The 65,300-nt window shown below is 38.9% G+C and overlaps 1 protein-coding gene across 1 annotated transcript; it reads right to left on the bottom strand.

The window, feature by feature from the left end:
• Positions 1-22,443: 22,443 nt before the first annotated feature.
• LOC116464040 (YLP motif-containing protein 1) lies at positions 22,444-61,532 on the bottom strand. Its single transcript, XM_032147305.1, has 17 exons — positions 59,356-61,532; positions 56,362-56,482; positions 49,170-49,587; positions 48,965-49,057; positions 48,546-48,741; positions 47,232-47,350; positions 46,194-46,348; positions 42,700-42,762; positions 42,275-42,394; positions 41,858-42,034; positions 41,688-41,771; positions 40,653-40,736; positions 37,833-37,913; positions 34,655-34,706; positions 29,595-29,725; positions 23,187-23,369; positions 22,444-22,860 (listed from the first exon to the last, which is right to left on the bottom strand). The coding sequence occupies exons 1-16, from the start codon at positions 61,530-61,532 to the stop codon at positions 23,223-23,225; spliced, it is 4,218 nt and encodes a 1,405-aa protein (XP_032003196.1). The 3' UTR covers positions 22,444-22,860; positions 23,187-23,222.
• Positions 61,533-65,300: the final 3,768 nt, after the last annotated feature.

Below are 65,300 nucleotides of genomic sequence, written 5' to 3'. Positions count from 1 at the left end.
ATATATGTCATCCAGCTTATTTGACCAGTTTCCAGAGACAGAAAAATGGAGCAAATACACAATTCCAAACAAAAAAAAAAATGAAATCAAATAGAAACCACAGGAACAAGGAATTCACTAGTTAATTGATAAACTGGCATTTTAAAGTATTCATTTTCCTTGACACTGAGATAAATCCAGGAGGGTCTAAACCCTGGTCACTTGAAGAAGGCCAAACTAATGTTTTTCTTCACACGATATCCCAGCTCCAACCTCCTGAAGGCTTATTTTCCTGATGTTCAGGTAAAGTCACTCAACTAAATGGCAGCTTCTGCAGAACTCCCAAGTGGCAGTGTGTTTCGCCTGGTTGTGAGGCAAGTCCTAGGTCGTCATATGTGCACTTCAAGCTCCCCTTAGTGTTGTTGATGGAAGCGGTGCAATGTCCAGTTCTGGGCTGAGACTACCCAAATAACCATGAATAACTTTAGGCTAGAAAGGTTGGCTGTCTAAATTCTTAAGATACTGAGCTGTAGATAATCCCCAAAACAGAAACAAATGGGCAGGAAAAGTAGAGGGAAACAGAAACACTAGTTAGTGGCCTTTTTGGCTAGTTTTCTGCCTTGGCTGGGAACACTATGAAAAAGAAAATACAGGCCGGGCGCAGTGGCCTCTAATCCCAGCACTTTGGGAGGCCAAGGTGGGCAGATGACCTGAGGTCAGGAGTTCGAGAGCAGCCTGACCAACATGGTAAAACCCCGTCTCTACTAAAAATACAAAAACTAGCTGGCGTGGTGGCGCGTGCCTGTAATCCCAGCTACTCGGAGGCTGAGGCAGGAGAATCACTTGAACCCAGGAGGCGGATGTTGCAGTGAACAGAGATCGCACCACTGCACTCCAGCCTGGGCGACAGAGCGAGACTCCATCTCAAAAACACACACAAAAACAAACAAACAAACAAACAAACAAAAAATATATATAGAGAGAGTGGGAGAGACAGAGTGTCAGACACTGTCAAATTTATGTTCAAATTGCTATAGTTCAAAACTGAGTGAAAGTACATACAGATGAAGTCTGACAATAAGGAAAATCAAACCAGTTGTTGGGACCAGACCTCTCCTGTTCCCATAAAAGGTTTCTGAGGGCTTCCTTTACCTTGGGTGTTGGGTTAGGGGCTGTTAATACTTACGGTCTACATCATTCAAGCTTTTCTTTCCCTCATATTCAGTTGGTTGGTTGATCCCTGAAGCAACCTCTGATTTTGATTTCAATTCATTCCACAATTCAAAGTTGCTAATAAACTGCTCCCTGACCTACACCTTGCCCTTCTCTTGGCCCTTTATCCAGGTGGAAGGCCATAGGCCTGCCATGCAGTCCACCTGGGTGCAGCAAAATCTGGTACCACACTGGTCTTGACCCCTAAGTCCCACTCAAACACCACAAAAAGCTTTTCATGGGTAAAACAACCCTCATAAATCTAGCATATCAAAAAAAAGTTATGTTCTAATGGGCACTGTAGCTAATTTAGATTTTTCTGAGTATAACTAAATAGGCTTGGAAAATAGCGGTGGCTTCGCTTTTTTTTTAAAGGAAGCCCCTGTTAATGCTGGTTAAAGCCATGTATATGAACCCCTATACTGAGCTGGAAGCAGACAGTTCTAATTCTGAGCACTTCGTGGCAAATGTCTGACTGGATGGACCTCTTGTTTGTACAGTTCAACCGCTGCATTACCTCCCAGATGATCAAGTGGTTCAGCAACTTTCGTGAGTTTTATTACATCCAAATGGAAAAATCTGCCCGGCAAGCAATTTCAGATGGTGTCACAAATCCCAAAATGCTGGTGGTTCTCCGCAATTCAGAACTTTTTCGAGCTCTCAATATGCACTATAACAAGGGAAATGACTTTGAGGTAAGACCATGTACTGCGTTCCCATGAGATCTGATGAGTGTCTTCCCTACGTGATTCGAGTTGTAAGAAAGATCCCCCTTCTGTGTCTCCTTAAGTTACTGAGAGCCAGGGCAGCCTGGGCCAATCTCTGTAACATCCACAAAGATTACAGCCTCAACATCTTCACTTAGGCAACAGGTGGAAGCAGCAAACTGAGTCTACAGCCAGTCTTCATTCTGAAGCTTAGTGAGAGGTCTGCCAGGTGTTACATCTTAGACTGAATACCCCCCTGTCATTATCAAGTTACATAACTTACTGACCTTTTTGCCTTAGTGCAGGATGTTCAGGACTGAATGCTGAGCTCAGTTGTGGCACCTAGTCTTGGCCTAGGTTTTCTCAACAATTTCTACGCTTTTCATGATTTGATTCTTATCTGTATTTTCCCTTGAAAATGTATCAGTGGGCCTTCCATAGCAAGTCACCTCAAATCCTTTCTGGAAATAACAATAAACAACACTCAAGCTCAGTCCCTCGGGGATCCCTATGAAGGCACACTGGTGGCACCTCAGAGGTAAAGCATCAGTGAAGGGTGAGCCTAGGTGTCACTGGTGCACATTCCTAATCAAGAGACGCGTGTTGCCTCATGCACAGCTGACAGCTGTTAGACTGGCATCTGATTCTGCAGGTGCCAGGTATATCTGGTCACAGATTACATTTCCCTTTTCTTGATTTCTCCCTTGACTGTGATCACAAAGAGTGGTTTATTGATACCTCCAAAAAATACAAGAACTGTGGTCATCCACTGGTTGACTGGTCAGTCAGAATATGTTTGGAAAGCTAAGACTACCTGTGGGGAAAATTGTCCATGTCTCCCTTTCTGAGGCTCTAGGGGTCAGGGCCAGTATGAGACAAGCAGCACTGCTGCATCTTTCCACATAGGGTGGTCATTTGACCTGCAGTGGCAGCAAGCCCCAAGCCAAGCTGGGTCTGGAGCTTGGCAGTGGGGCAACCCATCATTCATGGTGCCAGTCTGGGTTAGGATTCTAGAACAGCACCCCCATCAACCAACTCTGAAAGCAGGAGTGTAAGCTCTTCAGACCCAGCCCTAAAAGGCAGTGGAATGAGGTATGACAGTCAGAAACTTGGGGGCACTCCTTTCCACAGTTAGTACTAGGGAAAATAATACCAAAGTCTCTTTCAGCCACAGATTTACTTTCAGTAAGATTTTCTGACCTGCTTAGTAAAAAGTCACCCATTAGCGGGATCAGCTCCTCCTACAAAGGAAGTGTCCTTAATTCACCTTCTCCCAGGGCTTTCTCATTGGAGCTGTCTTATCAAGGTTTGTGTCTGATGAGAGAGCAGAGGATTCCTAGGGTTGCAGAATCAGGGGCCAGTACAGCAGGGATGCTCCTAGCCCACTACCTAAGAAACAGGCAGCATCCGCTAGTGAGGGCTCTGGCACCAGTGCTTCCCAACCTCACGTCTTTTCTTTCTTGTGGGTCTCTTTGGAAATCCAGGTTCCAGATTGCTTCTTGGAAATTGCCAGCTTGACGTTACAGGAGTTCTTCAGGGCTGTCTCCGCAGGGAGAGACTCAGATCCTTCCTGGAAGAAACCCATTTATAAAATTATTTCGAAACTGGACAGTGACATCCCAGAGATATTCAAATCTTCCAGCTATCCCCAGTAGCTGTTTCGGAGTTAAGATCCCACAACGTGAGGAGTGACTGGCTAGGGTTTCCTGGGTTTGTCTTAAAAGGCAATTTAGTTGTAGTCATATAAAAAGGGCACAAGGAAATCTCCTCTACCAAAATAGGCACTATTACCATTTTGATCATTTATTTCCCTTTCCAGAATCATCAGAAATTTAACTATAAAATGTACTAACTATATTGGTGTATTGGTAGTATATTGTAAAAGGAACACAAGTTTCCAATCAGAAGACTTGAAGCTCAACTCCATTGTTTCCAGGTGTTGTGACCCTGGGACCTTCCTGGTATCTCTGTATCTGTAAAATGAGGTTGTTAAGGATTAAAGGACAGTATGTCCTATGCAATGTTATTCACACACAAATGTCAGTTTTTTGAGCCCCTCTTTCAGATAAGGTTATCTTATTTGGGGTTTTTACAAATTGCTGTTTTTAGTCACCTACTTATTAAAGCGCCATCTATTTGCTAGATACTTTCACATACTTTAAGCTTTTCACCCTGAAAAGTAGTTATTACCATCATTTTAAAAATGACCAAACAGAAGCTTTAGAACTGCAAGGTAACTCGCCAAAGCCTATGAGGCTAGGACATCTGGGTTGATAGGGACAGTCAGGAGCCCGGGGGGAACCAAGACTTTCTGATGCCCAACCGCATGCTGGACCCATCTCCTGCAGCTAACTCAGGATCTCAAGCAGGACCCTACCCCTAGTAAGCATCCAGCGCTGACAGGGCACCATCACCTGACAACTCCTGCCCAGCACTTAGGAGCACTTCACCGCCCAAGATTTCTGCTGATCATTTCAGCAAACTCAAGACAAACTTTCTGCAGGACTTGAGTGTTGCTGTTTATTCACATTTGTCTGCTGGAAGAGTTTATCAGCTGGATAATGCAAATAGTCTCCAGCTGACCACTGCAATTGGTGCCCCAACCTCATATATGCAGAAGCTGAACTTCAGACTGTGAAAGGTAGAAAGGGCCTTAGGAGATCATCTGGCCCATGCTGCTTAAATTAGGGAGGAAGAACCGCAGTTCAGCAGGAGCCTTGCACAGGCTGTGCACAGCTTTGCAGATGATAAATGGCATAACTGGGACAAATGCAGCATCACACAGAAATGGAAATTCTCCCACTCCATAACAAAATTACAGTCCATGGCTGACCTTCCACTGATGAAGGAATTCATGAAATCAACATTTCCCCCCCTGCTGGCCCAACACAATTGTGACCCAATCTTGAGCATATAGGCAAGACATGTACAAAGCTAAGTAACTGCATCTGTCTTCTAAGCTAGTCAGGACCAAGTCTTTGTAAGCACTGCCAAAGGTACGCGGGGTGGGGTGGGGTGGGGGTAATACACAGCTCGGGCTTTGTAGTCCTGATAAGGGGTGTCTGTGAGTTCATTAGCTTCTTTCCTGTCTATATAAAACAAGTTTCATATTCGGCTACTCAACTTCCATAATTTTTCTGGTGGGGTGCTGCTGGAACAGAGGAGATAAAATCCCTAAACTATTACTAGAACTATCAGCATAAAAAGTATGAAAGATGAATTTTCCTTTGAATTTTCTCTTCAAACAGCTGAAAGGAAAAACAAAACAGACTTAGCCCAAACCCATCTTTACAGGCTAAAGGTTAAGTGCCCTCCAATACATCCAATTGCACTCAGAAGATCTTTGCCCTATTTTCTCAAAAATGAAGGAATCTGCCAAACCTAAGTTTTAAACACAGGCAAGCATGGAGTGCTCTGAGCAAGAGCAATCAGTTTTCTGTGTCTGGACACAGTAGAAGAACCCTCTATCCAGAGTGACATTACATACCTAAGTTAGACATACAGGGGAAACAAGTTCACATGACTGTCCAATAGAGAGCAGCCCTTCTTCTGTCCCAAACCTGAAATTCATTAGTGTGTCTTTAGACTGAGCCAAGTCACCTCCAGGGCAGTGAACCTTGTCTCAGAGACCAATTAGATGAAATGTACAAGCTCAAATTGAAAACATTTGTGTACTGCAGTCTTTCCAGGAAGTGTTCTCTAACCACTGAGCTAAACACAGAAGAATGTATAAATATATATGCTCTGCCAACAGAAGAATTCTATTTGATTACAATTTTCTGTTTCTACCAAGTGCGTATCCCTCTCTGTTGGAAACACATGGAGTGTAAGCTGAGTGGGTTATTATTTTAGCAATCATACTTTGCCAAAGATCTGGTCATTTTTTCCATTAAGGTGTATGATGGCACTATTATTTTTTTGAGACAGGGTCTCTCTCACTCAGGCTGGAACACAGTGCCACGCTCACAGTAGCCTTGATCTCCCAGGATCAAGTGATACTCCCACCTCTGCCTCTTGAGTAGCCAGGACTACAGGCACATGTCACCATGCCCAGCTAATTTTTTAAAGTTTTTCTGTAGCGATGGGGGTCTCACTATGTTGCCCAGGCTGGTCTCGAACTGCTGGGCTCAAGCAATTCTCCCACCTCAGCCTCCCAAAGTGCTAGAATTATAGGCATGAGCCACTGTGCCCGGCCTTGGGTGCCACCCTCTCCTAGATTAGACAAGTTCAAATATTGCATAATTGTCTAATTTTTTCAATGGTGGACTATAGGGTCTGCACTGTGGTTTATGATGATGGCACTACTGAGGAGTTAATGCCCAATTATCAATTAAAAGCAGGTAGTTGATTGGTATCCCATGGAGGAAATGTTCATTAGGAACCTTTATTTCAAACACGGTTTCATATAGTACACAAATCCCAAACCAGACTCAAAATGGTGAGAGGCTGAAGGCATCTCCTGGACATGTAAGGGGTACCTAAACAATTTATTTTCCATCAGAGAATGAGCAAAGCATAAACAGCAAACAGCACAGCACTCTTTAATAAAGCTCTACACCCAGCCCTCTTATGTAGGTCCACTTTTAAAATGTTGTCTTTGCTTTCAATGACAAAATATAGAATCCTCAGAAAAAAAAATTTAAAATTGCACTTCCCTAACCTAATTTTACAAGTGTCTTTTGAAAATACATCTTTGGCTGGGCATGATAGCTCATGCCTGTAATCCCAGCACTTTGGAAGGCTGAGGTGGGAGGATCACTTGAGCCCAGGGGTTTGAGACCAGCCTGGGCAATGTGGTGAGGCCCCGTCTCTACCAAAAAAGAAAATACAAAAATGAGCCAGTGTAATGGCGTGTGCCTGTAGTCCCAGATACTTGGGAGGCTAAGGTGAGGATCATTTGAGCCCAGGAGGTTGAGGCTGCAGTGAGCTGGCAATCATGCTACTGCACAGCCCTAGGCGATAGAGTGAGACCTTGTCTAAAATAAAAAAATTAAAAAATTAAAAAAAGAAAGAAAAAGATAAAAAAATATTTCTTTTAAAAATCCTAAAGGCCGGACGCGGTGGCTCACACCTGTAATCCCAGCACTTTGGGAGGCTGAGGCAGGCAGATCACCTGAGGTTGGGAGTTCGAGACCAGCCTGACCAACATGGAGAAACCCCATCTCTACTAAAAATACAAAATTAGTCAGACATGGTGGCACATGCCTGTAAATCCCAGCTACTCGGGATGCTAAGACAGGAGAATCACCTAAGCCCAGGAGGCAGAGGTTGTGGTGAACCGAGATTGCACCATTGCACTCCAGCCTGGGCAACAAGAGCAAAACTCCATCTCAAAAAAAGAAAAAAGTCCTTACAAAATTAGCCAACATTTTGGTAACCAGTTTTCTGAAGTCCTAAATAGTCCAGATTTTTGTAATTAATTCTAGTCCTTTGATTTACAGTTTTGATCCTTTGCTCTGTAAAGCAGATCACAGTTTGATAATATATACAATCAAAACAAAACAGAAATTTTAAAAATCCTTTGATGTTTTTACACAAACTGTTAAATATTGCACAGATTTCACATAAAGCAAGATCATCAGACAAGATAATGAAACAGTGACGGGCACGAAAGAGATACTGAATACTTTAGCTAGAACAATATAGCTCTATCAGGCTGAGGATTATATTCATTTGAATTTGAGTTCTGTACAAGTCTTAACTGCTTTAGGGATTGAACCTTTGGGGTGGATAGAAATGAACTTGTGACAATATGGCAAATATAATGCTTTTCATGAAAGTATTGTATAAAATATTCTTGGTCAGATTTACCACAAGTATACACACATACACCTGTAAAGTACGAGTTCAGATGATCCACTTTTAGAGTATTAATAATGCATGCTGTACCTTTGAAGTAGATCATGGTATCTACATTTACAAAGAGTTACTAAGCACTCACCTGTGGAAGAAGATGATTCATGAAAAGAGTATTTTTCAGGATTAGACAATTCCTATACAAAGAAAAAGCTTTTTTTTTTTTGAGATAGAGTCTCGCTCTGTCACCCAGGCTGGAGTGCAGTGATGCGATCTTGGCTTACTGCAGCCTCTACCTTCTGGGTTCAAGTGATCCTTGTGCCTCAGTCTCCCAAGTAACTGGGATTATAGGTGCACACCACCATGCCCAGCTAATATTTGTATTTTTAGTAGAGACGGGGTCTCGCCATGTTGGCCAGGCTGGTCTTAAACTCCTGACCTCAGGTGATCCGCCTGCCTTGGCCTCCAAAAGTGCCAGGATTACAGGCATGAGCCACCACACCTGGCCCTCTTTTCAATAACCTAAGTACTATATATAACCAAGTGCCTAAGAGTTGAATGCTCAGTCCTATTTAAAAAAAAAAAAAAAAGCAAAACAGATGCTAGCCTCCAGAGGAAGGGAGTGCCTGATGAAATGTTGAAGGCAGGTGAACAATGAACACAGTAAAGGAACAACCCAAACTGTCACCAGTTTTACATGTCCATCTGCTCACTAGGGGTCTGCTTTTCTTTCATCAAGAGTTTTTCAGGGTGATTTCATTTCTCACGCTCTCTTCCCTTCATGCTCAGAAAGTCTTGTTTTGCCATTTCCAATTCTTCAGTCACACCTCAAACAAATGTCAATTCCTTTTCTTCCCTTAGGAAAACCTTTCTCTTTCCCCTATTTACTGATTTCTGTGGCTCTGACTTTCATGACCTCAGTTACTGCTTCTGGACTGGAGCTTCAGCTGTCGACAAGAATGTTGTTCCTCCCTTTACCTTTTTCCCACTTTATCCTCAGGTATCTGACCTGACAATGCCTCCCCCACCCTATTTGCTTTCCACCTCACCTAATACCTTTCCCAAGTCGAGTAGTTTGTTAGGTGCATGGGCTTTGGGGTGTGTTTTCATCTGGGCTCAACCACCTATCAGCTACGGATCTCTCTAAATTACTTACTCTTCTTGGCCTCAGCTTGGCCATCTGTAAAACAGAGATAATAATATAGCACCTACGTCATAATATTGTTCTAAGGTTCAGGTAAAACCATACATGTGAAATGCTCAACACATTTCTACAGCATAGTATGTGCTCAGTAAATGTTAGCTGTATTACTGCTCAGCAGTCATAAATTGTTAGCAAAGTCATGAATTTGCACTGCTTCACAGTGAAAAAGAATTCTTAGCTTAAGAACATCACTGACATGTAACACTGACGCAACCATAAAACTTAGCTTTAAACTATGTTAATATAGTTTGAGAAGAAAACCCAGCTAAAAAACCTTTGTGCTACAAAGTTTATATGCATTTCGTCATTTACTTTTTAACTACAATCCCACGTTGACATGTTTACTTGACAAATGGCATTATGACTGTTGCTATTTCTTGGTTGGTTGCTCAGACGCTGACCTGCTTTTTCCTTACACAGGGGGATACACTGCATTTTTTTTTTTTTTTTTTGAGACAGAGTCTTGCTCTGTGGCCCAGGCTGGAGTGCAGTGGTGCAATCTCGGCTCACTGCAAGCTCTGCCTCCCAGGTTCAAGTGATCCTCCTGCCTCAGTCTCCTGAGTAGCTGGGACTACAGGCGCATGCCACCACGCCTGGCTAATTTTTGTATTTTTAGTAGAGACGGGTTTCACCATATTGGTCAGGCTGGTGTTGAACTCCTGACCTTGTGATCCACCCACCTCTGCCTCCCAAAGTGCTGGGATTACAAGAGTGAACCACTGCGCCCGGCCTACACTGCATTTTTGACATCCTCTTAATTAAAAGCTCAGTGACTAATGTGGTATTTCTAAAATTATGCAACTTGCCATCTCTAACCACTGCTTTTTGGGGCTGTATCTATGTTCATTGAGTAGACTAGTTTTGGCTTGAATATTTTCTTAACTTCTGTACAGTTATTCAAAACATCTCTGTAGTTGTTCCATTTGTTAAAAGGGGCTGGTTCATTGCCTTCTTGAATGGGTCAGGAGTGGGGAGGGAAACATAACTGGAATCCTGGTTTTCCCCCCTCTTAAAACAGTTAAATCTATATTCAGGATTATTTTTTCATATAGGTTTTTTTTTTTTTGCATACAGGGTCTTGCTCTGTCACCCAGGCTGGAGTGCAGTGGCAAAATCTTGGGTCACTGCAACCGTCACCTCCTGAGCTCAAGGGATCCTCCCACCTCAACCTCCCAAGTAGCTGAGACTACAGGCATGCACCACCATGCCTGGCTATTTTTTGTAGAGATGGGGTCTCACCACGTTGCCCAGTTTGGTGTGGAACTCCTGGGCTCAAGAGATCCGCCCACCTCAGCCTCCTAGCACTGGGATTCCAGGCATGAGGCACCACACCCAACCTACTTTTTTTGATTGAAAGTAATCCAGCCTCCTTTCTGGTTCTTTTCATTTATAGTCACTAATGTTGATTATCTTCTCCTCTGCTCTTCCATGAGTGTGGGTTGGTGATTATCAGAATATTTAAGGCTCTAAATGTCTTCTGGCTAGTCTGTTTCTACATTGTCTTTTTCAAATCAAGCTTTATGAGACAATGGGATTGTCAACATGAAGTTTTGCTGACTTCTTACTGTATTAAATTTCTAACAAAAAAACACAATTACATCAGGCAGAATGCATTTTTGATATATACCCCAAAGCTGCTTTTGCTCAAGGTTCCTATCTTGGTGTTTAGGCACTTCTTTTCACACATCCCATTACTTCATCAGAGCTGAGCTTGCTGACTCTGAACCAATCAGAACAAACTCCAGAAACTCTTATTTCCTACAGAATTCTTGCCAAAAAATGGTGCCCCAAAAAAGAATTTCTAAGGTAGACAGGGGCATGTGGGTACAAGAACAGAATACAAACTGTGTTGTTGATTGTAATTTATCAGCAAGTCCTGGGAACAGAAAGTTTAATAACACTGGACTTTCCTAAACACCTTAATTTTGACATACTAGTTGCAAAGATAATTTTTAAATTATCCTATCCATGAGGATTTATCCTCATGCCATGTGAACGGCAGACATGATTATGTATCCTTATGCTCTGGAGACAGTAATTACCTAAAAAATGTGAGAGAGGCAGGGTTTGACAGGTTGACTTAATGCTTAGAATATGCCATTTAAAGTGACTGTTTCTATTTCTTTATTATAAAGCCATGCCTATTCAATTCAAACACATCAGGGCATTTCTCTGGGAGGCCAATAGTCTTCTTACTGTTTTAGAACTAAAAATATACAATGACTGTTTACTGAGCAGGTCTCAAATGTTCTGAAATTTGGCAGAAAAAGAACTTCCTAGCATTCAATTTGTCCAAAAATTAACATCAGTAACAGATTCTTATGCTCTGGGGCATATACTTCTCATTTTACTCCCTTCAAATAAAGCAAGTGACCATGCTTGAACTACTCAAAAGCATAGTTACTGAGAAAAGCACCAACATTGATGATCTCATGAAAAAAAAAAAACTAAAAAGCCACTTTATGTTGCAAAAGCTATGCTACTTACCCTCTCAAAGCAGTAGTCCCCAACTATATAAAGTCCTGAATTTAAGTCATGATGGGACTACAAGCAAAGTGACTCATTCTATACTCATTCTCTTAACAGTTCTTCACATTCCCACATGGAGTTCTGAATCTTGATTATGGTGGCACTGATTACATGAAGCTACATGGGATAAAATTGCACAGAACCAAACACACACAAATACATGAAGCTACATTAGATAAAACTGCACAGAACCAAACACACACATAACACATGAGTGCTTGTAAAACTGGTAAAATCTGAATAAGCTCTGTGGAGTGTATCAACATCAACTTCTTGGCTTTTAAAAGTTTTGACACACACTTCTCATTGTATAAGATGTTACCCTTGGGGATGGCTGGTTGAAGAATACACCAGGACTTCTCTGTACATTTTTTTCTGCAACTTCCTATGAATCTGTAACTATTTCAAAATAAAAATTTTAAAAACAATAAGAAATCAGAATCTTTGGGGAAAAGTTTTACTGAAGGAGTCATGTACTCCAAAGAAGGCGCAAAAAAGTCCATACCACCATAGAGTGCATTTATAAGGACTCTTATGCCACAAATAGAGATTAATTATCTTAGGTATCAAAGCAGATTAAAGAGATCATTCTAGCTTATTGAAAATAGCAATTCTCATTTTCTTGAGGTTTGTTCCATTTTGTATGTGATAACTGGAACTATGAACTAGTTCTCCTCTCCTTAAAATAAGAAAGGACAAGCCACAGAAAAATAATTTGTTCTGCCTGCCCACTGCACTTCTCTTCTCCCATCTACAACCTCCTCCACAAACCAAATTTCTCCTCTAAGCTTTCAAGTTTCAATAACACTGGACCACAACTCATGTCTGTCTATTGTGAGGAAACTTCATAACTGCAAAGGCCTAGGCTTGTTTCCAGGCCCACGGGCAAACACATGTTTTAGATTAAAAGGCATTTTAAATCTTGGCTCTATTTGTTCCCAAGAAGCCAGACTGTCCCTGTGCCTAAGCTGTTCCTTGGCTATCAAGCACCTTTGGAAACCGCATTAACTCTTTCAGGCTAGGTGGATTTTCTTCTGCACATTTAAAGAGTTTTATTAACAAGTATCCTTCCAACAACTGTATCTTCCACACCTGCAAAGTTAACCAACAGACCAGGGCCTTCGAAAGTTTTGCTTAATGAACCTATCATCAGCTAGAGATGAAATAAAATTTAAAATCCCCTTTACCCCACTGGTTCTCAAAGTTGGCTGCATATTAGAATGACCTGGTGGCCTTTTAAAAAATTACCAAGGCCTGGGTCCCACTCCTAGATTCTGATTTAATTGCTATGAGATGTAGCCTGAGCTTTGGGAGTTTTAAAAGCTTCCCAGGTCAAAACCACCACTTGAGTGCACAACTCTTCAAACTTTTCATATTTTATCATTCTTCCAAAAATGCATACATAGACAAAGGAGTAATCATCTAGTCGAGTGTTTATGGAATCTAAGCAATCATTCCACCAGAACCTTACCAATCCAGGAGTTAAGGCCTCCAATGTCAGTCAATAGCCTTCCCTCTGGCCCTGAAAATAAACACTGGGAATGCTGCCTTTCAGGTCTAGTAGAGGCCCTGCCAATGCACTCAGTTTCATATCTAGTGAATACAGAAGGCTCAGGTGAGAAACAGAAAATCCTCAAAGTATGTTCTTTTAATAAAAGCTTTACTACCTAAACAAATAAACTAGATCCTATTAAGAAAAGTGGGTGTTCCAGACTTCATTTTTTTTTGAAAATACAAAAACTGTATTTTCCAGGATCATTCAAACTTGTATGAAAAGAAGAGGTATGATGTAAGAAAATATTTTCACAGCATCTCTGGATCCAAGTTGTCATAATTCCAAAGGGAGCAGAGAATGACTTGGAAAAAAGAACTTCATGATTAAAGATTATTTTCTCAACTGACATTTTACCTTCCCCAAGATTGAAACAGCACCTATTCCAAAAGCAAATTGGTTATGAACTATCGCTACCACTTAGAACCTATTTTGCTTATCCATATCAATTCCAAATCTAGATTCAAAAGGCAGAATTCAAATGAGGGCAGAATATAAAACTGGAATTTTAAAATAACGAGAAAAAAATTTTTTTGAAACCCCCAATGTTAAATTAAGACTGTTTCTAAAACACACATGTAGATAATTATTAGGAGAACATAAAAAGAGAAATGTTTCCCTGTAGCCCAGTAATTCAATTCTTCTGTATCTTCCCCAGGGAATTTTTGAAAATAAGCCTGCAAAAGGCATTTACAAGGATGGTCAATGCAACACTGGTATGACAGTGAAAAACTCACAAAAAAAGGAAAAAGTAATCCATTATACACATATCATGGAATATACACAAACATGTATGCATGGACATATTTACCTATATATATATTTACCTATATATACATATATACATGCATGTGTGTGTATCCAAGACATAGTAGGTCTGCAGAACAGTATGTAAATAATATCAGTCATGTAAAAAACAGTAAAACTATATTTTTATAGGCAAGTACATATGTATACAAATACACACAAAAAGGTTTGGAAAAGCCACACTCCAAAATGATAACAGTAATTACCTCTAAGATTCAAGGTGTTTGTGCTTAAGGGGGAGAGGAGAGTGTTGAGCTTTATCTGTAATATTTTATTTTTTAATAATGAAAACGAATTCACATCTTCTGGTTAGGATAAATGAATTTGAAAAAGACGATGCCCAGAAACACTTTAAGAAATTAAACATAATTATATACCCACCTTGACTGTGACAGGTGCCAACAAAGCTTTAATGACACACATCCTCCTTCCTCAGTGGAAATAGCAGAAAGCAGTGGAGGGTTTAGAGCAGAAAATTCGGATCAAATTTGCATCCAGGTATAGTGGCCATTCAGCTGTTCCACTGAACCAAAGGGAATTCTCACTGTCTTCTTTTCCTGGGATAGATGTGTGCCCACTATTTAACTGTATACACACAGGGTGCTTACCTGCAACTTGAGAAATGGAGGCACTGGAAGGATGTCACTCAAAAGGGGTAGCAGGGAGACAATAGTCATGCTTCCATGTGAAAGCCAGCAACGGACAAAAATCAACCCACCGCAAATTCAGCATCAGTATATTACATATGTATTGCCACTTGGCTCAATGAAGACAGAAATGCTTTTCCAAAATACCAGTAAAAAGGTGCTGCTCAAAATATTTATATGTAATAAAACCTGACGTTTCCTTTCTTACAAATATCTTCTTTGCCATAACTGTCTTTCAGACTTGTCATCATCCTTTAGAGCATATGTCAGGAAAGTCCCAAAACGACAGCCTGTTGGTAACATGTGGCTTCCAGATGTGATTTGTTTCTACTGTGACTATTTCACATAAAAACCCAGACTTCCACTTCATCTTCATCTATTAACATTGGGTCTATCTTTCTTCATTCCAACCACTGGTTGGAAAACTGTCCCCAAGACAGGACAAGCACTCTGCACCATCCCAGCCTCCACCATACCCTACTGCTTCCTGAACTCTGAGGCTGAGAGGGCCAAGTATCCTGTTTTATTCTGCTTCTGCTGTTGTTTTTCTCACAGTAAAGAAAAAATAATACTGTACTTACGTCTCTACCAAAGGTGGGAAAACAGAGTGCCAAAAGTTTTGAGAATGAGACACAGGGTATTTTTCCATAAGAGTGAAGAATATTCCTACATGTCTAATCCGCAAACAAAGTAAGTTTCTGTTGAAATAATACAACTAAATATATTATGAAATTACTGGCCAATTCTCTTTTACAGTTATCTTCCTGTTCTTTGAAGGCATTTGAATTTGCTGTGCCTTAAGTATTGATATGCCACCAGCTGGAAGATACAGAGGTAGGGAAAAAGCAAACACAAGAATTGGTTTTATAAACTATACATATATGAACCTACATGAATTAATTGTATACTTAAAGATCACCAGGTCATCAATTCTAAATATACCTCTTGAGTAGTAACTATATGTAACAGATACTGCATATTATGTGTTACAAGGATGGAAGATGAGTAAAACATAGTTCTCACCTTCTAGGAGCTTGCATGTAAGTGGGTAGGGATGGGGGGGAAAGATATGTAAGTTACTCTACTAGAAAGGCAAATTAAGAGAAGGTGGTAGGACAAGCACAAACAAAGCCTGTGAGAGCTGGGAGGGAACAAGATGAGGAACAGATTCAGGGACGCAGGACCATGTGAGCTGGGCCTTTGGACAGTTTCCCCCACCACCAATCTTTTTTTTTGAGGTGGAGTCTTGCTCTGTCACCCAGGTTGGAGTGCAGTGGCGCAATCTTGGGTCACTGCCTCCTGGGTTCAAGTGATTCTCCTGGCTCAGCCTCCCGAGTAGCTGAAAATTTTTATATTTTTAGTCAAGACGGGGTTTCACCATGTTGTCCAGGCTGGTCTCAAACTCCTGACCTCACGTGATCCACCTGCCTTGGCCTCTCAAAGTGCTGGGATTACAGGCATGAGCTACCGTGCCCGGCTTTTTTTTTTTTTTTTTTTTTGAGATGAGGTCTCACCCTGTTGCCGAGGCTGGACAGCAGTATCAGCTCACTGCAGCCGAGATTTTTGTTGCCCAGGCTGGTCTCTAATTCCTGGGCTCAAGCGATCTGCCTGCCTCAGCTTCCCAAAGTGATAGGATTACAAGTGTGAACCACTGTGCCCAGCCGATAATGATAATATCTAAAGGATGAGAAAAGCAAGGCAGAAACAACAGAAACCCCAGAGAATAAGTCACACAGTGTGGCTGCAGTGTAGTGCACATGTAGTAAGAGGAATCTGGAGAAGTAGCTGGGATCATATTACTGATAGACTAACGCCAAGTTGATGAATTTGTCCTTAAAAAGATTAGGAATGGAGCACTACCAAGTGAAGCAGGTAAGATGCTCATCACTGGAGTGAAAGCAAATGGACTAGTTACATAAGGAATTACAAATTAAAGAAAATTATTAATACTTCTGTAAGCTATTTGCATAAAAATACACAAATGATTTTATCTACTTTGTGGAGAAAATTCCACTGCTCTTGTACAATCACTGAATCCAATACTGTTAATTTTCAAGCTTCTGTTATTCATGAGAATTACCCAACTAAGTAGTAAGCGTTTAAGAGGGATCCTAGGTGTATAGCTACTTTATACTTGTGAGAGTTTAAGGAAGTTGGTTTCAGAAGTAATCACATTGTTCCTGATAGTCATACCAGAATGTATTTCCAGGTCTACAGAGTTTAGTAAATACACACATGTCCACTTGCACACGACACACAAAATAAAGGAGAATTCGCCATTCTAGAATTTATGAAGGTCTTCATAAAGGAGGTATTGTAGTTAAGAAAAAAAAAAGTGCCAGGTTATGGACCAGGAAACCCAAATTCTGGTCTTGTTTTGCCACTAACAGTGAGACTTTGAGCAAGTCACTTCCCTTCTTTCAGTCTCAGAAATCTCATCTGTAAAACAAGAAGGATCTCACCAGAACCAACTCTAAGGTCTAACCACTTCTCTCAATATCAAAGGTTTCAAGCTGGCAGCCCACAAGTCAGATGTGGCAGGCAGGCTGCGAGGGCCAAAGCACTCACAAACAAAAAGAACCTGATGCTGAAATATTGGAAGATCTCACATAAAAATCCAGATTTTTCACTTTTTCTTGAAAACCCAGGAAATCTGGCAATATGAGACCTACATCCCCACATGGCCACAATCTGCTATGGCTGAGCAGGTGCTGCACCCGATTGACCTGATCTATCTAGTTGTCTAGTTTACCAGTCTCCACCCTCTGCCTTGCTCATCTGTTACCTGCCTGAGTCTGTGACCCTTGCCATACACATAGGAAACATTCCCTGTATTTACTCACTCTACAGATATATGAGCCATGCACTGAGACAGATGCTGTAAAAGAAATAAGCATCAGACATATCTACTTGAGAAATACAAACTCACTGTCAGAAATAACAGATCCGAGAGTGGAATTTCAAGTTATGGCAGAAGATATTATTTCAATTTTTCAAATATGGTAAGAGATGGATCTGTAGCCTAGATCAGTATTTTCAGGAAAAGGAGTATGAATATTTGGTAAAAAGTTCAAGCTTCTTAAGTAGAAGACACAAAGTCAAGCCTTTCCCTATACAGTAAACCATTAAGTCCACAGGCTGTTTGTAGGATCACAAATGCAAGGCACTGCTGGCAGGCAGAGGGCTGTACATGAATGCAGAAGCTCAGCCCCAGTCATAAAGATGCTCCTTGACTATTTCAAGTGTGAAAGCAATGGACCTGAAAACTGAGAACGGATCAGTCACTGAGGTGCACATGCATATAAATATCCAGGTTCTGAGAACAGTGACCTAAGGTATTAACTCTCAGTCATGTGTGGACCAGGAGATCACCAGAGTCTCCAGCCATTCTGGTTCTCTAAGACACATCATGGTTCTTTGCTTTGTCAGACGCCTATCATGCAGAATTTTCCAGGAAACAAGATGTGCCTTCGTCATCTCATTATTGTCATACTGTCTTGATAGTTCACTGCTGTGCTGTGCTGGTCCTTAAATGCTTGTCATCCTTTGAGTATGTCTATGAAATGATGCCATCAGTATTTTCCTTCATTGCTAGAAATCAGGCAAGTACAGGAAGCCGCAGAATGACTAAGTATATATGAAATTCACAATTTATAACAGCAAACGAGAGCATGAATACCCATTAATAGAGACTCTAAGTTAAAATGATAGTAAAGACATAAAATATTCTGCAGCTGCAAAAGAGAATGAGTTGGAAAGCTACTCAGCAATAAAAAGGAGTAAGCTATTGACACACATAACAACTCGAATGAATCTCAAGAAAATTACACTGAGTGAAAAAAGCCAAAATACCAATCCCAAAAGGTTACATATTATACGACTTCATATTTATAACATTCTTTAAATGACAAGATTATAAAAATGGAGAACAGATTAGTGGCTGCCAAGGGTTAGAAATGGTGGGGTTGGGGGACTAGGAGAAAGGTGGAGGGTGGTTATACCAACCTACATATATGAAAGAATTGTATACAAATATACCCATACCATATATTCCATGCCATGAAAAGAATAGAGATGCAGTTGAAACAATTTCTGAAACTTTTCAGTAAACCTCTTTATATTATGAAGGTACCTTTGGAAAACTAAAGAGGGAGGTGGGGGGAGAGAAAATGTGAATATTTTATATATGATCTGAATGACCTCTAAAACATACTGGTAAAGGAAAAATAAGGTAGTGTGTGTACAAAAACCAGGTAAAAACATTAATACTTAATGCTTATCTACACAATTTTTCTCAATTAACACTGGTTGCCTCTACAGATGGAGTCGTGGGAGGCTGAGGGTTAAGATGGACGGGACACTTGAACCTCCTGAGTTTTATACCTTTATGAATGTATAATTTATTCACAAAGTTACTTTCTTCTTGAATATATGAAAATCAAGGCAAATCAGTGATTCTGTGCCCTCACCTATGTTTATACCTGTGGTCTGGCAACTACTTTCTGTTACTACTCAATCCCCTCTAAATACTAAATTACCTTTTGCACCTGAGCCTCCCAAGCTTCCATGCTAGTTCTGAAAATCAATGTCACTGGTTACCTGAAAATGCTTCTGAATAATTACTCCTTCAACACACTGTACTATTACAAATGACATAGCTCAGTCTATGATAGTTGACTATAAAACGTGACAACTATCTTCAAGCCAGATGGATATTTTGAATTTCAAAAAGAACATGTGAGAACAAGTCAGAAAGTAATGATGATGATGACTACTGATTTTTGAGCTTTTACTATGTGCTCAGTACTGTGCCAAGTAGCTTACATGCACTATCTCAATGTTTAATAGGTGTGTTTTGTTATTTTCATTTTATAGGCAGGAAACTGAAGCTCAGATGGGTTAAAATATTTCAGCTGGGCACAGTAGCTCACGCCTATAATCCCAGCACTTTGGGAGGCTGAGATGGGCAATCACTTGCGCCCAGGAGTTCAAGACCAGCCTGGGAAACATGGCAAAAACCCATCTCTTAAAAAAAAAAAAAAAAGGTCTGGGTGTGGTGGTGCACACTTGTAGTCCCAGCTACCTGGGAGGCCGAGATGGGAGAATCACCTGAGCCCAGGAAGTTGAGGCTGCAGTGAGCTATATTGCGTCACTGCACTCCAGCCTGAGTAACCGAGTGAGACCTTGTCTCCGAAAAAAAAAAAAAAAGTTGCTTAAGGTCATATAGCTTCTAAGAGAAGAACCTGAACTTGTATTAGGGTCTGTCAATACTAAAAATGAGAAATCATTCTCCTTCTATGGCTTAGTAAAACTTATCTCAGCTGAGAATCTGCTGCTTTTACAATCCTAGTAATTAAGCCAGGCTCTAGACACCTTTACCAAAATATCTGCAATTTGCACAGTTAGCAGGATAAAATACTTAACACAAAAACTGAGGGGGCTACAAAATAAGAAAATCTAAGTTGAGATTCTTAGTCAATCCAATAAAAAATTTAATAGTTGATCTGTAGATGAGATGGCACCTACTTTGGATTTGCTCAATGATCAAAACTCTTTCACGAGGAAAATAAATCCAACCAGAAAATTTAAGATTTTGTCAATAAACTTCTGGATTGAACACAGATATCTGAATCAAACTCAAACTTCTAGAAAATCATATGAATCAACTGTCAATAGACTACTTGTGTATTATTATTAATGGCTTCTGATTTCTGTAATCAGTCCCTGAATATTTCAAATACAGCACTTTAAATATTCTCAAACAGAAAAATTTCTGGGTCTCATCTACTGAATTCCTCACACAGGAAGTTTATAAGTAAAGTTGGATCGCTTAAGTGAGAGATTTCACTTTTAGTTTAAAATGTCTGAAATCATCCTTTACAGAGCTGACAAAAAAAAAAAAAAAAAAAGCTGAAATACCCACCAAGGTATCAGAAACCTTTCCCAATATAAGATTATTTTAAGTAACATGACACCACCAAAGATTTAAAATAAAACTCATATGATTAAAACCAGCAACTTTCTAAGAGAAGAAAAACAATGTTAATAAAATTGAAATAAAATGCTAGCAAATAATGGAATCCAAGGTTGGTCCTCTGCATTTCCAGGGCACCTCTTAACAAACTTAAAATATTTGTATTATCAAGGCATTTTCTACCCACACCAAATTTCTTCTTCAAGATACCTTGGACTTCCTATACTATACTGCTTCTAATAGTAATGTTTAAGTGCAAGAATTTTGTTAAGTCCCACATTGGACTAGCAAAATCAATTATCAACTGGCTGTCTCTATTACTCTTTTTAGTGCCAAATCTTTTTCCATTAATCTCCTTGCATGAAGGTTGTTATACCCATTTTCTAAAGTAGGAGCACTCTATGTTCATTCTCTAAGGTCACGTAATCTACATCTTCTGAAAACTGGCAGAGGCCGTTTCTGACTATGTTAACTCTTCCCCAGCTCCCCACCCTGCCCTGGTATAAGAGTACAGACATAAAGCCATGGCTGTAAGGTGAAAACACACATACGCAAAATTACCCATGATTCAAAGTGATTCACGGGTAATCACCACTCATTTCATTGGCATTCTGAATACTGTCAGTTAGAACATCACAAGGTTAAGGACAACTGAAATAAAGCATCCTGCAGAAGAATATATCGGCCTCCATTTCGTCTGAACTAGAGAACACGTAATGGAAGTTTTGTTTTTGATAACAGGCCTTGGGTGGCTTTAGAAAGTAGTAAATGAGTCTTTGTACAAACAATAATTCTATTTGGCTATTTTTGCGACATATCTTCACTCAACATAATAAAGGCGGCTGAGAAAGGTCAGTACACAGAAATGTATTGTAGGCCAATAAGCAATCAAAATAGCTTACTAAATACTACAAACAACGGAAGTTATTTAATGTAGCAATTTATACATTCAATATTGACTTGATGAACTTAAAGTCTCTTTTGCTTAAAAATTCAGATTTTCAGGGAAGATAAAAGTACAGAAAGTTGTCAGAATTTCCATTAAATTAGGGGTATTCAGTAGTATAATATCAATTTGTTGAACCCAAAGTGATACTATTCAAATGCTAGTAACTATTAGCTCTATTCATACAGTCTTTAATGTAGGTCATAAAAGTAAAGGATTTTCATCTGTGGCCTGAAAGAGAATATTTCAAAATATTGAAGTCTTCAGTGAACACATTTACAAATTGCTGAGTTGGATTACAAAATGGAAATGATGCTTGGGGAAGAAGGCTCTCTCATCTTCTTTCATGCTAAAAGATGACTTTTTTCTTTGCAGGATGAAAAAGGGAAGAGTCCCTTTTCTGTGTTTAAATAAAAATAATATTTAGGTTTTATCTCTGTATGTTTCTGGGTTCCACCTGGTATTAACCACAAGAGAGGAAATTCTGTGCAGAAGGCCATGCTTTCCAGTAATGAACAATCTGGCAAGAACTTGAAAACCTGACAGGCTTAATAAAGGTTACATGCCAGAGTGCTCTGCATCTTTATACTCTTTCCCTGCAATCTTCATTTAAAAATCCACAATTCAAGTTCAAACGAAGGCAACAAGCTTGAGTTCCATGGAATACATCAGTTCTGCCTACCAGGATTCAAAGCCAGATCAGGAAAAAATAAAAACCTAACATAGCATAAAGGCAGAAAGTGAAAAGAGGAAGGAAGGAAAGAAGAGAGGGAAGAACAGAGAGAATCAAAAAAATTTTTTAAATAAAGCATCATGTTACAGAATGGATATGCTCCAGGGAACTGATGAATATTTGAACTTGGTTTATCAGTCTTCAAGACACAAAGATAGAGAAATGAGCTATAAAACAAAGATGAGTGTTTTGAACAACATTTGAACCCTGTGTTTTACAACATGTGCTACGGAATCACTGAGCCATAATATTTAATGAAAAAGAGGTTTTGGGATGTTCAGCTAGCATTTAATTAGGACATACCATATTTAAAAAGCAATTAAAAATAAAATTAAGAAAACAAGAGAAAAGGGCCCATGCTGTATAGCCCATGAATCTCATCGGCTTTATCATGAAAGTTTATTGTTTTTAATCCTAGTACAATCAGCTACCAGTTACATACAGTAAAAAACAGAAGCAGCCACAAAGCAATGATAATAGAGATAGTCTGTGACATTGTACAGTGGAGGAAATATTCTCTGTTGGAATCCTCCAGCGGACCCCCGCCTGGCTTCAGCAGTTAAGCTATCACTCCCTCCCTCCCCAAAATAGTTAAAAGAAAAATTAACATCTTGCTTGGGGTACAGCAAGATTCTAATACCTCTTGGGGACACTGGAGAACTTTAAAAAAAACTAAAGCAGTAGAAACAAAACAAGGACTGAAACGTGGAAGCAAGGTGACACACAAAGAAGCTCCGTGAGGCCTTGGCTTCAGACCACCTCAAAGCGAACCACCTGGAAAGAAAAGAAAAGGCTGTCATACCTGGAAAAAACAGGAAAAAAGTTCAGTAGCCCTTAGTATAACATCATTTCACTCCTTCCCAAGTCTATAGAATTCAGTTTTTCTCAAGGTTTTTATTTTTATAAGTGAGCCAGGTTGCAGAAAATGGCTTCCTTTTCGAATAGTATTGTAAATGTTAACAACTAGTACATACTTACTCTTTCAGAACTATAAAATAACACGAGAAGAGAGCATTTTTAGCAAAATATGCTGTCTTCTTTATCTCAAACCCTTTGAAGCAACCACACAGTAGGCTATTTATGTGACTGTGTACTCTTACCTTAGAGGAATAATGACTCCGTTCAAAAACTAAGTCTCATATATATTTGGTTCGATTGAGGGCTTTTTCAGCCAGGTGACCACTTTCATCTGTGATCTTCTCCCAATCAGTCTGTCCAACCACAAAACCTATGGCCCTTTTCCTATCTGCATCCTTCTTCTCTTCCAGGTCTGCCCATCTGACCTAAAAAGAACACAGCATTAGGCTGAGCTTTAGGAAAAATAAATATGCAAAGAGCCCCCTCCCTCTATGGACAGTCTAAGGGGTAGAATGACTCATTTGAAACCGCAAGTTTAAAAAATTAAAAACTAACCCAGGAAAACTGGGAAAAGCCATATATTTTAAGTCACAGAGAGAAAACTCTCTGGCCAATCCAAGTCCTAACCGTTCCAGCTCCTGAACAGTTCAGCTCAATCCTGTCCTCTCTTTCTCCTCTGCCATTCCTTTTTATTTAATAATTCACTGGCCTCATTTTTTTTTCTCCTGAAAGCAAAGCACTAATCTCTACCTAGTCTTCCTGTCTGTACTCACCCCCTCCAGATTCATGCTGCCAGAGTGATCTTCCTAAAACACACAGTTGTGACTCATTTGCTTTAACTCCTTCCCTTACCTACCAGGTAAAGTCCAAGAACTCAGGTCCCTCTTGATCTGGCCCCAACTACACTTTCCTGCAACATCTCTGGCCAGTGCCTATGGCATTTTATACAAACAATACAGACTTCCTTCTAGCACTCAAAGCGCATCGCACCATTTCATGTCCTGTAACTCTGCATATATGTACTAGTCATTCTTCCTGAAATGTCTTTTCCCTAACCTTATCCACTTGGCACGAGTCTAGTCATCCTTCCCTGACTTACCCCTTTTTCTTTTGCCAATCAAATAATCACTGCTTCCCACAGTTAACTTCTGGATTTTGATATGTCTGCTTTTGAACTTCCACACTGTACTGTAATTATCCACTTATAGATCTGTCTTCCATAACAGACTATCAACACCCTAGATCAATAACTGAATTTTATTTATCTCTACACAAAAATACTTCTTGAAATTTAATCTTAGAGAAAACAGTAAGCTGGTATTATTACTTTCATTCATGAGATAAAGAGACCAAGAAACAGACTCAACTGATATAATTCATGGTAAGATTACAACTACAAATATATGGATCAGGGATATTTCCTATTGGTATTCTGATTTTTAAAATATAGATATTCTTACATATTATGCTTTTTAAACATTTTTGTAATTTTTTTTTTTTTTTTTTTAGCATCAGAGTCTCACTATGTTGCCCAGGCTGGTCTCAAGCTGCTGGGCTCAAGCAATCCTCCTGCCTTGGCCTCCCAAAGTGCTAGGATTACAAGCATGAGCCACCATACCCAGCCACATATTATGTTAATATGTTTTTAAAAGTATATGGAGATATACATATTCTGTAAAAGTTCAGATTCTTAAAAAGAAACTATGAATCTGTTGCTTGCACTATACAGTATCAAAGACTGCAGAGAATGTATTTTAAACATGGCTTGTGATTTATTATCTGTGACAAGGAGAGAGAACCAGAGCATGGAAACACCATGCTCTTTACACTGGACCCGGGAATGCATTATTGCTCTAATGTACACTAATTACCATTTGCATGACTGGCAATGAAATAACTAGGCTTCTAACAGTATCACCTGGTCAAAAGGAGGAGCCAAAGTAATAGCAGTGGGAAGAAACTGACAACATCTGACTTTCCAGAAAGTAGGTTTTTAGTGTATAGAAAACCTATGGCTCAATGTCTTTCACGGGCTTTAGTAAGAAGCCTAAAAATAATGTGGGCTTCAATATAGAAAAATCTTTGGGCATTCTGCTCATCAATGCTGAAGTACCTATTTTGATTAATTCACATATACACCCAGGCACAGTGGCTTACACCTGTAATTCCAGCACTTCGGGAGGCCGAGGCTGGCAGATCACTTCAGCCTAGGTGTTCGAGACCAGCCTGGGCAACATGGCGACACCGTGTCTCTACTAAAAATACAAAAATTAGCTGGGCATGGTGTGTGGTGGGTGCCTGAAGTTCTAGCTACTAGGGATGATGAGGTGGGAGAATTGCTTGAGCCTGGGAGGCAGAAGTAGCAGTAAGCCAAGATCACACCACTGTAGTCCAGCCTGGGTGACACAGAGACCCTACCTCAATAATAAATAAATAAATAAATAAATAAATAAATAAATAAATAAAATTAAATTCATATATATATTCTCTCAGCTCCACCTGGATCAAGGATACACATTTTAGCGAAAGATCATTATGAACTAAGTCTTGGGCATTTATGTGAAAACACACTACTGTGCTCAGGATGCCATGGGAATGGATTTAAATTTGCTGTGGGCTGGTTACTTTTTCTTTGTTCAGTGGCCACAGTTTGCCCCTTATATGAGAAGGCTCACTGAACAAAGAAAAAGTAAACAGCCCACAGCAAATTTAAATCCATTCCCATGGCATCCTCAGCACATAGTTAAATATACTGATCAATCTCACCTTGCTACTTTTAAATCTACAGTTTAAATTCTGAGTTTTAAAACTCAGATAAAATAAAGAATATAGGATTAGAAGAAAAAGCGTGTAGTTGTTTTTGAAATGAGTAGTATGTTTGCAAATAAATGCCCAAGATTTTAACATTGGAATTAGGCCAGGCACAGTAGCTCACGCCTGTAATCCCAGCACTTTGCGGGGCTACGGCAGACAGATTATCTGAGGTCAGGAGTTTGAGACCAGCCTGGCCAACATAGTGAAACCCCGTCTCTACTAAAAATACAAACAAAATTAGCCGGACGTGGTGGTGGGTGCCTGTAATCCCAGCTACTCAGGAGGCTGAGGCATGAGAATGGCTTGAACCTGGGAGGCAGAGGTTGCAGTGAGCCAAAATCATGCCACTGCACTCCAGCCTGGGCAACAGAGTGAGAGTTTGTCTCAAAAATAAAAAACAAAAAACAAATGAAGTTGGAATTAAAATATTTTGGAAACTACTGTATTTTGTTAATATCTCTAATTTATACTGATGCTATAGTAAAATTATTTATTTACATGTTGAATTCCTCCACTGGATGTCAGCTCCTTAAGAGGACTCATTCATAGACTTCGTACAAAGACATTCAACATATGGAATAAATAAATGATTACCGAACCACTAAAAATATAAGGAGCAGAATAATGACTTTCAGCTTGAAATGGCTTCTTGAATGTCAGTGTCCCTTTTAATTTTCCTAGAGGTACTTTTGAGACTTACAACATTTTTGCTGTTGTTTTTTCCTGTAAAAATAAAATTGTTATAATACAGAAAAATCTTGATTAGCACTCAAAGGTTTGAGGTACTTATATTTCATCCACTGTCACTATAAATATTTCTAAAATACACAAATTCAGCAAACAAACAAGGGAAATGTTCACCTTCCATAGTCATCAAAGAAATACAAATTAAAGTCCAAGTAAGCTACCATTTTATACCCAAGCAAGCAAACATTTTAAAAGTAAATTATATTTTAAAGCCTAGCCATTTAGGCAAAATTCTAATATAACCAACTCTACATAACCACCTTTTTGTTATAGAGGAAGTTAATCCCAAGAACCCACCTGATATCTGTAACAAGCTGAATCACAGAAACAAAGAAACCCCAGAAAAGGAATGAGTAATGCACAGCATTCTGTATTCTTTGCTACCTGTAGGATCTCCTTGTGCTCTAATGTTGGTTTTGGTGAGTGGTTCAAGAGTTAAAAACTATCTGAAGTCAAGGTATAAGGCAGGGGAGGAGAGTTAAAGAGGAGCAACTTTAAAGAACTAGAATGTGCACCACTCAGTTCTCTTTGGTCACTCAACCTAACAAAATAAACTGCATGGGATTACATACCCCTCAGTGAAGACAGTGATAGTTACCTGAGTAAAAACAGAGAAAATATTTCTCATTTTAGATTACTAATTGTTACCAGAACTACACTTTATTATTTGCAAGGAAGGGCCACTTCTGCCTCTGTTGGCTCTAGCCTTAAAACTGGAGTAAGAGGTATCACTATAAGCAGTCCTTTGGTGAAGCTGGGTGCAAATGGCAGTGGGCTCTCCCTTACCCATCCTTTGAAGCTACACAGACAAGGGCAGGCTTTGGAGTATCTGCAGTATTTTAAAAAGCTTTGAAACCTGGATTCTTTGTAATGGTGCCCATTACAAAGTACACTAAGCACACTAAGGCACTGAGAAAATTCATTAAGAAAGAAATACAAAGAAATGATGCATAACGGCCGGGCGCGGTGGCTCACGCCTGTAATCCCAGCACTTTGGGAGGCTGAGGCGGGCGGATCATGAGGTCAGGAGATCGAGACCATCCTGGCTAACACAGTGAAACCCCATCTCTACTAAAAATACAAAAAATTAGCTGGGCGAGGTGGCGGGCGCCTGTAGTCCCAGCTACTCGGGAGGCTGAGGCAGGAGAATGGCGTGAACCCCGGGGGGCAGAGCCTGCAGTGAGCCGAGATCGCGCCACTGCACTCCAGCCTGGGCAACAGCGAGACTCTGTCTAAAAAAAAAAAAAAAAAAAAAAAAAATGATGCATAACGATAAATGATGCACAACCTCATTCTTAAGTAAATAAATGAAAAATGAGATACTATTCTTTTTACCTATCAGATTGTCAAAAGTTAAAGAGTTTGATAACAGCACTGCTGGTCGAAGTGTAGAAAAACAGGCAATTACTTGCATGTAGGTATGTAAAGAGAGACATACACACAACCTTCACATCTGTATTGGCAATAAATGGAAACACTGTATGCATCCATCAGTAAAGACATTATGGTTTGGATGTTTGCCCCTTCAAATCTCATGTTGAATTGTAATCCCCGATACTGAAGGTGTTTGGGTCATGGAGGATCCCTCATGAATGTCTTGGTCCCCTCCTGATGGTAATGAGTGAGTTCACACTCTGAGTTCATGTGAGATCTGGTTGTTAAAAAGAGTTGGGACCCCCCTCCCCTTGGTTCTTCTCTCTCCACATCACATGCTGGCTCCCCCCTTGTCTTCCACCATAACTGAAGACTTCCTGAGGCGTCACCAGGAGCTGTTGCTAGCACCATGCTTCTTGTACAGCCTGCAGAACAGTGAGCCAAAATAAACCTTTTTTCTTTATGAATTACCCAATCTCACGTATTCCTTTATAGCAACGCAAACGGACCAACACAAAGGGCCTAGTTAAATAACTGATTGTACAACCAAACAATGGGACACCAAGTAGCCCTCTAAAAAGAATGGTAGATCTGTATATGCTTATATAGAAAGATCAAGATGCATTAGCTGAAAAAGACTTGTACAGAACAGTATATATAATACGATCCCTTTGCTTTGTTTTAAAGGATATACACATCTATCACTTTTATTGAATTCAACATTTATGTAAATAATGTCCTAATGTCCTAGCTTCATTTCTCTATTCCCTTTTATAGCAAAACTTCAAAAAGTTGCCTATATATGCTGTACTGTACTTCATCATTTCTTATTCATTCTTTAATCTGCTCCAAACTGGTTTCTGCCCCCTCATCACCGTAGACTGATGACAAACTACAATCATCAGTGACCTCCATGTTGCCAATATCTAGCAGCCATTTATCTGTTCCGAACTTACTTGTCTTTTCTGCATCATTTAAAAACTGACTACACTCTTTTCTTCCTGAAACACCTCTATCTGAACTAAATTTTGGAGTCTGGCGTCCTATTACCTTTTCCATTTATACTTTTTCCTTGGGCAAGATCATTCAGTCCCATGGTTTTAAATACCATTTCCTGAAATTTGTTAGTTCAGTCTGATCTCTCTGGTGAGTTTTATACTAATAAATCCAACAGTCATTTTGACATTTTCACTTACATTTCTAACTTAATTAGAAGAAAAATTAGAATTTCTCTCACAGAACTTAAATTATTTCTCTCCGTTCCAAAAATTATGACCTATGACTCCCCTAGTTTTCTTTCTCACTAAATGGTACCACACATATGCAGTGCTCATGGTCAGAGTACCAAGGGGTCACCCTTGATCTACCTTTGGACCCTCCACACCCCATCCATTAAGAAGTTCCACAGGTTCTCTCCAATACCCTACTCTGTACCTGGCTTTTTTTGCCCTACGACAAAATGGCACAAGTGACTGGCCACTCCCAATGCCTTTAAGGTTGACAACGTGCTAGCCATGTGAGGTTCTGTTCTCCAATTTTTTAAGTTACTTGTACATTTTGATGAGATAATTTATAAGGTATGACTCCTTTTTGGGATACATGACATAGCATAAACTAAATCATTCTAAAAATAGCATCCATGTGATTATCTGCCTGTAAACCAGATGCCTAAATGGGCCCTTAATTTGTTGGCAGCTATTGACAAAGTCTCTTACCCTCTTCTTCCCAGGCTCAGAAGCACGAGTATCATAATCATCCGGGAGCTGAAGATAATCCTCCATTCTGCTGGCAATGGCCTCCCAGTCACGTTTCCTTTTAGTACCAGTCCTCAAGCCATCCAACTTGTCTGAGGGACAAACACAGAGCCGTAGCATTAAGGAAGAGTGTGAGTTTGCACACAACACACACACAGGGGAAAAGAAGGCTGGAACGCTTTCAGAGGGCATATCCACATTTTTGAGTGCAGAATCACTTGCAGATCCAAACTATCTTCTTGGCTGAGATAATATCAAGTTCTGTGCAATTTCCATTGTTTGGTATTCACACTGGTAGCCATTATGTTTATGATGTTGGTTTAAGAGCAAATATGGGCAAGGCAAGAAAAGGCACTTGGCTCCTGGTCTCCTTGTCCTCCCACCCACCACAGCTCTCATGTTCTGATGGCAAATGCAAAGTTGGGCTTTTCTAGACAGTGTCTTCCATTCTTTTTTTCTTTAACACAATATTAACACCACCCATTTCATCTGCAATCATGTTTGATACTGTGTCATATGAAAAGCAGGTAGTACCAAGAACTTAATGAGCCAAGCTAACGTTTAAGGTTTTAGATGAACAGTTTTTTTTTTTTTGGATTTTGGTTGCTGTGAGTGCATTCACCATGAAATAATGTTTATGAATAAGCTGACTATATGAGATCACCACTTTCTTTGCTTATACTATGAAGTTGACCATTCTGAGGCTAAGGGCTAGTCAGACAATTTTACCAGACCTGGTAATTCTTTCTGAACCCTGAATCTGAGAGGGCTGGGCTTTCCAACAACTCAAAAACTGTAATCAATTAATGAATAGGGATTGAAGATTCAGAAATTATGAGATATGAGTTTAGGTGTCTTAAAGAAGAACACGCAATGAAAATGTGTTGAGTCTTTTATTGGTTATTAATAATTGATTTTGAATACTACATGTAGGATATTATGAGTTATATACATTTATTGCTACAATGAAGCACTAAATTTTTGAATCATCTGAAGTTATAGAAACACACTAGTATTGGGCAGGCCAACGAAGAAAAGCCTAAAAACTTCAGAAACACAGCATAACCACACTTCATTGAATTCCATAAAGAGTGTATATAATAAAAATCTTTTAGACACCACATTGGAGAGAACTTGGTATGAAAAGTGCAATGAAAGCAGTGGCAGAAAGGGTGAGTTTACGTTTCAAATATAAAAGTTTTACACACAACTAACTGTTACAAGCTTTAAAAACCAGTAAGATTTTGCATTCTTGGCAAAGTTTTTTGTTCCTAAGCCCCTTTCCCATAAAAGTGATTATCATCGAAAAATCAGTAAGGCAAACTGCAACAGTTTATAAAACTCACAAAAATTTTAATCATCTCATTTTGGCAAAATTTTAACATGTATTGATTCCACAGATCCAGTCTTCTAATCTCTGGAATCACATGCTGTACCAAATGGCTCTATCTACGTGTATATGACGGGCCGTATTATACATGATCTTAAAGAAGTGACCCCCTGACTGCACAGGGACACAGGTTATGGTATTAGAAAACCAACGAAGTCCTACAAACAATAAAACTGTTCTTGGTTCAACAGGGTACAGTATTACCAGAAGAGAAAGAAGCTCCAACACACTTATTAGATAAACCTCAAAGGATTTCCAAACTTAATACGATCAACTTTGACATTAACATACTTCAAAATAAAAATTTCATATTTCAATTCCAACAACAGAGCACAGCCAGGCAGCAGTACAGAAGGGCAGTGTGAAAACTGCAAGAATTTTTCCTCATACACTGGGTATATATGACAGGAGTTACAGTTGCAACATGGAATTTCAGAAGAGCATGTATTTCTAGTCTGAGCACCCTTGTTGAAATGTTTAATTTGAAATTTTATTGTGCAAATATGTTTAAAGTTTCCTTCTTGGGCTGAAGAAAGGCTCACACCTCTTCCACATGGCATACTGGAAACCAAACACACAGATGGATGGCATAAGGTGAGGGGAAAGAAATCTGGGGTGTTAATTACAGAATAAAGACTGGTGTTCAATACATGCACACTAATGATTTTCAGAGATTTCAAAAGATGAAGTTTTAAGATGAAGATGAAGTTTTAATTCCAATATGGCAGGTCACAGAATTTTACCACATATTTGAAACAGTATGTATTATAGCACAACAGAAAAATTCCTTAAGATACAGCTATGTATTTTCTAAATGTAAATGGTATTTCTGAAAATCTGTTCAAAGTAAACATACAAGATTATGCACCTATACAAATAATAATAATATTCCAACTCTGAAGAGATGAATCTGTCTGACATGTAGAAAACCAATATACAACTCAAGAGTAGAGACAAATGACACTGAGATGAGAAAAGCAAAAATACTTTATATGAAGAAACCTAAATTAGGATGGTAACAGTCTCAAATATTCTAGCTTCACAGTATGAGAAACTAAAATCATGTCACTGGAGTTTAAGTAGCTTCAATGCCGAATCCCAGCACCTGATGTGGCAAGTAACAACCCACCCTTGCATTAGGATGCCTGTGACCCAGCAGGGAAGAACCAGTCTGCTGGGACTGAAGGTGGGCCACAGGCAGCCTTCAACAACCCCATGCCAGAAGTAGCTCAGGCCTGTTCTGAACTGTTCTAAAATCACATCACTTCCAATTTAACATTCAGGCACAGGCTGAACTGTGTACTATACTTAATGAGCATAGACCAAGAATCTGCAATAAGATCTAACCAGCTGCTTGAAAGACTATAGGTAAGTATGTTTTCACTGGCAGACTCATTTGTGAATCAAAATTCCTCTGTTTCAGATTCAACTGTTTTCGCTCAACATGTGACACTGCTAAAACTTAATACATTTCCACCCAGTATAATCATTTTCCAAGAGTAATTGGAGAATGTTGGTAAAGTACTCAGAAAAATAAACTGTACTTGGTAATCAAATTATATTAAATTTGTTATAATAAGGAAGGCAACATAAATAGGCTACAAGACATGACACAAGATCCTCATGTTTTAGAGAAGAATCTTTTCAGTTGGCTCAATGGACCAACCTCAAAGTACTAAGCACTTTCAAGAATGCCCAGTAAATTTGCCTTCCTCTGTGATGGGATTAGCTCTCAATACAGTGGTGCAAGATACAAGTCCTTATATACAACATCACTGTCACTCTTGTTAAAAAATAAAAACCCGACTGCAAATATGTTAAAATGTATTTCCTAGATTTATTACCAGATCTTCAGTGACTTTCATTGAAATGGTTTATTTTAAAAATCCATTTCTGGAATTCATTGTCTACTATTCTGTCTTTAAAGCTGAAAATTTGTATAAAACGTTTTTTTCTGAGAAGCAAATGGTAGACGGGCTAGAATTTTTTCCAGAAATTCCAAGAAATACCAATATTAATAATATATTCTTGAATAATCATCACAACTAAATTCCCTTTTCCTTTTAAAAACAGAAAGAAAAGTAAAAGATGGACTGGCTTGAGTTTAAAACAGCATTACCCCAGATCATGTATTACACGAGGCCTCTAAAGATTACATGTTAAGCTAATATTTATCACTTTTACATTCCCCTTAACTATCTTTATTTATGATCTCTCTTTGCCCTAAAGGATAATCAATATTTAAGAGAACCAGAAGAGAGAAATGATCTTGGCATATTATGGGTCATTCTAATGTACAGAACTTCACAGAGAGTTAATCTAACGTTGAAATAAGCAGAACTAAAGCATTATTATTATTTTAAAAGTATTTTGTAATTTTCATTTTCCTACATATTTAATTGCATTTAAACACATAAGTGCTTTAAGGGTCTCTGGAAGATGACAATTGGTTATTATTAAGATTTCCCACAGAGGGAAGACTACTAGAAGAATATGTCAAAAACCACATATAATTTTCACACGACATAAACTAAAAAAAATCTTTTAGACTTGACAACAAAACACCTATACCAGTAATGTAATAATACAGTTCGTGGAACTGTCTTTTAACACAGAACCTAGTCAATACCAACTACTAACACAAGTAGTTGGGGCAAATTAAACGCATAGCTTATGTAATTGCATGTAAAATGCACTCCTCTGATGTCAGAAACACATGTCCCAAGCAATGAAGCAGCTAAATGACTCAAACTTCCTCTATCAATTTAAGATACTTAGATGGTTTCTTTAGTTTTGGAGTATAACACCAGGAAAAGAAACATAAACTGACAGTCATACTTCATACATCAGTAAGGCTGATCTCAAAAAGTCCTTAGCACATTGTATTAGATTTTTATTAATACATCTTAATCAACATGTTAAATGGTTCTCTTTAAGCGAAGTAAAACTGAAAAAATATTTTGCAGTTTTCACCAACAAATAATAGAGGGAACCCATTGGATATGTATGACTTTTTTGTTTGACAGATAACTTCACATTAAGCAACTCCAAATTCTGATTTAGACAATCATTTAAACTGGTTTACCTTGGAATTTGGCATTAACAATTTGAAGAAAAATTTAAACTGAATCTTATAAAGTAGGCTCCTCAATAACCTGAATTATATATCTACTCCTCTCTACTCAGAAACTCTCATTTATTATACAAGGAGAATAAATGCCTTTTAATTAATTTTAAACTTTATATTATTTTTATTATCTAAAGTATTCACAATCAGGTTTAACTTTGGACTGCACTTAATATTCTTTAAAAAAAGAAATCTCATCAGCACCAACATTTCTAATTAATATAAAAGAATAGATTTTATAAGTGACAATATTTTGTTGCTAAATTATCAAATATTTCTGTTGACTCTAAAAACTTTAAACAGTATTGAAAGCAGTTCTTTTAAAATACTTATCACTTTGTTACAAGATATAAAAGCTAGCAAAATAGATTGGAGGATATAAGGTAGGCCACAAATCTCTGTTCAAGTAGAAGTTTTAGGAAATTTGTTCCTCTTATAGCAGAAAGATCTATGACCATTACCATCAGGTATCACATATAAAAACAGGAAAAAGGAAATACCCACCTAGCTTTGCCTCAGATGTGTCCATCTCCCATTTGCTTTTCGGAATGTAACCCTAAATCGTACACAGAGAGAAGCTCGAAGGGTTAGAAAGAGACACATACATGCATATCACGTTTGAACTGGAAAAGCATTAAAACTGGGAATGGATTCAGTTTCCACTGACTAGCTGTAAATACATCCTTAGGGGAAACACAATCTCATTATCTTTGAAGAAACTAAATGACCAAATTCACCAAACTTCACTGTCCATATTTCAGAGTAGTCACTTCAGAATAGTATCATGAAGGCGCTTTGAGGCAGCTACAGTTCAGGACTCACAACCGTAGTCTGAACAACAGCTGTATAGCAAATATGATAAGAATGTACAGGTAGTTACTGTGCTAATATTAATATTACTCAGAGTATCAGAGAATTTGTAATACTAGCTAGGTTATCTTCTAAATACAACTGCTATTCTCAAGTGATAGTAGCCATAAGGTGCAAAAAGTGTTCTTCAAGATAGTTACTTTATATTTCAGTAATTTTAAGTACTCAAAAGAAAGGAAAAGAATTGGTGGCACTTAACCCAATTACCCGATTAGGAAGTTCGACTTCATTTTAAAACGACTCAATTCATTTACCAGTTAGAGCATACAAAGGCTAATCTTACTGAATCAAATTCAGAACATTTTTATCAGTTGAAAACTAGATTATTATTTCTGATGTTTTTTAAAATTATGTTTTCCTCTTACATGAAAAACCAGAAATCTCCACTGGCAACTTACATCTTATATTTCATAAAATAACTGGGTGGCTTATTTCAAACTCACTCCCAAAAGATTTTCAAATTTCCCAATGTGCCTATTGAACTACACAGTAATCATTTCTGTTTATTCACCTAGCAAGTATATGCTTTTACCATGTGATTTATCATTATTCCCCTTTACCTTCCTTTAGACTGTTTTCCATTAGACCTAACATACAGAAATGTTAATATTGGAACCTAGTAAATAGGACAGATTCATCAAAGGTGTCAGTATCTTCTTTTATGAACCAATCTATCTCTCTACTGTTGGGAATGTTCAAGTTCATGAAACAAACTGACACACAGGTAAAGTAAGTCACAAAGCATTTTGAAGATTTCATGATGATAGCTTCTGTGTAAGAGTTTACTAGAGCATAATCCTATGGGTTTCATACATTTCTAGTCTACCAGCCAGAACTAGTAATTCAATTTCAACTTACTAGGTAGTATTTTGGATTACAGATTATATATTTTCCAAATACATTTTTTAGAACAAACCAAGACAAAGCTATGCTGAAGTGATAGTGCTAAAAGTACTGAAGACAAGTTACATCTTAAAAATCATCTGAAAACTTTAAGCATCACTGGAATAATATATTTATAAATTTTATCTACTAGGTTCGCTGAAGCACTAAAGAAGGCAAACTATCATACCAATGATCCCCTACAAACGATTATCTTTACCAGCAAAACTTTGGATTTCATCCAGCTATATTAATTAGTGCAGAGTGGAAAATACAAGGTTTACTGAGAATTCCATTTAAATGATCTGAGTGGTTGGTATGAAACTTGCTCTTAACCCTTGGTTAATATATTCTCTAAGAATCTTTTACTCTTGGAATGGACTCCAATAGTAAAAGATTTCAATTCTGCATCTTTGAATGGGTTAAGAGAAGTTTTATAATCAAGTTAGGCAAACAAGTGTATTCATTTCCCCCTGCTGGAATCATCCTGTGCTTCCTTTAAACTATATTATTCTCCCATTGCTTGAAATTGTAGGCCACTTGGAAATAAAACAGATAATCCAGCAGGGTAGAATTCTAAGGCTTCCTTGCCATGACTCTGATGTAAAAATATAGTATTACAGTGTGTTTCACTTTAAAAAGTAATAGTACATTCGATTAAAAGTTCCCAAGTTTTGACCTATACCTAAGCAAGTCAGATGTTATGAACCATATCTTGAACTGAAATCTCCACAAAAGAAAGACGGAGCTTCAGAAAGCTAAAACATTATAGACTTCTCACATAATCAGTTTCTAGTACACACGCTGCAAATGGCTAAAGAAGTCATTAGCCATATTCCAGAAGAGCGTGGACCTTGTAGTGAATATCCTGCCTACATTTTAAATTATATATGCCAAAATACAACTTAAAAAAATAGATTTTAAAAAAACACATACTGAGACTCAAATGCCATTAACTTTAAAACTTATTTTTTAATCCACATTTGAAATCTTGGAATGTAGAGGTTGACACCATCTTTATATAAACAGTTTTTATCAAGAGTCCTCTATATCACACACGGGTTTGATGGGACCACTCCCTGGAGATTCTGTATACTCTAGGGGGTAGGAATCAGAGTTCTCATTTTGTACATTTTCAAAAGAATATGAGGAGCAACTTTAGCAAGGGCTCAAGTATTAAATAAACCGAGTAATATTCTGGATTTAAAAAGCAACACTATTCCAAGGCATTGCTAATCTCTGTACTTTAGCAAACACTGAAAAGTCAACGTAACTCTATAGGCCGCATATTCTTGAATGACAGGGAAAGGCAAACATCTCCACAGAGGTGTGATCGAAAGCATTTTACATTAGCTACACAGAAACTTTAAACTCACACTATGTAAGCCTCTAACCAGCCTAAGCAAAATCCATTGCCTACACAGTCATTTAATTTTTCCCCGTCACTTAGGATAAAATGCAGAAGAACAAATCTAGCAGCCAGTGGCAACCCTCTGCCTCCCCATTCAATAAGTTCTTCTGCCTCTGTTGACAGAGACTCAAATTTGGAGATCTTGTAGCAAAGAAGAGACAATTATGCATATGTTGGGTAGGCTGTGCCACATATCTGCTGGAATGTAAGAATGCCCTTTAATATGTAATTGATTTTCTTAAAAGGTATATACTCCCCTAAAACCACCCACAAATAGATGAGTACAAGAGTAAGTTTCTTAGCACTCTGTTAAAACTTTCTTTTAACACCACAGTAGAGGGTTCTTTTGGTCTGGGGAAAAATAAAGAGTATCCAAAAGTCTCCTTGAAGATGATTATGGAAACTTTTACCACTAAAGTGTATATCAACAGCAGTTGTCTGACCACAGATCTGAATTTAAACCTTCTTTAAGAATTTTAATAAAGAGACACTGTTCAAAGTGGTTGGTCTGTCTCCTACCAGTTCGCTTTCCTCTTCCTCTGCATCTTTCTTTTCTTCTTTCTGTTCTTCGATATTTGCATCAAAATCTTCCATCTCTACCTATACCAACCATTAAAAAAAAAAAAAAAAAAGACTGAGTTAACATTTAGCAAAATGTTGACTCCCTCATTGAGATCTGGAATGAATACAGTTGCCCAGAGCAAGACAGGCTCACTGTTACATACCAAGTAATTTTTAATACCCTAAATTTTGAAACAGAACTGATAAAGACAAGATACTATTGCCTTTAATTTTCCTTGAATATCCATCTGTATAATTCCCTGTAAAGTTAAGTATAAGTGCTAAGTAGATGGTTACCTATTCTGAATGCCTATGGATTACTAGACTTTTAAAAATCTTTAACGAGTATTTTTCCAATCAGGTAAAAACATGTCAATGATTCAAATTTCAAAATATAAGAAAAAGTATAGTGAAAAGTGGGATGATATTGGCTTGGCCGAGAGTGGTAGCAATGCAAATAGGCAGATGAGTTACAGAGGTCATTAAAAGGTAAAACTGACTAAACTTTCTTGACTACATGACAGGTTATAAGGGCAGAGTAAAGAGTCAGGCCTGGGCACAGTGGCTCACGCCTATAATCCCAGCACTTTGGGAGGCTGGGGCAGGAGAATCACTTGAGTCTAGGAGTTCAAGACCAGCCTGGGCAACATAGTGAGGCCCCATCTCTAAAAAAAAAATAAAAAATTAGCTGGGCATGGTGGCATGCGCCTGTAGTCTCAGCTACTCAGGAGGCTGAGGTGAGAGGATCATTTGAACCCAGGAGTTGAGGCAGCAATGAGCTATGATCATGCCACCGCACTCCAGCCAGGGCAACAGAGTCAGACTCTGTCTCAACAATGACAAAAGAGTCAGGGATAACTCCCAGAGCACTGGTTTCAGCAATCAAGTGGTTAGGGTTCTAATTACTAAAACAGAGACTACTAAATGAAAAACAGGTTTGGATAAACTATATTTTGGATAGGTTGAGTTTGAGGTATACTAAGATAATGTTTTTTTTTTTTAGAGAATTTGGAAAATAATAGTAAAAAGAAGATTATAAAAATCACCCATACTCCCTCCATTCAGAAACATTACTGTTAAGATAGTAATATAATTCAGTCTAGACTTTATAACATTAATGGCACGTAAGTGACAATCTAAGCTACTAGAAAGATTCAGATGATCTATACAGAGGGTACAAAAGAAAAACAGAGCCTAGGATGGAGCCCTAAGGGGGCCCTTTTAAAGACTGAGTAGCAGAAGAAGCCAGTGAAGGAGACTGAAAAGAGATAGCCAAAAAAGTAAAAGGAAAACCAGAAGAATGTGAATTCACAAAAGCCAAGAGAAAAATATGTTTTTTAAGAAGGTGGGCATGGTCAACTATATTACATGTGGCTGCAAAATTAATCAACAGAGGAAATAAGAACTGTCCACTGCCACGGAAATCATTAGTAAAGAGTTGCCAGACAATGGTAGTGGCAGAAGCCAGAAAGAAATGGGTTGAGAAATAGCATGGGAATTAAAAACACATAAAAGAACAAAGATGGCTGGGCATGGTGGCTCACATCTGTAATCCCAGCACTTTGGGAGGCTGAGGTGGGCAGATTACTTGAGGCCAGGAGTTCAAGACCAGCCTGGCCAACATGGTGAAACTCCATCTCTACTAAAAATACAAAAATTAGCCAGGCATGGTGGCACATGTCTGTAGTTCCAGCTACTCAGGAGGCTGAGGCAGGAGAATCGCCTGAACCCTGGAGGCGGAGGTTGCAGTGAGCCGAGGTTACACCACTGCACTACGGTCTAGGCGAAAGAGTGAGACTCCACTTCAAAAAAAAAGCATAATGACAATATTGAGTATGGAAGAGGTCAAACAAAACAGAAACCTACAACTGGTAAATATAGAAAATTTCTCCTTCCATCAAATAAATAATTAATTCAGGCAAGAATTACCAATGAATGAAAATGTGTTGGGGAAAAGATATTAAGAGTATCTCCCTACAGACTACTTATCACAAAGAGAAAAAGGTAGAAAAAATTTGATGGATACCACCTTAACCAAGTAATCAGTGCTTAAATCACCAATAATGAAGTAAATTAACACCATATGGCTCCTGATGTGACACACTTGAGAGGGCACAGTATCACTTATGTAGCATTCCTGCTAATGTTTAACCTGAACCTAAGCATGTGGAAACAAACAGACAAATTCAAATCGAGGGGCATTCGACAAAACAGGCCTATACTCTTCATAAATTTTTTATCTTTCATGACAATGACAAGGCTGAGAAACTATATTTTATATTAAAGGATTGAATCTTGGATTTTTGAAAATTTCTATAAACCACGTTATAGGGACAAAAAATGTGAATATAAACTATATGTGAGATAATTCAAGAAATTTAATTCAGGAAATTTATATTACTTAATATAGTATTTTATCAATACTAAATTTCCTGCATTTGATAACTGTTATCAAATCAAAAATCAAAAGAGAATGTCCTTGTTCTTACAAGATACCTACTGATGTATTTAAGGGTGAAGGTTTATGAGATCTGCAACTTAACTCTCAAATGGTTGCACAAAAATAGTGACATCATTAACAAGAATGTTAATAAGAATACATGCATTCAGAGAAAAATGTGGCAAAATACTAACCGTGATCTCAATGAAAGGCATACCAGTAGGTGTTCTTGTATGAATACTATTCATGTAACTTTTCTGTAGGTTTTAAGTTTTTCAAAGTAAAAAGGTGAAAAAGTAATGTCACTCTGCATTGCACTTGAACCAAAGGATACTCACCTCTTCAATAGCAGCATCTTGCAGCAAAGAACGAATATCTAGACGCATCATGTGACGAGGTGCAGTTTCCCAGTGATCAGCCATCTATTGAAAAATTCAGATGATCGAGTTATCTCTAGAAACTACTCAAAGACCAAGTAAGCATCCAAGATAAACATTTAACGATGTTTTAAAATATTGTTAAATATTAATTAAATATTTGTTAAATATTAATTTAATATATAAAGTCTAACTGGCTAATTTCTTTTTTTTTTTTTTGAGACAGAATCTCAGTCTGTCACCCAGGCTGGAGTGTAGTGGCGCCAACATGGCTCACTGCAGCCTTGACATGGTGGGCTCAAGTGATCTTCCCACTTCAGCCTCCCCAGTAGCTGGGACCACAGGCACATGACACCACGCCCAGCTAATTTTTGTATTTTTTTTTGTAGAGACAGGGTTTCGCCATATTGCCCAGGTTGGTCTCAAACTCCCAGGCTCAAGCGATCCGCCCACCTCAGCCTCCCAAAGTGCTGGGATTACAGGCCTGAGCCACTGTGCCAGGCCATAACAGGCTAATTTCAAGAAGAGCTAGGAAAAGAAACAAAGGAAGAGAAACATTTACTAAAGCAGATTGGAGAGTTATTATGAAAAAAAGGAGATAAACAAGAGCTTCCAGACAAGAGTGCTGATATAGATATGAGGTTTACAGTACAGTCACACATCACTTAGCAATGGGCATACATTATGAGAAATGGGTCATTAGGCAATTTTGTCATTGTGTGAACATCATAGAGTATACTTACACAAACCTAGATGATAAAGCCTACTGCACATCTAGGTTACAAACTTGTACAGCATGTTAATGTATGAATACTGTAGGCAACTGCAATACAATGAAGTATTTGTGTATTTAAACATACCTAAACACAGAAAAGGTACAATAAAAATACATTATTATAATCTTATGGGACCACCATATATGCAGTCCTTCCTTAACCAAAACATCATTATGTAGCACATGATAGCACTCTATTACTCTATGTTTCTTAAAATCACCTTATTTATTTCTTTAAGCTTTCTTCCATGAATATTTCTCTTGCCACAAGTCTGGTTATCTGCACTCATTTCAGCCAAATATACCTAAGCAAGAATGAATAATAATTAGGCAAAGATATATAACGTTTACATGACAACACAAAGTACTTTAAAGTTCTTTAAGTTTCTACCTCAAATCCCTTGGTTTTTGCTGCACTCCAAAACTGGTCAAAATGCCTAACTCTGTCATTGATGGCATCCAGGATGATGAAGGGAAAAAAGCCATCATCCAGAGTCTTTTTGAAAGTTTTGAACATGCTGGTGCGGTAAGTCTCCTCCATCTCAGCTTCATATTCATATTCCATTACCTAAGGTCCCCCAAAAGAGATATGCAATTAGCAAAAGCAAAGAACCATCCTAAACCTTTTCCTTGGTTAGTATTTGGATAGAGATGACTTCGTAGTCTTTCCTTCATACCCAAGTACTAAAGTACTGTGTTCAGAAAAGAGAGAGGTCCTTGCCCTCAAAAAAGCCACATTTCTCTCCAAACACGTTTTCCTTTAAATACTATTAATGAATCAGAATGAGATCTGAGATGAATACCATACCTTCTTTTTCACTTTCTTTCCAGAATCTGGATCTTTTTCTTCTTTTTCCACTTCAGTGATGAAGTAATCATCCAGGCTTAGAACTCTGGGTGCAGGTCCTCCAAATTCTACCTCCTTATCCTAAGAATCATACAGTCAAGAAGGTTAAAACGAGTTTATGGAACAAATTAATGTTCACACCAAAGTTCCCTCTTGGGGCTAAATAATATACAATCTTCCGGTGGTTTCAAATCAAGCAGAGGCAAAAATGTTTCTCTGAGTAGATAAAAATATACATGGGACAACATCTACCACATGGGCCAACTCTAATGGATCAAATGGAAGACAATTCTATTGGCATTATGTTGCTTGCTATTAATAAGAAGGCAAGTGACTACTAACACAAGCAGCACAAGCAGCTGATTTTTCAGCTTCCCCATACTCACTCGAATAAGTTTTGCAACATGTGTCTTTCCACTGCCAGGTAATCCTCTCATTATAACAACAATCTGAAACAGAATAGACCAAAAAAAAAAAAAAAATCACTGAGAGAAAATTTTCTGCAATGAGATAACAGTTAACAATGACCTATTATTTTCCAGGATAGACTATACAACAGGCCATGAAACAAACCTTCATAAATTTGAAAGGATAGAAATAATACAAAGTATGTTACTGGACCACAGTGGAATGAAATTAGAAATTAATAGTAAGAAAAAATTAGAGAAACTCACAAATATGTCAAAACTAAACAACATACTCCTAAATAACCAATGAATCAAAGAAGAAATGAAGAGGAACCAGAAATGAAGAGGAACCAGAAATCAAGAGGAGCCAGAAACCAGGAGCCAGAAACCAGGAGGAACCAGAAAATACTCTGAGATGAATGAAAACAACACAATATACCAAAGCTTACAGGATACAGCTAAAGCAATGCTTAAAAGGAAACTGATAGCTATAAATGCCTATAGTAGGAAAGAAATAGGTCTCAAATCAATAACTTAACCATCCACTTTAAGACACTTGAAAAAGAAGAGCAAATTAAAGAAACAGAGGAAAGAAACAATAAAAATTAAAGCAGAAGTTAATAAAATAGAAAACAGAAAAACAAAAGAGAAAAAGTCAATAAAACCAAACAGTGGCAGTGGTTCTTTAAAAAGACCAACTTTTTTTTTTTTTGAGATGGAGTCTTGCTCTGTTGCCCAGGCTGGAGTGCAGTGGTGCAATGTTGGCTCATCACAAACCTCTGCCTCCCAGGTTTGAGCGATTCTCATGCCTCAGCCTCTCAAGCAGCTGGGATTACAGGTGCCTGCCACCATGCCTGGCTAATTTTTGTGTTTTTAGTAGAGATGGGGTTTCAACATGTTGGCCGGGCTGGTCTTGAACTCCTAGCCTCAAATGATCCGCCCACCTCAGCCTCCCAAAGCGCTGGGATGACAGGCATGAGCCACCACGCCTGACTAAGATCAACAAAATTGATGAACTCTTACCTAGACTGAATAAAAAAAAAAGAAGATTCAAATTACCAGAATCAGAAATGAAAGCTGGGCTCAGTGGCGTGTGCCTATAATCCCAGTTCCTCAGGAGGCTGAGGGAGGAGCATCACTTCAGCCCAGGAGTGCAACCCCAGCCTGGGCAACAGTGAGACTCTGCCTCGAGTAAAAAAGAAATGAAGGAGGGGACATTACTACCAACCTTATAAAAAAGATTACAAAGGAATACTATGAACAATTGTATGCCAACAAATTAGATAATTTAGGTGAAACAGACAAATTCCTGGAAAGATGTAGACTACTAAAATTTACTCAAGAACAAATAAACAATCTGAATAGACCTATAACAAGTGAAGAATCTAAGACAGTAATTTTAAAAAACTACACACAAAGAAAAGCTCAAGCCTGGATGACTTCATTACTGAATTCACCAAACATTTAAATACCAACTCTTCCCAAAGTCTTCAAAAACATAGAATAGGAAGGAATAATTTCTAACTTACTTTAAGAGGCCAGCATTACACCAAACCACATACAGACAAGAAAACTACAATATCTCCTATGAATATGGATGCAAAAATCCTCAACAAAATATTAGCAAGCTGAATCCAGCAACATATAAAAATTATTACACACCATGACCAAGTGGGATTTATCCCAGGAATGCAAGTTAACATATGAAATCAATTAATGTAACACATCATATCAACAGACTAAAAACCAAAATCACACTATCATCTCAACTGACACAGAAAAAGCATTCAACAAATCCAACATCCTCTCATGATAAAAACATTCAACAAACTAGGAACAGAAGGGAACTTTCTTAACCTAATAAAGTGCATCTACAAAAAAATTCCACAGTTAATATCATTCTTTTTTTTTTTTTTTTTTTAAAGACGGAGTCTCGCTCTGCCACCCAGGCTGGAGTGCAGTGGCGCGATCTTGGCTCACTGCAAGCTCCGCCTCCCAGGTTCATGCCATTCTCCTGCCTTAGCCTCCCGGACAGGCGCCTGCCACCACACCCGGCTAATTTTTTGTATTTTTAGTAGAGACGGGGTTTCACCGTGTTAGCCAGGATGGTCTCAATTTCCTGACCTCATGATCCGCCCGTCTCAGCCTCCTAAAGTGCTGGGATTACAGGCGTGAGCCAACGCACCCAGCAACATCATTCTTAATGGTAAAAGATTGTATTTTTTTCTCTCTAAATCAGATACAAGACAAGAATGTCCACTCTTGCCATGTCTATTCAACACCGCAATGGAGGTTCTAGCCAGGGCAATTAGGCAAGAAATAAAAGGCATTCAATTCAGAAAGAAAGAAGTAAAAGTCTATTTGCAGATGACATGATCTTATACATAGAAAACCTTAAGAATCTACTAAAAATCTACTAAAAGTAATAAATGAATTCAGTGGTATTGCAGCATACAAGATGAATAAACAAAAATAAACCATATTTCCATATATTTGTAATGAACAATCCAAAAATGAAATTAAGCCATCAATAATAACTTTACTACAGGGTACTAAGTTCACTTTTTGGGTGACAGGCTCTTTAGAAGCCCAAACTCCAGCATTACACAAAACACTGTGTAATGAACCTGCAACATGTATCCTGAATTCATAATTTAAAAAAAAAAGTCAATGTATTAATCCAATAAAAAGGCAGAGATTGTCAGACTGCATTAAAAAACACGATCCGCTGTATCCTACAGAGTCAGAAATAGGAATCTGAATTTCTAGAGTGATTAGGGGTTACCCTTGCAAGGATGGTGAAGAAATGTCAGAAATAAAGGGAACCTGAATGGAAAAAAAAAAGATCCAACCATAGGCATACTACAGGAGACACACTTTACATTAAAAGATACAAACAGAATGAAAGTAAGGAAATGGTAAAAGATTTATCATGCAAACAGCAACCACAGGAAAGGTCAAGTAGCTATATTAATAGTAGGCAAAGACTTTAAAACAGGAATCTATTAATTCTGTATCTATGGAATGAAAATATCTGGCTGAAATCTCCAGTGCCAGTTAATTCAAATGCAGTCAGTCTAATTATTCTGTAATATAAGACAAATTTAATAGAATGCACACATTTGGAGGTCACTAGGAAATTAAGCCTAAGCTAATCAAGTCTCCCAATTCTCCCTTTCTATTCCTCATACCATAAAACCAAATCCACTTTTCCTCTCTTCAACGTGCAATTAATTGAGGTCTCATGAATTGTTTTAAAATTCAACATCTTTTTTGTACTTTAGTGCTAAATTCTTAAAGATTCTACAGTGTAGGCCATTTATGAGATTATATGGTGATTTAGAGATAGTAAAATGCCTTGAATCTGATATTATTGCTATGTTGCAGAAAAATAAAGAAATTCTTTTCAGGATATTAACAAGATCTCTTATCTTCTGGTTTGCATGAAAACGAATCAACTTCATAGGACTCACTCTCTCAGGTCTGCTCTCCCGGCCTGGTGGTTTCAAAATATCATCCACATTCTTTGATTCAGGCTTCTTCTCGACTCGTGGAGCTGGAGGTGGCTGGTGGCTCAGTGAAGGAGCTGGCAGAGGCATTCGCTCCTCAGGATAAGTCCTTCGTTCTCCTAAGATTCCAGCAGTTGAACAAAATTACTATTTGTATAGTAATTATTTTGAAATTCAACTCTCCCCACACATCCTAAGGTAATATAATTCAAACCAAGTAAAATGATTTTGGGGCCACTTTTAACTTTAATTAGAGAAAATTTAAGGTAACATAAAATCTACTGAAGTCAAGAAAATGAGAAGATTTAAGTATGATCTCAGGCAAATAGAATGTTCTGCAAAACACTGAATTCATCCTTGTTTGTATTAAATGCAGGAAAGTTAAGCAACAGGACATGGAAGAATAATAAATGCTTTGCTGGATAGTCCTAAGTTCTGTAACTTCTGCTTTATGGTTTTAAGAATAAGAGTTATACCATCTTAGGAGAGCCTGTTCCTATAAATAGGTATGAGTTTCTAGTTTAAGTGTAAATCATAGCAGTGAAAAACTAGAAGCAACCTAAATAACCAACAGTAAGGGTCTTGGTCTTATATTTTATCCACTCAATGGAATGTCACAGAGCCATTAATAAAACAGGTTTACATATGAAAAATGTGTATGGTGCAGTATCAATCAGAACTATCACGATAAAGAAATTGTATTATTATAATTTGATTACAACTTCATAAATATGTCTGTAAAGAGAGAATGAGAGGAAAGCTACAAAATTATAATAGCTGTAGTATGGTAGGTAGTGAGACTTAGTAATTTTGTTTCTACTTTGTTTCAAAAATAAACATGTTTTATTTCATTAATTACACTGCTATTTTTTAGGACAATGCCGCCAGAAGAAATCTGTGAATACGTTTTACTCTAGAAGTTTAAATCCACAGCTACAATGGAAAGCATCTCCCATGCTTTACATTCTCAACATCCTTGTAGTTAATAAGGCATCACTCTACCTCCAAACATGGATGGTCCTTCATAGACTGGTCGGTCAGACTTCCGGTCATAGGATGGCCTATCAAAACCCCCTCTTCTGGATGAGGAATGGTCTTTTTTGTCTCGATATGACTGAACTCTAGAAGGTGTAATAGGAAGTGCTTCAGCAAATAAAAAATATTTGGAGTTCTCTGCTTTATAATGCAACAGCATTAACTGCCCAATTTTCTCTATAGGCAGGTACTCCACACAGTCAATGTTTACTTATTTTTTTGAGATGAGGGTCTTACTTTGTCAACCAGGCTAGAATGCAGTGGCGTGATCTCGGCTCACTGCAGCCTTGATCTCCAGTGTTCAAGCAATCCTCCCATCTCAGCCTCCTGAGTAGCTGGGACTACAGGTGCACACAACCACACCCGGCCAACTTTTGTTATTTTTTGTAGAGATGGGGTTTCGCCATGTTGACCAGGCTGGTCTCGAACTCCTGAGCTCAAGAGATCCACCTGCCTTGGCCTCCCAAAGTGCTAGGATTACAGGCGTGAGCCATTACGCCTGGCCAATATTTACATTTTGACTTTGCTTTTTCATTCAGATTTACTTTATATACATATATCTTAAAAAGTTCATGGGAAAGCTGGGCATGATGGCTCACGCCTATAATCCCAGCACTTTGGAAGGCCGAGGCAGGTGGATCACTTGAGCTTAGGAGTTTGAGATCAGCCTGGGCAAAATGGTGAAACCACATCTTCATCAAAAAAAAAAAATCAGCCAGGCATGGTGGCACATGCCTGTGGCCCCAGCTACTCAGAAGACTGAGGTGGGAGGATCACTTGAGCCCAGGAGGTGGAGGCTGCAGTGAGCTGAGACTGCACCACTGCATTCCAGCCTGGGTGACAGACTGAGAGAGATCCCGTCTCCATACAAAATAGTAATGAATAAATAAATAAATAGTTCATGGGCTTGCCCCCCTTTCCCTTTTCCTTGGTTGGCTGCCAGAATGCCCTTAGGTATAATAATAATAATAATAATAATAATAATAATAGTAAATAAAAAGCTCATGAATTGCAAAAATAAATTGCTTGCCTACTGAGTATGACTGCACCTTTATTGACAATACCATTTCCATTCCTTTCTGGCTATCTCCATCTCCCATTTAATTCTCTGGAATTCAAGCTACCAAGTCAAGGACCTACTTTCCTGAAAACTGGCCCAGAATTGCTCTTCCCCCTCCAAATTACATATATACATGCATGAGAAGAATATGTTACTTATTAAATTTCTCTTAAACTTTTACTGTTAAGTATACACCTAGCAAAGGCTGTTTCATAGCATACCTATCATCTCGGGGTCGGCGTTCTCTGTCAAATCGATCCCGGTCATAGTCAATAACACCACGATCCCGGTCTCGATCTCTATGTGTCTCACGATCCCTTTTAAAATCTCGATGATCTGCTATGACATTACTTTGACGATCAAAATAAGGCTCACGATCTCTTTCTCTATCATAACGATCACGCTGGCCTGCGTGCTCTACAAAAACAATTAGTACAAAATAACTATATCTCTTTTATAGAAATAAAAGCAGAAAAGTATAAATCTAACTTCAGGGCTGGCATAAATTTTTGCCCTAAATTCAACTTAAGAATCTTTTAGCCGTATTAAATGGAGGCTCAGATAATCTCACCAAAAGGAAAATCATATGACAATTAGGCCCTAAAATGTTTAAAAATATTGACCTCTCTGGGAATCCTACCTGTCTCAAAAGTTGATCTTTCAGGTAGTGGATCTGGGCGTAGAGTTATTCTTTCTCCATAAGGTATCTGTTCAACTTTATTAGTGGATATATCTGGTAAACAAAATCAGAGATAAAGTACTGTAAGAGTGAAGCTAGAGAAAGCTAAAGCTGAAGATAACAATTCCTGCAGAATCCCAAACACAAGTTCACTATCATTACTCACCACGGCCATGGCCATAATCAACAGTCTGTTGTACCGGTGGTGGCTTGGACATTGGTGGCATACCCATAGGCACTGGGCCAGGAGGGGGAATGGAAGAGTGAACAGGTGGGGGTGGTAATACTGGAGCAGATGGAATTGCTGCAGTTTCTGACTTAAATTCTGAATTCAGTCCTTGTTCATCATTTGTATCCCAGAGCCCATAGAAAGAATCTTCATCCCATCGTTCCTGTTCTACAGCTGAAGTTTGTGGCTTTATCACTGGAGGAGGAGGAGGTAGAGGTGGAGGAGGTGGAGGTGGTGGTATTGGGACAGGTGGCCTGGTCACAGGAACAGATGATCTTGCTGGTGGAGCAGAGGGTCTTACAATTGAACCTGGTGGTTTGCCCATAGGAGGGGGAGGTCTATAGGACCCTGGAGGCTAGAGAACAGAATAAACAGCTTAGCGGACAAGTATACCACTATGTTTTTATAGATCAGTGGAAATTAAAATCTGGTTCTCAATTTATAAGAAAAAAGTTAACACCTTGGACTCATTCAAAATTTCGTGCTTCAAAACATACCATCAAAAAAAATGAGGACAAGCCACAGAAAGGGAGAAAACATAGGCAAATCTTGTATTTGATAAAGAACTTGAATTCAGAATATACAAAACACTTAAACTCGGTAAGACAAATCACACACACAAAAAACTATGGCCAAAAGATGAGAATAGATATTTCTCCAAAGAAAATATATAAATGCCCAATAAGCACATGAAAAGATGCTCACCATCATTAGTCATTAGGGAAACGCAAATTAAAATCCCAATGAGATACCATTTTCATATGCACTGGAAGGTTATAATTAATAAGACAGACAAAAACAAATGATGGCAAGGATATAGGAAAGAAAAACCCTTTTAGATTGTTAGTGGGAATAAATGGTGCCACTATAGAAAATGGTTTGCCAATTTCTCTCAAAAGGTAAAACATAATTTTTTTTTTTTTTTTTTTTTTTGAGGTGGAGTTTCACTCTTGTTGCCCAGGCTGGAGTGCAATGGCGCCATCTCAGCTCACTGCAACCTCTGCCTCCCAGGTTCAAGCGATTCTCCTGCCTCAGCCTTCTGAGTAACTGGGATTACGGGCACCCGCCACCATGCCCAGCTGATTTTTTGTATTTTTAGTAGAGATGGGGTTTCACTATGTTGGTCAGGCTGGTCTCGAACTCCTGACCTCAGGCGATCCACCTGCCTCAGCCTCCCAAAATGCTGGGATTACAGGCATGAGCCACCGCACCCGGCCAAACATAAATTTATCATATGGCTCAGCAATTTCATTTCTAGGTATCTATCCAAGAAAAATAAAAACATATGTCCATCCAAAGACTTGCACACAAATATTCATAGCCGTACTATTCAACAACCCTAATGTCCATCAACTGGTGAATGGTTAAACAAAATGTGGTATATTCATGTAACAGGTTATAAATAAAAAGAAATTTAAAAAGCAGTAAAAAGAAATGAAGTACTGAGTCATGCTACAACATGGATAAACTTTGAAAAGAAGATAGACACAAAAGACTACATATTATATAATTCATTTATACGAAACGCCAGAAAGGCAAATCTATATAGACAGAAAGTGCTGGGACTAGGGTAGGAATGAGGATTAACTAACTGTAAACTGGTGCGGTGATCTTACAGGAGTAATGAAAATGTTTTAAAATTTCCATACTCCAAATTAGGGTGGTAGCCACATAAGATTCAAATGTCCCAGGCCAATACCAAATCTGCTGAACTTCTGTAGGTGGGGTCCCACCAGTAATTAAAAATTAAAAAAAAAAACCCTCCATGAATAATTCTGATTGATACCCCTTGGTTAAGAACTATCTTCCTACTCTCAGTGTGCAGGAAGGAGAGAAATGAATAAATAAATAAGAACTATCTTCCTACTCTAGAGACCTATCTCCTCCACAAAAACAGTAAATTTTCAGTGAGAGAAATCCTAGATAGCCTCTACACTTCTGTTCCTTTCAGTTATCTGGTTGACAATAGTCGTCTGTGGTAAAGCTGAGACCAACAGAGAACATGAGTACTATGAAACAACAAAATAAACTAAATGAACATCTAGTAATCTAAGGAGTGCCACTGTTGTGTGCCCTCCTTCCATTTGTTTTCCCAAAGCATCACCAGGTGCCATCAGAAATGTCTATGACGGAGATGGTAGGACTTCTTAGCAGATAGGTCCTATCTACTCAATACTGAAACCCAGTTGCCACATACATTTTATTTTTATTCTTTCTTTGGTAAAGACGGGGTCTTGCTATGTTGCCCAGGCTGGTCTTGAACTCCAGGCCTCAAGTAATCTTCTCGCCTCAGCCTCCCAAAGTGCTGAGATTATAGGTGTGAGCCACCATGCCTAGTCTCTATTTTAATCTTCATAAGTATGATTCAAACACTTATTTCTCATTTCTTAGTTCACTGTGTCTGGCTGGTTTTTTTTGTTGTTTTTTTTTGTTTTGCTTTTTTGTTTTGTTTCGGTTTTTTACTTCTCTGTTATTCTAGGATGTTTTTTCTTTATTAACAGCTATTTTAGATCCTGGAGAGCCCACAATATACATTATTTATATATTTGTCCATATATAGGCAGTACTTCAAAAATAAACTTTCTGAATAATAAAATGGAGTTGACTAATATGGAAGTAACATTATTTGACTGGAGGTAAATACTGGCTACAATTAAAGACAAATGGCTATTACCTAAAGGTAAACTTTTAAAGTATGGCATGGTAAACTTTGTTAAGAAAATGCCAATATAGGATGAAGCTATTCAGTCTGGGTAGATCTATCAAGACAAGTTTTAAATATCTTAAGATCTCATAGAAGTATACTTATAAATTTTTTAAAAAGTGTTTTCTTCATTCTATATAGTGAAAGTAAAAGATACACTTTTTAAAATTATTGTTTATACAAGAAAGGGTTAATATCTATATTATATTAAGGATAATGAGTTAACTTTTTAAAATTATTGTTTATATAAGAAAGGGTTAATATCTATATTATATTAAGGATAATGAGTTAATAAAAAAAAAAAACCTGACTCAGACGGATAAATGGGTGAAGGACACAAACAGAATTTCTGTAAGAGGAAAGTATAATTAACAAATATGGGAAAATATTCATGTTCACTAGTAATCAAAAATGCTATATTAAAAGTATTAAATATACCAAAAATATTAAGTAGCTAATGCTTACGAGGCTACAGTATAGATGTTATACAACTATTTTTTTCATTTATTTATTTATATATTTTTTTGAGACAGAGTCTCACTCTTTTTACCCAGGCTGGAGTGCAGTGGCGCTATCTGCAACCTCCGCCTCTCAGGCTCAAGCAATTCTCCTGCCTCAGTCTCCCTAATAGCTGGGATTACAGGTGCGCACCACCATGCTTGGCTGATTTTTGTATTTTTAGTAGAGACGAGGTTTCATCAAGTTGGCCAAGCTGGTCTTGCACTCCTGACCTCAGGTGATGCACCTGAGACAGAGTCTTGATCTGTCACCAAGGCTGGAGTGCAGTGGTGCAATCTTGGCTCACTGCAACCTCTGCCTCCCAGGTTCAAGCGATTCTCCTGCCTCAGCCTCACCCATAACTAGGATTACAGGCACATGCCACCAAGCCCGGCTAATTTTTATATTTTTAGTAAAGATGGTGTTTCACCATGTTGGCCAGGCTGGTCTGGAACTCCTGACCTCTTGTGATCCACCTGCCTCGGCCTCCCAAAGTGCTGGCATTGCAGGCATGAGCCACCGCGCCCGGCCATTATACAACTATTATAGAAAGCTGTTTGGCTATGTGACAGGAATCATTTAAAAAATATGCTTATTCTGGGCCAGGTGTGGTGGCTCATGCCTGTAATCCCAGCACTTTGGGAGGCTGAGGCAGGTGGATCACCTGAGGTCAGGAGTTCAAAACCAGCCTGGCCAACATGGTGAAACCCTGTCTCTATTAAAAATACAAAAAAATTAGCCAGGCATGGTGGCAGGCACCTGTAATCCCAGCTACTCAGGAGGATGAGGCAGGAGAATCACTTGAACCTGGGAGATGGATATTACAGTGAGCTGAGATTGTGCCACTGCACTCCAGCCTGGGTAAGAGACTACACTCCGTTTCAAAAAAAAAAAAAAAAAAGGTATGCTTATTCTTTGACTGAAGTATCCCACTTTGGGACTTTAAAATCACTGTTGGCTGGGTGCAGGGGCTCATACCTGTAATCCCAGCACTCTGGGAGGACAAGGCACGAGGATCGCTTAAGCCCAGGAGTTCGAGACCAGCCTGGGCAACAATGCGAGACCCTGTCCCTATTAACAATATTTTTTTTAATTAGCCAGGCATAGGGTGTGTGCCTGTAGTCCCAGTTACTCAGGAGGCTGAGGTGGGAGCATCACTTGAGCCCAGGAGTTTGAGGCTCCAGTGAGCTATGATTGTACCACTGTATTCCAGCCTCCCAGGCAACAGAGCAAAAAAAAAAAAAAAGAGAGACAAAACAAAAACATAAAACTTACTCCTAAGAAGTTATTGGCCGGGTGCGGTGGCTCATGCCTGTAATCCCAGCACTTTCGGAGGCTGAGGCAGGTGGATCACCTGAGGTCAGGAGTTCAAGACCAGCCTGGCCAATTGGTAAAACCCTGTCTCTACTAAAAATACAAAAAAACTCAGCCAGGTGTGGTGCCAGGCACCTGTAATCCCAGCTACTTGGGAGGCTGAGGCAGAAGAATCACTTAAACCCAGGAGGTGGAGGTTTCAGTGAGCTGAAATCATGCCACTGCACTCCAGCCTGGGCAACAGAGTGAGACTCTGTTTCAAAAAAAAAAAAAAGAAAAAGAAAAAAAGAAAAGGAGTTACCTAAAATAAGAACCCAATACAAAGACATTCATTAGGGTAATATTAAGAATAACAGTGAAAGATTAGAAAAAAATTCCAACAGAAATTGAATTAATTCAATAAATTATTATAAATCAAAAAATAATATAGCATATAACAATATGGAAAGATGATTATGATTTGTTAAGCAAATAAAGCAGAAATGTGGATGTACAATCTGGCGCTTCTACTATTTACTAAGACACACAAAGATGAAAGGTACAGTTCTTATCTTATGGACTAAATTTAGAAAGACAGACAGACAAGAAAGCAGACAATCAAAATGCAACATGATAAAGATGACAGAGACTAGTACAAGATGTTATAGGGTATGTATGAGGGTAATTGCCCTACATAGGTAGAAGAGAAAATAGTAGAGCTGAGTTCTAAAAGATAAACAAACATTAGCCAGTTGCAGGAGGGGACGGGAAGGCAAAGAAAAGACTCTAGGCTTAGAGAACAACATGCGTACACAAAGGAATGAAGAAGTAAAAGAATCTAGCACATTTATAAAATTGTTAAGTAGCTCTATGCGGAGGGAAAATGAAGCATCAGAGAGTGGAGTAGCAAGCAATGGTCAGCAGAGGTCAGGCCAGCTCAGGAAGAACAAAAAAGTCATGCAAGAGATTCTAAATTTCATCCTGAAGGCATGGGAGAACACTGAAGAGTTTTAAAGCCAGGTAGCCACATGGTGAGATTTGTTTTAAAATGTCCATCTGGCCACAAATCACATCAATGCTGCCTGAAGTGGAGCATAGGGGTAGTCCCAACTACAAAAGGGCATGAGAGAACTTTTGAGGGTGATGAGAATTTGTTCTGTTTTGTTTTGTTTTTTGGGATGGTTTCGTTCATTGCCCAAGCTGGAGTGCAATGGCGCGATGTCGGCTCACTGCAACCTCCACCTCCCGGGTTCAAGTGATTCTCCTGTCTCGGCCTACTGAGTAGCTGGAATTACAGGTATGCGCCACCATGCCCGGCTAATTTTGTACTTTTAGTAGAGACGGGGTTTCTCCACGTTGGTCAGGCTGGTCTCAAACTCCCGACCTCAAGTGATCCGCCTGCCTTGGCCTCCCAAAGTGCTGGGATTACAGGTGTGAGCCACCGTGCCTGGCCGAGAATTTTTTTATCTTTTGGTATACATCTGTCAAAACTCGAACTATAGGCTTAAAATGGGTGTAATTATACTTGAGAATTTGATGATTCAAAGGAGGTAAAATCAATCAGCAGCAGGGTAGGACAGGGGCAAGATGGAGGGCTGAGTTTCAGGTTTCAAGTTAGGGTGACTAGGTGATGGTGAGGAAAAAAGACAATTTAATAGGGTATGATAATGAGCCCCATTTTGAACATGCTGCATTTGACAAGAGTCACATCCACAGACAGAAACCCTGCAGACAGGTAGATGCATACAAAGGTCAGGAGATCCCATCTGGGGAGTCAACAACACCATGGTGGTCACTGAGGTCAACAACTATGTCTTACTGTTAAGTATTAGGACAGGATGGAAGGGAACACTGAGAAATGAAAAGTGTTAATTTGATGAAATGGTTCAGTAGAGGTTCAGTAGAGCTGTTTTCTTCATTATGCTGTCATAAAACTACTTGCAAGATAACATTTAAAACATTTGAAAAGCCCATTACTGGCTTAAAGGTAAAATAACAAAAATAAAAGAAGTCCTGGCATGCTCTTGGAAAAAAAAGAACTTAATTACTCAAGTCTTTAACATAAACACCCCTTTTCATACTGCCTGAACAGTTCTGAAGTATGTGCTGGGGTATGACATTTCCCCATCTGAAGGACTAGTAGCCTGAAGAGGTAGGAAGCATCACGAGGCCCACATCTAGCCCTGCCTAGATGGAAAACAGGACTTTTTTTTGGTAGAGATGGGGGTCTCACTGTCTTGCGAAGGCTGGTGTCAAACTCCTGGGCTCAAGCAATCCTCTCGCCTTAGCCTCCCAAAGTGCTAGAATTACAGGCGTGAGCCACTATGCCCAGCCAACAGGACTATTTTAACATAAAAAATTATTAGAAAAATTCTACCATTCTGTGAACAGACGCTATGTAGTTCAGGTGTACTTGGTGTACTTATCAAAATCTGGGGAAACGAAGCATCTCTGCCACACTTTTGAACATGCTTTTAAGGTGTTCAAAGTTCAATTACCATAAACTTTTAAGTTTCCAAAATTTATATTCTATAGAGGAAATTTGTTATTTATTCAATTTTTTAAAAAATCAAACAACATAGAAGCATACAAAGTAGAAACCATTTCATTTTCTGAGCACACATTCTCCCATACCGGATACATTCCAGGTCTTGAAGATGTATTCTGCAATCTTGATTCCTGAGGTGGTAGATGGTCAGCCATCTGTGGCTCAGACCCGAAGTCTTTCATCTTTTGAAGCTGTTCTTTCTGTTCCCTGCAAACAAATAAAATTGACATAGTACATAAAGCATGCTTATTTCATTCCTAAGTGACTACAACTAATATTTAATTAAAAAGAAGAGACCTAAAAAAACCGTGTCCTAAAATTCTCTGCAGTGGCCATAAACTGGGCAGCTCTGGGATTACCCTCTTTTGCTTTTATGTAGCTAACTCATCAGTCATTTAAGACATATAAATAATTATAAATTGTTGAAGATATTCACGAATAGATTCTACAACCCGCCTCAGTAGTTTTCTACTATCTCATCTACTTGTTATGTTTTTCTTTAATCCAAGCCAAAGCTCTCTTGCTTTTTTTTTTTTTTTTTTTTTTTGAGATGGAGTCTCGCTCTGTTGCCTGGGCTGGAGTGCAATGGTGCAATCTCAGCTCACTACAACCTCTGCCTCCTAGGTTCAAGTGATTCTCCTGCCTCAGCCTCCCGAGTAGCTGGGACTACAGGCACACACCACCACGCCCGGCTAATTTTTTGTATTTTTTTAGTAGAGACGGGGTTTCACTATATTGGCCAGGCTGGTCTCGAACTCCTGACCTCATGATCCGCCTGCCTCAGCTTCCCAAAGTGCTAGGATTACAGGTGTGAGCCACCATGCCCGGCCTATTTTTTTCAACTCTTTAGACCAGAGGTTGCAAAATGGTGGCCCATGGGCCAAATACGGCCTAAAAAGGTTTTTAAAATGTGGCTTTTATATCAGTTTTTAAAATTTGAATTAAAATTAAAATTGAATATTTACAAAGCAAAATATTTCATATATAAATTCAAATCTTAAAGAGTTATGGTAACACCAGGCCTATATTCCCACATGCCAACAATCAGCTGAGTGCAGTAGAGGCTGCCCACGTTAGATGAAACAACCTGTCACAATCTTCACCATACTCTGCAGAGTTATACTTGGCCTACTTTCACTCATTTTTGTTACCTGATTCTTGGGGACATTTTAATTTATGGCCCCTGCTGTAGATGGTGAGAACAATTGTCAGTCTATACCTTTAAAAACAACATTTCATATTCCTGAAGATAATTATGTAATCCTTCGGTTTTTTCTTTAAATTTCTGATGAAATTCCTTTTACTTCTTTTCACAATGCCTACCTTAAACATGGGTAAAATCCACTACAACTTCTTAAGACCTTTTACAATTTTCTCCTTATATTAAAGTGACCCAAATGAGGGTCCACAAATGAGGGACCACAAAGTAAGGGTCAACTGTGTAAGATTATTTACTGCTCAGGTAAATCCCATCATCACATCCCTTATGATACTCCTTACGACCTTACACTGACACGACATAAACGACCTGTATTCGGCTACGACATTATCCATCACTCCCTATATATTGTTTAATTATGTTCATGTTGCCTAGAAAGCTTTAAAAAAGAATGAAGCAGCAGCAGCAGCACCTTTTATCCAGCATTGCCATGCAAAGCAATAATGAATTAAAAAGAAATTTCAAAAGGAAAAGGAAAGAAACCTTGGCAGCTTAACAACACCAATCAGCTTGGTATTCTCCATAAATAACACAGATTTTAGAGTTTTAGACAGATTGAGTTCAAAGGCCGGGTTTGCCACTTATTAGCCAAGTGAACTTAACCTCTTTGAACTTTAGTGTCATTTGTGAAGTGGGGATAAAAGTACCTTATCTTTGCAGGCCTTTGAGATAGAAAGACTGACATAATATACACTCAATTATTAGCAAGTGCCCAGTTACATGGTAGGTGTTAAATTAAAATTAAAGGTGTCTATAACTTAAAAGTGAATAGTGTAGTAGCTAAATATTCTATAGCATGCTTTCCACATTTTCTTCATGAGTAATCTGGAAAAAATAAACCTCTTAGCTATAGACCACACAAACCTGCCATATCTGGTCTTTCATCATTACCTTTTCTTCACCATATTTGTCTTTCCTAGTTCTAAAGTTTAAGTTATAATTTATTGTTAAGATCCACAAATGTAAACCAGAATTGAAAAATGGAAGAAATACATTGGAATCTATCAAAACCTAATCATTAATTGACTTTCTCAAAAAAATTCCTTTAAAAAAGCTTTCAATCTGTCACTGACTTCTAAATTCCTATCCCAAGATACAGCTGGCTTAAGGATTAAATGAGTTTATTATACACAACACACTTAGTACAGTTCCTGGCCCAGAGTAAGCATGCAATAAATGTTAGCTTTCGTTATTATTGTTACTACAAGAAAAGAGGAAAATTATGTAGATACCTATACATAGTTGATTGTAAGTCAAGAAATCCTATTTTCCATTTCACAAAGGAAATATTTGGTTATGTAGAAACAATAACATCCTCAAGGAGAAATATCTGCTTTTAGTTATAATGAAAGATAAAACATCCCCAAAAGAAAGTATCAATAGTTAGACAAATCTGAGGATGCTCCTAAGCAAACCATTCTCAGCTTCCACAAAGAAAAATACAGCACTTTCCAAAGTTTTATCAATGAGTAGTGAATATAAAGTCTATCAGATCTAATACCAAAGAACAAACTGCTTACTGGAAAAAAATGAAGGTTACACATGAACCCTGTGAAATCCAGAGCACTGAAAAGTTGAAGTTTGACACTTGAAACATGCACAGGCATGGCATGCCAGCAACACATCTACAAAGGCCAAGACAGCAATCAATTTTCACATCTTAGGGCATAAGTTTATCATTAACACAGTCCTAAATACCCATTCTAGCCCTAAAACAACACTGAATGACCAGAAATATAAATTAAAAGTATGTGATAAGAACTTGAAGTAAAATGATTCCATTCAAATATATCATATCACTTTAAAAAGCAGTCTGAATGTGGTTTTTATTAAAAGAAAGGATCTAAAGGAGTCAACTTACCGAAGCATTTTCAGTTCTTGTGCAGCTTTCAAAATGATTTCATGCTGCCTCTGACTGAGAACCATTACCCCTCCAAGGCCTTGGTCAGAGTCTAAGCTTGCATCGGACCCCATCATTTCTGAGGAATGATGTGAGGAGGGCATATGTTCCGCCATGGGGGAATGTCTATCCACATCAGATGGGTACCATCTGTCTGACAACCGTTCTCTTTCCCAGTCCATTCTGTCAGGAACATAATCTCGCTTTTCCCGCCATGTATCTCCTCTTTCTGGATACTCTCGAATCCTCAACTCACCCCTATCACGGAAATCTCGATCATACCCATGGTCTCGATTTCTTTCTTCTCTCCATCTATCATCCCGATATCTATCCAAAGGTGGAAGAGGTGGGAGGGGCGGTAAAGGTGGAAGAGATGGAATATCCCGTTCACGAAACTGTGATTCTTGTTCATCCAGTGGTCTCCCATAATCTCTGTCCCACTCATTATCCAAATTTCTATCATACATATCCATAGGTCTTCCAATCCGATCCACATCCCTGTCCATGTCCCTGTCCATTTCCCTATTGTAGTCCTCATCCATATCCTGGTCTCTCTCCCAATCATCCCACCAAGGGCCTCGCCTATCTCCATCATGAGACCGAGATGGTGGTGCTGAGAACCTGTCCTCCCTGTTATAGAGCTCTAGTGTATCATCTTGATAGTCACGTTCACATTCTCTCCAGTATCTCTCTCTATCCCAGTCATCGAGTCTTTCTCGTTCCACTGGAGCATTTCTACCATCTAATGGAAACTCTTCATGCCCTCGCTCTTCTCCATGGTTCCATGGAGCCCTAGGAGGCTCATCTCGGTGATATGGATACATTTTTTCCCCACCATCTCCTGGTTCTGGTCTGAATGGACCTCTATCACGACCAAAATCTGATCTTCCCAGTCCCCTTTCTCGACTGCCAGGCCCTCGAGGTGGTCCTCTCTCCCTGCTCCCAGCTCTTCGGGGTGGTACCCTTTCTCTACTCCCAGCCCTCCGAAGAGGTCCTCTCTCCTGACTGCCAGCCCTCCGAGGTGGTCCCCTTTCTCGGCTGCCAGCTCCACCCCTGTCCTGGCTCCCTTGCAGACCACCTGGCACTTTCTCCCGACTGCTTCCAGGCCTCACCAACCCTCTGTCCCGGCTACCTTCTCCTCTGTTCATCTTCTCTCGACTGTCTTCTCTTCTACCCATCATCTTATCCCGAAAGTCTTCTTGCTTGACCAATCCTGGGCCTCGACTGATTGCCTGGCCACGACCTCTGTTTACTAGACCTTTATCCCGTGTGTCTTCCATTCTGCTTTGCCCAGGACCTCTGTAAGATGAGCTGCTGCCTCTATTGCCTTCTAATCTATTATCTCTATTATCTGGCCGAGGCAGGCCTTTATCTTGGTTGTTTTCTGAATGGGGTAGACCAATACCCATAGGTTTAAAATCATTATCTGCTGTTAATGATGATGTTGCTACTGCTGTTCCTCCCTCCATCCCCCCTGTTTTTGAAGGAAAAGTAGATTGAGCAGGTACAGGCTTATTCGCAAGGGGTAGAGGCTGAGTAACAGCTTGGGCTTTGTCGATTTGAGTCTCCATACTTTGAGCATTCTGGTCCCAATTAGAAGGCTCTACAGGCCCTTCCGAGACTTCGCTTTTAGGTGGCTCTTGTTGAGAGTCGCTTAGATTCTCATTTGACTGAGCCGCCTTGACATCCTTTACATCTGCAGCAATGGAAAATGCAGCTGATTGCATTTTAAAATTCTTCTGCTGGTTACTACTGGTGTCTGCTAATGGTTCTTTGTTTCCTGAAAGAGGTTCTGCTTGTGACTTAGGTTGCTGCTGATGCTGCTGTCCAAAAGCTGGTTTGGGGCCTTTCCACTGTGGTCCACTCTGTCGAGGACTTAGGGATGTACCGGGGGTAATATAAAATTGAGATGCTGGCCCCCGGGGAATCATTCCCCATTTGCTTTTAGTGCCCTCTGCTGGGTGACCTTCATATCTGGGTCTTGGCCCATCGGGGCGATTTCCTTCAAAACGAGGCCCTTTGGGTCTCGGTCCTTCACACCTTGACCCTAAATCCTCAAATCTTCGAGGACCATCAAATCTACAAGTAAAACAAAAGATATTACTCAAGACAGTAAAGCAGAAAAAAAAATTCTCCATGTAAGAATATTTAAGGCACTCTTGCCTTAGAATTTGTTTACAGCAATGACTCTTTTCAGTCATTAAATAAATCCTGAGTCACCAATATCTTAGAACCAGTATGTTAAGGTAGCAGTGCTCAGAAGGTCTTAGGACAGGCTTTGAAAATCATGTCAGTATTATCTAATTTACTTCAACACATCTCCTGCCGCAAGTCACTAATATACTGAACGGTTAAAAAGCAATTACAGGCCGGGCGCAGTGCCTCACACTTGTAATCCCAGCACTTTGGGAGGCAGAGATGGGCAGATCACCTGAGATCAGGAGTCCAAGACGAGCCTGGCCAACATGGTGAAATCCCGTCTCTACTAAAAAAAAAAAAAAAAAAAAAAGCAAATTATAAATACTGTGCCTTAGGAGACAGAAAAGGCCGCTCATTTTAAAGAGAAAAAAATTAACAAATTCCATAACTAACTCTGAGCACTTCTGGAATTAAATTGTAACTAAAAACTAAATATGAAAAGACTAACAACAAAATACAGGATGATTATAAATATTGTTAGAGCTAGCACTAACATTTTGATTGACAAAAGTTTAAAAAAAAAAAAAAAAAAGAAACAGCAGCCCTATCTTAAGAGTAGGTTCTGACATTTTAAAAAGTCTGCACAGTTATTTTTGCTATAAACCCACTTGCTCATCCAGTAAAAAGAAAGTACACATCCCCTGTCTGTCAGGCATACATTACATCCAAGAGATACAAGAATAAAATGTCATCTGTGTCCTCAAAGAGTTTACAACCAAATATAAAGATAATCTAAGTGTAAATAAGTACCAAGAGGTGTAATGTCTCAAGTCTATGAGTACACAATAAGGACAACAGAACTGGAGAGGCTTATGTTGAGTCTTAAAAGACAAATTCTCCGAAATCAAGCTGGCAGAGTGAGTTGGAGATGAGGAAAGTATGTGGCAAGGGCACCTCAAGCTAAGGAAGCAAGAGGAGGAAAAGCAGAGCAATGCGTATCAGCAGAGCATGTTTGGAAGTGCAAATAGTTTAGCACGGCTAATGCAAAGGGGAAACAGAGTCAAGAGAGCTGATAAAGAGGGAAGTGTGGAAAAGCAGCACACTAAAAAATAAGGTAAAGAAGGAAATGAGGATCACTCTCCAGAAGACTGTGTATGCCTCATGTGGCAGAGACTACTGATGGTCTTCCAATAACTCATTCCCCACTTATCCACAATAACAGGCCTCCTGTTTTTAGCTAGACACAAGGCCCCCCAGACAAGACTCTCTTTCCCAATATCTCTTGCAGCTAGAACTGGCAGCCAAGTTCTGGCCAAGGAGCTGAGAGTGAAAATGATTTGCACATCTTCTGGGTTGTCCCCTTAAAGGAAAGGACACATCCTCCTCTTCTCCATTTCCTTTTTCATGCTGGTTCTGACATGGTGGTGAAATATCCACGACTAGGTCAATCAGAAGGAACTGGATTCCTGAGCCATCATCTAAGTCCTAAGAGAGAATAAACTTCTAACTTGTTAAAGCCATCTGACTTGGATCTCGATTATAACAGATAAATTAATTCAGCTGGTTAAGGAGTTTGGTGTTACCTTATAAGCACTTAGAGCCACTACATATAGTCTGATCTTTAAAAGATTGCTTTAGCAGAAAAATAGTGGACAAAGACAAAAAGTTTAAAGATTATCTCTACAATTTGGATAAGTGAAGGTGATGCCTAGTCTAAGGCAGTGACTGATTGAGAATGTAGAGGAGGGGATAAAAGTGAGAGATGTAAAATAAGGTAGAATTGATAGGATTTTGTCACCAGTAGAAATAAAATGATAGTGGTAAGGGAAGAATTTAAGATGATTCCAAGGTTTCTGGCTTAGGTGACTGAGTAGTAGACAGTGATGCCTTTCATGACTTTTAAAGAGTGCTAGGAGGCTTTTTCTTTCATTTCTTTGGGAAATCAACAAAGACTAATAAATTCAGTGTTGGCAAAATATTTATTTCCTATCCCTGTGACTTTAGGCTTTGTTGTTCTAAAAGTCTAGTTTCAAAGAGACGAACACATCCACTAGGGGACACAACAAATGATTCCACTAACCTGAAGTTGAGACCCCAACGAGTGAAGTTTCAAATCAAGAGACAATGGAGAGGGTTACTGTATTCACTGGGGATGATTGATCCTAACTTTCAAGGGGAATTTGGGTTACTACTGCACAATACAGGTGAAGTGGAGTGTGTCCGAAATGCAAGAGATCCTCTAGGACATCTCTTAGTATTTCCCATGTCCTGAGATTCAAGTCCACGGGAAAATTGCAAAGGGTTTTGTAGAACTGCAAATAGCAGAAGTAATTCAGAAAGAACTGCTAATAGCCCATATCTTTCAAGAATGAAAGCCTGGGTCACCCCAACAGGCAAGGAATCAGGACTGGCTGAGGTACTTACTTTGAGCAAAGGGAATATGGAATGAGTAGTGGAAGAACATATACACCAGCTATGACCACATGACCACTGCAGAAATATGGACTACAATAGTCACAAATATTTCTTCCTTAATTTGATATATATGTGTTTAAATATATATGTGTGTCTGTGTGTGTGTGTGTGTGTGTGTGTGTGTGTGTGTATTAACCAAATATTTTTTGGTTCATTTGTTTTCTTCCTTATTATCTAACATGTGTTAATAAGACTTAACTTTATATTTCAGTATTTAAGTTACAGAACATGAAAGAGGCAGTGTGAATCAGATGGAGAAGGATGAACTAATAGTATCCTAAAGACAAAGAAAAAAAAAAAAAAAAAGACTTTGTGTGCTCTTCTGGGGAAAGAGAATGTTTTTGGTTGTCCAGGAATAGATGTCTCATGTTAGGTGTGAAAATCTCCCTGTGACCCAACCTAATCAGAAACATATGGGAAAGGCTGCCAGGCACGGTGGCTCGCGCCTGTAATCCCAGCACTTTGGTAGGCAGGCGGAGGCGAGTGGATCACTTAAGGTCAGGAGTTCGAGACCAGCCTGGCCAACATGGTGAAACCCTGTCTCTACTAATAGAAAACTTAAGCTGGGCATGGTGGCGTGTGCCTATAATCCCAGCTACTCGGGAGGAAAAGGCAGGAGAATCACTTGAACCCAAGAGGTGGAGAATGCAGTGAGCTGAGGTGGTGCCACTGCACTCCAGCCTGGGTGACAAAGTGAGACTTCGTCTCAAAAAAAAAAAAAAAGAGAGAGAAAGGGAATTTTGGGAAATGGAGTTCAGCCTAGCCTAGTTGACCTTTTACAAACCCATTGCAAGGAACTTAAAAATACACAAATCCATAATAAACAGAGAGGGGGTAATCAGAAGATGAAAATCTTGTTTGTACATTCTCAAAGACAAAGAACAAATACGAGTGGTAACTCACAGAACAGGAAGAAGCCACAGTTTAGAGTACTGATGGCAGAAAGGGATAAAATCAAAAGGAGGCTGGCTTGCCCAGAGAACCTCAGAGAGGGTCAGGATTCTTAGACTCTAGGAGGTGCTAGGGAAGGAAAGGAGTAAAACTTGGGGATAAAAATACGTAAATCTATATTCAGAACCATCAACCAGCCTTTCCTTAGACTGAATGTCTCTTAAATCCTTGAATTTGAGGGTCCCCCTAACCGTAGTGACAGTTCCTTACTCTACTCACATAAAGCAGAAACCTGACAGGTAACAAGCCCCTCTCGCGCCTCTGCGTGGCCGCCCCGTCTGGGAAGTGAGGAGAGCCTCTGCCCGGCCGCCCCGTCTGGGAAGTGAGGAGCGCCTCTGCCC

This window comes from Hylobates moloch, unplaced genomic scaffold (genome assembly GCF_009828535.3).
Source record: "Hylobates moloch isolate HMO894 unplaced genomic scaffold, HMol_V3 SCAFFOLD_141, whole genome shotgun sequence".
Classification (NCBI taxonomy): Eukaryota; Metazoa; Chordata; class Mammalia; order Primates; family Hylobatidae; genus Hylobates; species Hylobates moloch.
Note: the sequence above shows the minus strand (reverse complement) of the source record. Positions and strands in the feature narration are given on the sequence as shown.

Coding starts and splice junctions, on each gene's coding strand:
- LOC116464040 (XM_032147305.1), bottom strand. CDS start 61,532: ATGGAGAATTTTTTTTTCTGCTTTACTGTCTTGAGTAATATCTTTTGT. Junction 42,763..46,193: donor GGGAGAGCAGACCTGAGAGA/GTGAGTCCTATG, acceptor ATTCTGTTTCAG/ATTGTTGTTATAATGAGAGG. Junction 37,914..40,652: donor AAGATGCTGCTATTGAAGAG/GTGAGTATCCTT, acceptor TGGTTGGTATAG/GTAGAGATGGAAGATTTTGA.